The sequence below is a fragment of the Monodelphis domestica genome, chromosome 1 (assembly GCF_027887165.1).
Source record: "Monodelphis domestica isolate mMonDom1 chromosome 1, mMonDom1.pri, whole genome shotgun sequence".
NCBI classification, from domain to species: Eukaryota; Metazoa; Chordata; class Mammalia; order Didelphimorphia; family Didelphidae; genus Monodelphis; species Monodelphis domestica.
This window is the reverse complement of record NC_077227.1, coordinates 59,823,264-59,895,352: the sequence shown is the minus strand read 5'-3', so window position 1 is coordinate 59,895,352 and position 72,089 is coordinate 59,823,264. Positions and strand designations below refer to the sequence as shown.

The 72,089-nt window shown below is 40.4% G+C and overlaps 1 long non-coding RNA gene across 2 annotated transcripts; it reads right to left on the bottom strand.

The window, feature by feature from the left end:
* Positions 1-29,565: 29,565 nt before the first annotated feature.
* On the bottom strand, positions 29,566-71,861 carry LOC103100256 (uncharacterized). Of its 2 annotated transcripts, none has more exons than XR_008912301.1 (5): positions 71,202-71,861; positions 65,245-65,362; positions 41,369-41,649; positions 38,640-38,746; positions 29,566-31,892 (listed from the first exon to the last, which is right to left on the bottom strand). It is a non-coding gene; the product is annotated as an uncharacterized LOC103100256 (long non-coding RNA). The 2 variants fall into 2 exon arrangements; XR_001626962.2 differs by lacking the exon at positions 71,202-71,861 and adding an exon at positions 69,391-69,562.
* Positions 71,862-72,089: the final 228 nt, after the last annotated feature.

The window sequence follows — 72,089 nt, the reverse complement described above, 5'->3', positions numbered from 1 at the left end:
TGCATAATAAAACACAGAAATCTTTCACATGGACTTCTTCACTCTTCTCCGCCATCATAACTCCCATATCTCATACTGGTAAGGTTGACTTTTTGGTGCCCAAATAGAAGACTTTGTTTTCATGCCTGCTGCATTTCATTCCATGGGAGACAAGCCACTATTCCAGTCTTTTTTGTTCTGGATTCTTTCACCCAGGCATTAACTCCCCCCTCCCAGTTTGTGCCTCCCTCAAATCCAAGCTCAAATCTATAAGAATGCCATCTAAGCCTTTATCTAAATCAGTGATAAAAATGTGAAACATCATAAGATTAAACAGAGATCCCTGAGAGACCCTCCAGGATTGTTGAAGGATCAAATGAGATCATGTGTGTTAAAGTGATTTTTTTCATTTTCTCTCTTACTCCTATGAACTTCATAAGCATTAACAAGCATAAACATTTACACATTCAAAGAATGGGGGGAGCTACATATAAAATTTGGAATCTCCATTACATATGGCTTTAAAAATATATATTTCAGGGGGTAGCTAGGTGGCTAAATGGATTGAGAGTCGGGTCCAGAGAGAGGAGGTCCTAGGTTCAAACCTAACCTCAGATGCTTCCTAGTTGTGGACAGCTGTCCCTAGGTAAGTCACTTATCCACCACTGATTAGCCCTTACTGCTCTTCTGCTTTGGAACCAATAGACAGTATTGATTCTAAGATAGAAGGTGAGGGATTTTTTAAGACATATATTCCAAATCTATCATGGTGGTTCCAACACTGCTTTGCCTTTCTGAATCCCATTCTGCATTTCATGTGAAAGTGATTTTTAAAATGTATAGCATTCTTCAAATGTAACGGTATTATTTTTCTTGTTAGAAGAAGAGAAAAGGAGGCATGTCAGATCTTTTTCTTCCAGTGCTGGATATGATTGAAAAGAAAGCTTCTTTCCAAAAGAACCTATCTTATGATGCTGTCGCCTTCACTACCACTACCACCGCCAACACTGGGATCACAGGAACTTGAGAGAAATTTCTCTGGGCTCACTTTCCTGTCCCTCAAAACACATACTTCCTGTTTAAATCGGAGAGCTGGAGTTGACACATCATGGACTTATCACAACAGGGAGGGAGTCTGGAGATGACCCTACACCACCATGTAGCCTCCCAGCCTCTTCCTGAGAGCTTCTAGTGATGGAGAGCTCACAGTCTCCAGAGGCAGCATTTTCTACTTCTGCCCACTCTAATGGAAATAAAGTCTACCTCTCATGGGGAAGTCCTAGTGAATAGCACACAGATATCTATAAAGTAACAGCTCTTCTGAAGTATCAAAGAATGGAAACCCTAGTGGGCTATGAATTGTCTGAATCAGCCCCCCAACTTCCTGCCCTACACTGCGAGGACTAATTGGTGAGAATCCACTGTTGCTAATCAGCTCCAGGCCAATCATGCTTCCCCAGGGCCATCTTCCAGAAGAAGACCTCCTTCCTGGGCCACCACTCCCTTTGTGTGTGTTACCTTCCCCAAGTAGAATGTAAACTCTTCTAAGGCAAAGGCAGTCTTGATTTGTATTTGTATCCCAAGTGCTTAGCACAGTGCCTGAATAAATGAATGAAAAATATTTATTAAGCCCTTACAATGTACTAGGTACTAAGGAGAAAAAAAGACAAATAATTCAGTTCCTGTTTTCAAGGAATTCACGTTCTAATGGAAAAGAAGTTTTATGGGCCTTGAGGCACATAAGCAAGATAGTTATGTTCAGGGTTCCAAAGGGCCTAGTAATGGGGCAGATAGCCAGTCCCAATGGTTTACCATCTTACCAGAAAAGCTTCAGTTGGTGAGCCTTTACTTACCTGAGCAGTATGGATGACAGTCCACCAGGGGAGTTGGTGTTGGAGTAAGCCTGGACTACCACCACTAAAAAAGTGGGAAGTAGACCCAAGGGTCAGAGTGGAACAAAATTTCTTCCCAAGAGAGTAAGGATAGGGAAAGGATAGTCTGTCCAGCTAAGAAGGAAGAGTAGAAAGGGAGAAAGGGTGGGGGGAACAACGAAATGGCTCAGTGAATTGAGAGTCAAGCCTAAAGATGGGAGGTCTTGGGTTCAAATCTGATTTCAGACACTTCCTAGCTATGTGACCTTGGGCAAGTCACCTAACCCCTATTGCCTACCCCTACTGCTCTTCTGCCTTAGAACCAGTACATCGTATTGGTTCTAAGGCAGAAGGTAAGAGTTTTTTTTAAAAGAGCGAGGTGAGAAGGGAATGCTGGCAGAAAGACTGGGAGGAAGTATTCCTTGTAGGAACTGTTCTGCTGGCCCTTCCTGTACCCAGGGGAAAATCTGAGTAGCAAGTGGGCTGGAGCTGAGGAGAGAAGTAGGAAGGCTTCCCACAATGCCTGCTCTTTGGGACCTTCCAATGCTTATCACATAGTAAGCACCTTTTAAAATGCTTCCTTCGTCCATTCAGACACACACAATCATCCTGTGAGATACAGAGGAAACTGAGACCCAGAGGAGTGGTATAAGCTTACACAAAGAATGGGTCAAAGATGGGAATTCCAAACGAGGCTTTCCTGACTCCAAACCCAGCACACTATCCAAGCTGCCTCTCACCCACAGGCAACATACAACCACATAGACAGGTAGACATATATAAATGAGAGCACGTATGCCACCATCCCAGGGCATACAAATATCACACATACACATGCATATATAATACTTGTACATGTGTGTATATATATGCATATATATCTCCTAAACCTTTTATTCTTTTTTTTTAATTCTGGGAAGCAAAGTTAATTTTTTTTTCTGATAATCAACTAAGCCACACTTTCAGATAAAGTTGCTGCAGAATCTAATTAAATATTGACAAGACCTACTTGCATTGTTCACTATGGTGTTCATTATCTAATAGGATTTTACACTGGACAAGTCCACTTCGATTATCTAGTTCAATTCTCCCTCCTCATTTTACAAAGGAGGAAATTAAGGCACAAAGAAAAGAACCTAACTTGTCCAGGGTCACACAGCTTGTTCATAGTAGACCAAAGCCTACCGCCCAGGTCTTCTTTTGTTCCCATTCCATCCTCTCTCCACTCTACCATACCACCTCTCTTATTGTACTTACTTCCTAAGTGATTCCTCTACCTGTTCCTTCTCCTTAATCTTTTCCTAAAGACCATTCTTATTATGTGAACCTCCTTCTCAAAAGCTTTCAGTGGCTCCCCATTATCTGCAGGAAAAAGACCAAACTCCATACACTGGCATTCAAGGCTCTTCAGAGTCTAACTCTTCCAGCCTTCTCTCCCACTGTTCCCCTTCACACCCATCACTCCAGCCTGCACAGTCTAGTCACCAACCCCCTCAGCTTTCTTAGGCTTTCTCCACCTTCTCCATTTTCTCCACTTTCGTGACTGATACACTCCTTCTTATCCACTCAGAAAAATCTTCCTCATCCTTTAAAACCTGGGTCAGACTCTCGAGCCTTCACAAAGCTTTCCCTGACCACCCAAACTTCTTTCTCTAGAATTTTCTATCATTTATTACCCATAGTAACTAGTTGGAATCTTCCATACTCTGCCTTTTATCATAATCATTTTTTCATGTATATATGTATCACCTCTCCATCTAACCCTTGAGGGTTGGCAAAGTGATACACAAAGATTATTTCATGTGAGCCTCACAACAACCCATGGAGGCAAATAGTGGGAGAATATTATTTTACAGATGAGGGAACAGTGACCTAAGGAATAAAACTCTGGATTTGGAGTCAGGAACAATTGAGTTCTGATGTGACTTCAGACACCTATTATCTACGTATTCCTGTTTGTCATCTAATCTATCAGTCTCAGTTTCCCCAATTGTATATAGGAAATATATGTGTCCTGTGCTTGTATAAATGTATAAATATGTAAACTCAGATCATAGGTGGCATAGAGAACAATGATCTGGAATCTGATCTCCTACCCTGTCTCTGAGGGGGTGTCTTTCCTCCTTTGTGGGGAGTAATAAAAGAGTCCCCCAGGCATGATCAACTGCTTAGCTGAGAGAAGGGAGAATCTCCCCTCCGGTAAGACAGTGGAGTATTACAGCTAGCTACCACTCCTTAAATATCTCTGGTCTCAGTATATGATGTTTTGGGTTCAAAAGGAAAGCTACTTCCCTGATTTCTCTCAAGGGACCAACTTAACTTGTTCATATTTTTTTAAAACCCTTACATTCCACCTTAGAATCAATGCTGTGTATTGGTTCTAAGGCAGAAGAGTGGTAAGGGCTAGATAATGGAGTTTAAGTGACTTGCCCAGGGTCGCACAGCTGGGAAATATCTGAGGCCATATTTGAATCCAGGACCTCCCGTCTCTAGAACTGGCTCTCAATCCACTGAGCCACCCAGCTGCCTCCAGATTGTTCATTTTGAAAGAGGAATAGTTGTACATGAATTGGATTTATGTGAGGCAGAGTTGCACAAAGTCATCAACCTCCCTCTCTCTTCCAAAGTCATCAAAGTCTAGTGGCAAGACAAAAGACAGGACAAATGGCAATGGAACAGGATTCCATGGATGACCTTAGCATCTTCAAAGTCTGACCAAGCTCTAAGAGCTCCATAGCAGCTGCTTCAGCCATCTTTATGGCCATTGGAGTAAATTGCTCTCATCCACCTGTCCACTGGGAGAGGGGGTGTCTTCACTTGCTTAGGGTAGATACTCCCCTTAACTTACCAATGGGTTTGGGCACTGTTGGGTGCTCTCAACCTGGTTTAACCCATCTGCTGAAGCAATTTTGCCAGGACACGGCCACTGTGCATGCTACAGCTTCTTAGAGCCCCAGGTAAGAGTAGGGTGGTAGACAAGAAAGGTAGGCAAGCAGAACTGAAAATGACTCAGCAAGCCCTTAGACCAGAGGTGCTGGTCCTCCCTCCACACACCATACCCCCCAACTAAGCACCTTCCCACCAAACACTGCTTACCCAAAAATCTATCACAATAGTAAATAATGATTTACCCAAGCAGAGCTCTACAGATTCAAATACGACAAAGAATATAAGAGTAAATGAACTTTCCCAATCTTAATTTTTTTATTTTATTGCCTTCCCGCTGTTAATTATTTCGTATTTATCCTGTATATGGTGTTAGTAACATTGGCAGTGCCAGAACAACCAAGAACCAAAACCAAACCAGAAATTTTAGAGCTAGCGAGGGTTTATTGAGTTCAGACAAAATAGAGTTGTTTTAGTTTTCTCAATTACCTACAGTTGTCCCACTTCGAGAATATTAATAATCTCACAATTTTAACAATTCCCGAATCAGTATCAGTCCAAGCAAAAATGATAAGCAGCTTAAGAAATAGGTAACAGGTACACAACACACATAGAACTAATAAGATAAGCAAAATGTTGATAGGGCGAATAAAGAAATCTAATATAGCCGTAGATTTAGGAGTGCCAAGTCCTTTGGAAATACCCATTATCTTCAAATGTCAAGATGAATCAGGACAGGTTTGTGGAGGCATTTCCTTGACCATCTCCAGGTTCCAGGTCACTTGTGGAGACTCTCTAGATAATGTTGCTAAAGCTTACTAGTGTTATAAGACAGTATGATTTAGCAAAATAAATTGATTTGCCTTGAAGGGAAGAAGGGATATGATCATAACACAAAGACTATTTTTCCAGGTCTAAACTTATAGGCACAAAGTAACTGGACATAGGCATAATAACATAAAGCATCCTTAGTTCTGTTTGATTTTAGGCAAAAATCCTCATTAACTTTCATTCAGCAAAGTGTCACATTATTCTCAGAGTTTCATAGTCAGATTTGGATTAACCAGGTAGAAAACATTGTTTTTTTTTAAATAGCATTATGAAGAAACTGAGTCAAGAGGGTCCTACCTTTGCCTACACAAAGTTGTTCTCTCAGTCTTTGCAAAAGTTGTTCTCTCAGTCTTCGCAGTCACAGACTTTCACCTATAGCAGTTCTTTGATCATACTCCTCTTGAACTAGTGTCATTTGCCTTACACAGTGGATTATTGACTTGTGTATACCTTCTATATTTATACTTATTTATACTTGAATTCAAAATTCAGAACAATATCAAATTACAGTTCCAATAATTTTTACCTTAAATAGAAAATTTCACTAATCATAGGTTAGAGTTAGACACAGTTATTATTACTTCTCTCTTATTGTTGCAATAAGTTAACAAAAAAACATTTTCTAGGTCCTTTGAAAAAAACTCATTATTGTTCTTTTTCTTCTTTAAAAATCAATTGTTAAAAACTTAGAAAATAACCACATAATAATCACATTCTAGAGTTAACATATATAGGCAGTTCTCTCAAAACCCAGAAAAATGCTAGCTACTTCCTATAAGTCTCTAGAATATCAAATTGTCATTTCTTAAGATATTATATATTAATTCCTACAACAAAAATAAATCTTTAATAACAGTCTGTTGACACTAAGTTGATTCAAGATATAGTTTATATATATATATATATTATTCCAGGTATAATTTCATAATTTTCATAATTACAAATAATCATATAAGTCACTTCTTTCTTATAAATAAATGTGTAAGTCCTCTCTTGCTTTTGGTGGTGAGTGTTTGTGATGGAAGAGGGGAATCCCATTTTCTCAGTACCAATTCATTATTTTAGAATTTCACATTTAGCAAATTCTTTCAGAGGGCCAATAAGATTTTATGAGTTTGCCCAAGTAGAAGATTCCAAAGAACCTGTAAAATCTATAACTGAGGAGATTTTATAAGGTCTCTCTTTTTTCCCCCAATGGATTTTGACTAAAGTTCTTCAAAACTTCACCTTTCTTTTTTCTTTTTATATTCTGATCCATTACTTCTCTTGCTTTCTTCTACTTTCTCACTTCTTTGGTAGTCTTCATTTTTCAATCATGTACCAAACTAGGCTCAACCAGATGCCAAGGTATTGTCAAGTCAACACCATTTATTTAGGGTCTAAAATGTGCCTGTTTACCTCAGTTTCTTCATCTGTAAAATGAACTGGAGAAGGAAATTGCAAACCACTCTAGGATTTCTGCCAAGAAAATCTCAAATGGGATCACAAATCGTCAGACACAACTGAAAAACAACCTAACAACAAAAGTTATGTGCCAGACATTGTTCTAAGACCTGGGAATACAAAGAAAGGTAAAAGGCAGTCCCTGCTCTCCAGAAAAGTATAATCTAATGGGAGAGACAACATGCAATTTTGGCAGGGACCCTAGGATACTGGAAGAAATGTATTATACTTCTGTTCTCATAAGATCTTGGAAGAAATACCCCTTTGTAAATGCTACCCAGTGAAAAATAGTCAAATGGAACAGGGATGCTATCTGCTGCCACCTAACAATAGAGGAAACACACCTTGGGGGGGGGGGGGGGAGGGAGTCCATGGTAGAAAAGAGAATCTTTGAATCCTATTGGGCAAATGTTGGAAGGTCATCTCTGAGAGGGAAGTCCAGAATATACTCTTTACAAAAATAAGTGAAGAGTGCTTTATGTTTGAAAAATAAAAATAATTATTAATGACCGAATATACCTAGAGTTGTCTTTCTTTTCTCTTCCTGCTCCAATTGTTTCCTTCCTCCTATTGTCCGCTTTTTTCTTCTTTTTCCAGCTGCATCTGAAACTAACTTTTTCCCCAAAGCTGTGAAAATTCTCTTCATTTTGGCGGCTTCTTGGGTGATAACTAGTTCCCTGAATTGATTTTGTCTTCCAAAGAAGGCACTGATGGAAACCCTCAAGAAATGGACTTTGCAATGTCCTGATGAAAAGTGGTTCAGCCCCAGCAATGATCCCAATGGAGGTCTTTTCATTCAGGCCAAATCTTGACTTCCTCAAGCACCACTTCCATCCCATCATTCCCCTGCTCTAAACTCATTGGTGGGGTCTCATTACTCAGAATGAGAATTCAAATTCCTCCACCTAAATATCAAGCCCCTTTAGAGTGAGGCCCCTCAACCTGTCTAGGCTTCTGTTCTCATACATCACTCCAACCTGACTACCTTCTACAGAAAGTCTCTCTCATCTCTCTTCATTCTAGTGTCTTTCCTTTGTTGATTTTTTTTAAACCCTCACCTTCTGCCTTAGAGTCAATACTGTGTATTGGTTCCAAAGCAAAAGAGTGGTAAGGGCTAGACAATAGGGGTCAAGTGACTTGCCCAGGGTCACACAGCTGGGAAGTATTTGAGTCCACGTTTGAACCCAGGACCTCCCATCTCTAAGCCTGGCTCTCAATTCATTGAGCCACCCAGCTGCCCCCTCTTTTTTTTTTTTTTAATTTCTAAGCAAATGGGATTAAGTGGCTTGCTCAGAGTCACACAGCTAGGATGTGTCCGAGGCTATATTTGAACCCAGGCCCTCTGGACTCCAGGTCTAGCTGCCCACCAATGACACGTTTTCTACCCGCAATGCCTTCTATGAACAAGTCCTTCCAAATCCCACGAATACTTCACATGACAAATCAAGACCTCACTCTTTCTCGGCATTCTTTACCACTCTTGCTCCTTCTTTCCCTTCTCCCTTGTGCTTCCCTCTCTCATCCCCTTGCACAACCGTCTACCAAGCCTTCTATGATGCACTATGGCAGGCATCTGAGAATACAAACAATACCTCCCCGGAGGGCTCCAACCCACCAGTTTAGCTTCGCATTAATTAACGGTGCAGCCCAGACGCCCAGCACTATTACGCTGAACAGCAAGCAGTACTAGCCAGGAGCGTCCTAAAGGTCTTGGGTCCTCCAGTGCTGCTAGCTCACTTCTTGTGCCTGGTCTTCTGAGCAGCCTGGAGTAGCCCAGCCTCCAGACCAGCTGCCCCTTCCCCCTAGGGGCTGGGGGCGCCAGAACCGGTCCCCATCCGATTCTGGGGGCAGGAGTGCCCAGAAGCAGCCCCGGCTAGTCTGTACGTACCCGACTCTCAGCCATGGGGGAAGGCTGGGAGAGGGGGAGTCAGCCAGGGCTCTGAGTTCCCCAGCAAGCACAAAAGAGCAGATGCAAATGAACCGCAGCCGCGGAGTGGAAATGAAGGGACCCCCGGGCTGGGCTCCAGCAGCACTCCCGCTCCCAGCTCATCTTGCGTAGTGTGTGGCATCGTCGTCATCCAATTCCCCATAGTGTTCTAAAGCTAGATGATCAGATAATAAGAGGTTGAGTGGTATGCATAACATCAAGTTGATTAAATTTGTTTACTGATAATTCTTTCAGGTTCCCATGAATATCGTCTAATTTCCTTGCCTTATTTCAAACAGATTTGGGGTAATGCATTATTGACAACATCCTTGCAGACCAGCTCGGCAATGTCATTCAGGAGAATGATTTCAGAGCAGATTTCCAGAGCCCTTGATTCCTGTTGGGATTCACTTGGGCATAAATTACGGAGCGGAATATTTCATCAGTGTCCCCATTAGAACCCTGTGGCTTATTTTAGGAATCAAGAAGGGGGCTGGGGGGGGGGGGGAGTAAGTAGGGGAGAGAATATTTGTATTGTTACAATATGCATCTATTTCCTCTTTTCTGGTTGTGATGTGTATGTGTATTTTTCCCCCTCTCTAAAGCAAAATTGAGTTGAATGCTACCCTGAAGCATCTTTCCCTTTTTTAGAAATAAACATGGGCATTAATCTTTTGACTGCATTAAATTAAATATTAATGTTAACGGATCACATAATGTGAAGTTAAAAAACCGATTAACATTTAAACTGCATTCTTTCCACCATTGTACCATTAAACAAATTAGTCCCTCCCTTAACGAATAATGTCCAAACAATATAGTACCTTTGAAAATTAGGGCCACGAGGGAGGAACAGGTGCCTTTGTTGGTATTTGGAACTTTGCTTAAGATATGTGGCATGCCAGCATCGCCATCCAGGGCTCTCACCCTCTTCCATCATGTTTTGCGTTTGTGGCTAAAGTCACTGGACGTGGCTGTTTTATTAAAAGAGAAGGCAGAAGCGTGGTGTGTAATGGATCAGAGCCTTGGATTCTAAACCCTGCATTGCCCCTACGGTACCCAAGAAGAAAGATAGGGCAGATGATTTAGGGGGCAGGAAGGCAAAAACAGCTTCTGTCATTCCTAAAAAGCACACTAGCTCCTCTCCATCTCTGAGACTACCTCTAAGCTACACGTAAAAATAGGAAGAGTTGAACCTCTGAACTAATATTTAGAATAGCCCATTATATTGGGATGGTTGGAATGCATGTTTTAAAAGGAAAGGATCCAGCGGGCAGCTGGGTGACTCAGTGGATGGAGAGTTAGACCCAGAGATGGAAGGTCCTGGGTTCAAATTTGGCCTCAGATACTTCCCAGCTGTGTGACCCTGGGCAAGTTACTTGACCCCCATTGCCTAGCCCTTACCACTCTTCTGCTTTGAAACCAATACACAGTATTGACTCTAAGGCAGAAGGTGAGGGTTAAAAAAAAAAAAGAAAGAAAGAAAAGGAAGGGATCCAAGAAAGCCAGATAAGACCTGTTTTGTGGAATGACAGTAGAATTCTGGGAAATCTGATTATCTGAATGCTTTTCACGCTAGGTTTTTTTTTTATTATTTTTATTCCTATTCTCCCATGCTATGTAGGTCCTCAGACAGATTCTTATGTGTTGGGCTGTGCTAAAAGCTGCTTGAGATCTTAGATACATAATACACTGAAAAATTGGGCAGTAGAGAATGTTTCATGAATTCTATGTAAGCCCTATCCTTGATAAAGCCCTCTGAGCCCTTCCATATCCCATCAAGTATTCTTTTTTCAGAGATTGCAGGGTTCAATGACTTTGGATCCCTGACAAACTTTGTGCCTTCCCTTATCTGGGCCTCCATGTCTTGAACTGTAAAATCAATTAAAATGAGCCTAGTCTAATGTCCTCAATTTAAAAAATCACTAAGTACCCATTAGACTCTAGTTACTAGGGAAATAAAAACAAAAAATTACATCTATACCTACAAAACAGTAAGTTCCTTGAAGCCAAGACCTAAGACATGCTCATAAATAACTAAAATGCAAGTTATAATGAAATGAGATCATAAGAGAAGTCAAAAAGTAAGGAATGAGAAATTCAGGGAGGGATGGAGATCCCTTTATCCTGGGGGGGGGGGGAATAAAAATAAAGGAAAGCTTCAAGGAATAGGTGAGAGCAGAACTGACACTTAAAAGAAGAGAGAAAGATGTCAACAAAGAGAACCATGAAAAGAATCTATTCCAAGAAAGGGGCAGGGATGATATTGACCAATATTGCAGAAGTGGAACAGAATAAATGAGATCAGCCAGATCTTGGATGAGGCTACTTGATTTCTAAGGTCCCTTCTAACTCCAAAATTGAAATGACTCCGTGACATTCTCTCAATAACCTTGAATCCCAAGTAGGATGATATTGGGATTGGGCAGTGTTTATATTTCCAGTTATCGATTGATTTTGCTAATGGAACAATATAAATACCCTTTGGTTGCTACCATATACAAGACAAGTTATTGAATGCTGTGAAGATGCAAAGAATATCCCTTCTCCAACCAGGCCCTGGTAATCAATAGCTCATATCCCAGGCAATAGGAGAACCTATGAACCACCTGCATTTCCAGGAATCCTCCAAGAGCTGTCCTCTCCTAGGACATAGAAATGAGTTCCTGTTCCAGGATGATCTTGAGAACAAGACTAGTTTTAGCTTTACACTGCTTTACTCTCCTAATTAGAGCTTAATTGGCAAGACTTGGGATATCAGAATTTTAAAATTGCAGGTTCTTTTAAGGGCATAAAGCTAAACAGGTGGGAAGAATCAGCAAAAAACATTTATACACTGCCTTCTTTGTGGCAGGCTCTGGGCTGACCTCAAGAGCTTTATAAATATTATCTCATGCTTTTTCAGTGGTGACCACTCCTCCAGGTGCTGCTGATTCCCATCCAGGATAAAAAATAAGATTTCCATCCCGTTTCATCTGACTCAAATTAGTCTTTTAATTGTTTGTTTCTTTATTGAAATTTATTTTTACCAATTCCTATTCTCTCTAAATGAACTCTTACAATGATCTTGTTTGGGTGGAATAATATTATCATAGGCATTATTATCCCCATTTTGCTTATTAGAAATATGGGTCTTAGAAAGATTAAATGACTTGCCCACTGTCACACTTATGATAAGAAAGGAAGGGTTCAAACCCAGCTCTCTCCTGACTGCAAGTCCAAGTTACCTATGCTATCTCTCGTCTTGGTTATTTCATGGGATCCTAGAAATTAGAGCTAAAAGAGATCTTCAATCTAGACCAAACCTTCATTTTACTGAGGGAGGAGGGACAGAGAGAGAGAGAAAGAGAGAAAGAGAGAGAGAGAGGGAGAGAGGGAGGGGGAGAGAGACAGAGGGAGAGAGAGAGAAAGAGAGAGAGAGAGAGAGAGAGAGAGAGAGAGAGAGAGAGAGAGAGAGAGAGAGAGAGAGAGAGAGAGAGAGAGAGAAGGAGGGAGGGAGGGAGGGACGGAGAGGGAGAGAAGGAGAGGGAGAGGAAGAGGGAGAGAGAGAAAGAGCTATCTAAGGTCATTCAAATAATTAACAAAAAAAGACTGAATTTGAACCTGAGTCTCACTCAGTATGGAACAGTGGAAATAGTCCTGTGTTCGGAGTCAGAGGACCTGGGTTAAAAATCCCAATTCTGCCACTGACTGCCCATGTGAATTTGGACAAATCATTCCCCTTCTCTGGGAATCAGTTTTCCTATATACAAAATGAAGAGGATTGGACTAGAAGTCTTATAGATTCTGTTGCAGAATATGACTGCCAATGTGCTGCTTTAGTCACTACATCTTAGTAGCTTGTTTACCATCAGCCAGTCAGTCAAATAGCATCTATTAAACATCTACCATGTGTCAGGCATGGTGCTAAACCCTAGAATACAAAGAAAGAGAAGCAAATAGCAGTCCCTGCTCAGAACATGCTCATAGTCTAATCGGAGAGAAAACATGCCAATGAACAGCGATTTATAAACAAACTACACGGAAAGCAAATTGGGGGTAGTCTCAGATTAAGCCACTAAGATTAAGGAGGATTTGGACTGTGGTATTTAGCCATGCTCATCTGAACCTCAAATTTGATGCTTTCCTTCCCTCTTGTCTTCCTTGGATCTTGGCCAGACACTCCAGACCACCACCACCACCACTGCCACTCAGCCCAGTAAACTTGGCTTTCTCTGCCAAACTGAAGCTCTCAGACGATTCTCTCAATAGCTAGAAGTAGACCTTGGTCTGCCCTGACTCTGCCTCCCTCTGCTGGCTTTCATGATGATTACAAGCCAGGTTAAAACCCTTCACCTCCCTTCATAGGATCATAGTTTTAGAGTTGGGAGAGATCTGAGAGGTTCTAAGCTAAATTAAAGTCCAGAGAGAGGTCCAGAGATATTAAATTACTTAACCAAGATCTCACTGTCCATCAGGGACAGAGGCAGCATTCAAATCCAGGTCCTATGACACTAATTTTTTTTTATATTTGAAAATTGTATTTAATTAGTTAATTTAGAATATTTTTCCATGGTTACAAGAATCATGTTATTTCCCTCCCACCCACCTCCTGTAGCTGACATGCAATTCCACTGGGCTTTACATGCCTAGGACACTAAATTTTGTATTCTTTTCTATGCAATAAATACTAATTGCCTGCTATATGCCAGCTAGATGAGCAGGATACAAAGGCAAAACCAAAAGCCTAAAGTTACTAACCTTAATGTGCTCATACAGCATGTAAAACCAGTAAATGAAGATAAACTGATTAAGGAAGGGCAAAACACAAATGACTGGAGTATCAGAAAAGGCTTCTTTCCACACAAGGAAGCACCTAAGGGGAGTCTTTAAGGGAGGCAGCTGGGTGACCAGGAGATAGAGCACTAGATCAGGAGATGGGAAATTCTGGGTTCAAATCTGACCTCAAACACTTCCTAGCTGTGTGATGTTGGGCAAGTCACTTAATCCCCATGGTTTAGCCCTTACCACTCTTCTGCTTTGGAACTGATACTTAGTATTGATTCTAAGATGGAAGGTAATGTTTGAATGAATTGAGAGGAGGGGGGAGGAGAGAGAAGGGGGAATGGAGAGGGGGAAAAAGAGAGGAAAGGAGAGAGAGAGAAAGGGAGAGAGAGAAAAGGAGAGAGAGAGAAAGAAAGAGAGGGAGAGAGAGAGGGAGAGAGAAGAAGAAAGGAGAGAGGGAGAGAGAGGAGGAGAGAGAAAGGGAGAGGGAGAGAGAGGAGGAGAGAGAAAGGGAGAGGGAGAGAGAGAGGGAGAGAGAGAGGGAGAGAAAGAAAGAAAGAAAGAAAGAAAGAAAGAAAGAAAGAAAGAAAGAAAGAAAGAAAGAAAGAAAGAAAGAAAGAAAGAAAGAAAGAAAGAAAGAAAGAAAGAAAGAAAGAAAGAAAGAAAGAAAGAAAGAAAGAAAGAAAGAAAGAAAGAAAGGAAGAAAGAAAGGAAGAAAGAAAGGAAGAAAGGAAGAAGAAGGAAGGAAGGAAGGAAGGAAGGAAGGAAGGAAGGAAGGAAGGAAGGAAGGAAGGAAGGAAGGAAGAAAGAAAGAAAGAAAGAAAGAAAGAAAGAAAGAAAGAAAGAAAGAAAGAAAGAAAGAAAGAAAGAAAGAAAGAAAGAAAGAAAGAAAGAAAGAAAGAAAGAAAGAAAGAAAGAAAGAAAGAAAGAAAGAAAGAAAGAAAGAGGAAGGGGAGAGAGAGAGAGAGAGAGAGAGAGAGAGAGAGAGAGAGAGAAGGAGGGAGGGAGAGAAACAGAGACAGAGAGAAGCTGAAGATTCTAAAAGACATAGATGAGGAAGGAGTACATTTCAGATATGAGGGACAGACAGCTTGGTGAAGGGTGAAGGAATGGGAGCTAGAATGCCAAGTGTGGGGAACAGTAAAAATGCCAGTTTAGCTGGAATGTGGAGACATAAAAGCAAACAGTGCGAGATAAGTCTTGAAAGATCAGGCTGAAGCCAATCTGGGAAGGGCTTTAAATGACAGGGTGAGGAGTTTGCTCTTTTTGTTCCTCCTCAGTAAATATTCTCTCACAAGGCTAGTTGATATCAACTAGCTGCTGGGTGTGGGGGAGCACATCAGTTAGAGAACGATGAGTGACAGGACGAGAGGCCACAATCCCTCTGGATTACCCTTAGAATCTGAGGGAGCACAAAAGTGGGCCATTCTCTGGGGGAAAAGGTGTACAACCCATGTTATATTACTTGACTTTTTAGGGAGAGGGGAGGGAGGTAAAAAAGAATGAGACATAGATTTTTGGACATAACTAATATGTCTTGAATAAGCATGTTTATTATAATTTGTTACATATTTATAACAAATAATATGTTATATTATATTTCATATTACATTATGTTCTATATAAAAAATAAACATAAATGGTAACCCCAAAAAAGGATTCAGTAGTGGGGGGGAAACAACCTAGGGGAGATTTCACTGGGCAAAGGAGCAACGTGAACAAAATGCTTATTTATAAGTGATATTTTGGCAGTTGGGGAGAGACTTCTAGAAGAAGAAAGTAGAGAGGTGAGTGGAGAATTGATAGGGATGATCACTATAAATGCAGAGGGAGGGCAAGGCAGACAAGAGATATAGTGGAAGGCAAATTGAAAAGATTTGACAACTGTTTGGAAATGGGATGTGACAAAGACAGTGTCAAATCACACTGGGCCAAACTAGGAAGACCTGAATTCAAATCTAGCCTCAGACACTTACTAGCTGTGTGACTTTGGGCAAGTCCCTTAACCTCTATTTGCCTCATTTTCTCAACTGTGAAATGAGGATGATAATCGTATCTTACCTCAGAGTTTTTGTGAGAACCAAATGAGATATTTGTAGTATTATCTTAGCATAGTGTCTGGCATGCAGTAGGAATACTATAAATGGGTGTTCCTGTCCTTTATTCTCCTTCAAGAATGATACGAAAGTCACAAACCTGGGAGAATGGCAAGGTGAGGGTGCCATCCCTGAACAGGTGCAAGTAGGCAGCATTTGTCTCAGGCCTGGCGAATGGAAAGAAAGATGGGAAATGAGAATCATCCAGGAGAGAAAGAGAAGAGGAAAAGGGACACAAAGCCATGAAGTGATGGTTAAACTGCCCCAGAGCTACCTCCAATTCCTGCCCTAGTAACAGGAGGTTTTTCTTTTCTGGTGCCTGTAAACAGTGATGGCAAATACCCTTCCAGCTTTGGTTCTCGTCCCTATTTGGCTGCAAGGTTGATGCTTCAGAGATCTCTGAAGCTGAGAGTGCCCGAGTTCTATCTCTGCACAAGTTGCTAACGACTCTTTGGTCTTCCCACCAGAACCTGTAGAGTTCTGAGTTAGCCACAGGAGGGGTGATGAGAGAGTGGGCGCAGCAATCTGTGTCTTCCTATTAATTCATTTAGGGTTAGGGGAGGGAGAAGAAGAGAATGAGTCCTGGTTTGGAACTTATTGCTCTTAAGATAATTAGGGAACATTTAGGTGGAAATGTTCAGAAGAAAACTGGTGATATAGGATTGGGGTGAATTGCATAAAAGAGCCAATGAGATCTCAGAGAGGCATGAAAAGGACAGGGTTTTGAGAGATGCTTAACGTATCAAATATAGATGATGATTAAGAAAAGAAAACTAAGAAGAAGCAGTCAGAGAGATGAGAAGAGGCTGAGGAGAGAGCAGCATAAGGGAAAACAAGCGGGAGTGTCTAACCTGAGAGGGTAACTGACAATGTCAAAGCTAATAGGCAATTGGATTTAGCCATTAAGAAATCAGTTGATAACCTTGGAAAGGGTACTTGAAGTTGAGTGATAGGATCAGAAGCCAAATTGTAAGGCAATGAGAAGTGAGTGTGTGACCCTGAGCAAGTCACCTCTAGACCTTAGTTTTCTAAAATGAGGGGATGGATGGAGAAGATTTCTAAGGTCCCTGACAGTTCTGTGATCCAATTGTAACTGGTTGGACTTCTGTCCTTGAGTGTCTGAGTGGATGATGGTGGTGTAAAATGAAAAGGAGTCTTCTGGTTGGCTTAGAAACCCAAAAGACTGATGACTCAGGGGCAGATAGAGAGCCAGACCTGAAGATGGGAGGTCCTGGGTTCAAATCTGATCTCAGGCACTTCCTACACTATGCGACCCTGGGCAAGTCACTTAACCCCAAGTTATCTAGTCCTTACTGTTCTTCTGCCTTGGAATCAATGCATAGCATTAATTCTAAAATGGAAGGTAAGGGTTTAAAAAAAAAGATGACAGATGTCTCAAAGGCACAGAGTTGGAACTAAAATCACATACAAAAAGGTAAGCATGCTACTCACTTTTGTACTTTTCCTTCCTGGTGTCCCTGAAGCCAGTACTACTATGAACTGCCAGGCTGAGGAACAGAAGACCGATTTCTCCCACCTCTCCACCAGGTGTCCATGAACACATGTTGCCTTTGTATCTTTTGTGTTTGTTCTTTCCTGATATTAGGTGACCAATAGAATTGACCAAGTTACATTATGACTTTCAAAAGATGAAAAGGTCCATCAGTGGTCTTACCACTGGAGACAATAAGACAATTCACTGGGAGAGTCAACAGTACTAGATGCCAGAGAAAGGACCCATTGAGAGAGATAGAAAGCCTGATGAGAGTAGCAACGTTCAGGATATGATGGAGAGAAATGTAGTCTGCACACTTAAGAAAGCCATGATCTCCTGGGAGCCCAACAGAGATCTAAGGGATTATTTGCATTATTTGTGTAACCAGAATTTGGTGGTATTAATTAATTAAGGTGACAAATGTAATCTAAGAGCTACCTGCTCCCTCTTAGAGTAACCTAGAAAGGAGATTTCCTTTTCTTATCAACTCAAACTCATACCCCTAAGTTAGAGGTCTTAATTTTAGTCCAGTGAGCTCCCAGCCTCATGATGATCCTTGGACCTGCCTTCTCCCTTGCTGCCCCCCACCCACTCACATGCAGGCAATATGGTCACTCTCTTTGACTCTCTTCTCAGAGGCAAACCAGTCTTTGGACCATATCTATCCAAGCCACCCACGAGCCCTGTCTATATATTTATACAACCAATCTATCTTGCATAAATATATATCTTATATAATTTACAACTTATAATAATAATTGGACTACTTTTATGTTGGATGTTAAAGTTCCAATGATCTTTCTTCACAACAATTCAATGAAGTAGCTAACTCAAGTTTCATTCCTCACATTTTGCAGATGAAAAAGATGGAGAAAATTAAACAACAGTCATAGTCACAGAGCTGGAAAAGGTCAATGTTTGGATTCAAACCGGTATAATTGAAAATCTCTTACCCTAAAAAAGAACTACACTTCCCAGGAGTCCAGGTACTTCCTGTAGACAGGGGATAAATATTGAGTGGGCGGTCTTGCTTGCTCTTTTGGGTGTGCAGCAAGTGTAGTGATGGTGGTAAGTGGGGATTTTGAAATGGCTAATCAGCCATGGGCACGTGGTCTTTATTTTGTATCCTCTTTATTCCTTGATTTCGAACGATCATTAATAAATCCCTTAAAATATATAATTTTTATTATGGAGGTTTAGTTTTAATTTTTACAAGCCCCAGGCTTCCTTCTTCTCTTCCAGTGCTTTCCACTCACAGTCAGGATTTATCAAACACCTACTATATGCCATAGACCTGTACCATCCTCTAGACATAGACACAAAAATAGTAAGTCCTTGCTGTAGTCATTGCTTTTCTGATATACTTTCTGAATATGTTGTACTTTAGTGCTTAATTCCTGTACTTACTATCTGTGTGACTTTGGATAAAGCCCTTCACCTCCTCAACTCTAAAAAGAATTATGAGTTTGACAATCTCTTTAGTCCCTCCTATAATTCTACAACTTTGATTCTATATCCCTGTGAGCATTCAGAGACTATTTCTTATTTTCTTTTGTATCTCTCCCAGGACTTAGCCCATACACACCATGCATGGTAGGAGCTTAATAAATGATTATTGACTGAATGAAGTCTATACAAATGCCAGGGATTATTATTAAGCCTTCTCAAGATCCTTCTTTTCCCAGGCGCCGGCTCTTTGGGTGAAGAGACCTTTGCCAGCATGTGTTCTACCTGGAATCCTCAGAACCAGGATGGGGAGGAGAAGACAGTCACCTTGATCTTCAGGTCTGGTCCAGCCCTCAGAGGAAGCCCCTGACCAACAGAGCCAGTCACCACTTGTTCCTCTGCCTCTTCGTTAATAGAGATTAAGTCTCATTATTCCATAAGTAATTTAATTTTCCAGTCCAGCCAACATGTTCCTGATGACCACAATGCAGCTTGCTAATGGCAGTACCTGCTTACCCCACCCCAACCCAGATCAACATAGAAGCAGTTTGTAGATTTTAATTTCTAGCCAGGGGCTGAGGGGTCCAGGCAAAGCAACTGTATTAGACTGAGCCCCTGGGGTAGACAGTGGGAACAGGCACTGGAGCCCCTAAGTTGAAGGAGTGAAAGAAACCCCAGAACTGTGACTTTCTAGTTATTTCCCTGGACCTTGGAGTAGAGAAGGCTGATGCAGGGTATTATGGTCTGCTCTGACAGATGTGAAAGGGGATCATAGCACTGGCTAAAGAACTGGGTTCTAATCTCAGTTTAACTGCCACCTGGGAGCTGAAACAAATGACTTCTAACCCTCTGGGTTCAACGTCCTCATCTCTAAAATTGGAGTCATTATATTTTCTACAGTGCTTACACAAAACTTAGCCCTGAAGGAGAGAGGAGAAGAGGTATCTCTCTCTCCTCTTTGAAGAATGTGAATGTGAAATACTAGTTTAGCCTATAAGACTTTAATAGTTTGGTTACTTTTACTGAACTGTTTTTTTTTCTCTTCCTCTCTCCCTTTCTTTTGTATTCTTTATTATAAGGGATGGCCCTCAGAAAAGGGGATGGAGGGGACAGCTGGGTAGCACAGTGGATTGAGAGCCAGGACTAGAGACGGGAGGTCCTAGGTTCAAATCTGGTCTCAGACACTTCCCAGTTGTGTGACCCTGGGCAAGTCACTTGACCCCCATTGCCTAGTCCTTACCACTCTTTTGCCTTGGAGCCAATACACAGTATTGTATAAAGACTGATTTTATATTAAGACTATAATAAAGACTATATAAAAGACTAATTTTATATCAAATTAATTTTGTATAATGTTAATTTATTATATTACTTCATGTATAAACATATAATGTTAATTACAAAGTTTTCTAAGAAAAAAATCCAAGAAATAGAACAAAATATTCTGTCACCAATAATTAGAAAAATAAAAATTAAAGTAACTCTTCAAATTAAACCATCTCATTCATACCCACCAGATCAGCAGAGTTGATAAAAAAAAAAGGAAGAAAATGACAAATGTTGGAGTGGTTGCAGGAAAACAGGCACATTAAGGCACTGTTTATGTAGCTATGAATTATTCTGGAAGGCAATTTGGAACCAGGCCCAAAAAGTCATTAAATTGTACATATTCTTCAACCTAGCGATACCACTCACTACTAAGCCTATATTCCAAAGTGATCAAAGAAATGGGGAAAGGACCCACATGTACAAAATATTTAGAGCAGTCCATTGTGTCATTTAAGAAAAGTGGAAACTTCCTATCGGTTGGTAAAAGGATGAAAAAGTTATAGTATGTCTGTGTCCCTTTCTCAGAGTAGGAAAGGAGAGAAAATCAATTTTTGTTCATTGAAAAAAAATTTACATGAAATAATGAAGAGTGAAGCACGTAGAGCTGTAAAAATGGAGATTTGAACCCTGGACTTCAATTCCCAGAAGTCCTTGGAACTTCCCAGAATTCCCCAGAATCTCACCTGAGTGTGACAACAAAATAGGTATTTAAACTCACTGTACCTCCTACTCTGCCCTCTCTCCCTGCTTCTGCTTCCAAGCACCGGTCTCTCAAGATGTAGAGTAAGTGAAATTGAATGGGCTTTCAGCCCTCCTAGGCACGTGCTTTCTTATTTTGTATTTTCTTTATTTCTCAATTCTAACAATATTTAATAAACCTCATAAAATATAGTACTTTTAGTAGAGAAACTAATTTTAATTAACAGAGCCAAGAGAACATTATACACAGCTACAGATTTAATACTTGAAGAATAACTTGTGAATGTTTACTTCCAGAAAATGAACTGAGAAATGGAAACCAAAAAAAGACATAATCTATATATTTTGTGGGATGTTGTCTTCTTTGGTGTGGGAAAGGGAAGAAGGGGCAGAATGAATAAATGGCTTAAATTTTAATTTGAAGAATAAAAATAAATAGTTATGCTGTCCTCTTCACTGGGTACACAAGAAAAGGCTGGAGAGGAGAATGAGTCTGAGCAGGAAATAAGGCTAGCCATTGAATCAATATGGAAACCAATCACATTAAGGCTTCAAGATCTGTTATTGGTGGATTCCAACACTAGATAGATGATCTCTAAGGTCCATTCTAGTCTTAGTGGTTCCATCAAGTTTTAAACTAATGATATGGATCTTTTTTTAACTCTAGAATAACCTTCACCCCAAAACTCTGACCTATATCACCTGCTCCACTCTAGTCATTCCTGAAGACTAAAGGGGTTTGAGACCCAGATCTTTTCCTCTTTGAAAAAGCTAAAAAGACTGTTGATGACCAATATATCATCCAGATGATGAAACATATAATGTTAGAGGACTCAGAAATTAACTAATCTGACTCCCTCATTTTACAAACTGAAAGAGGTGTATTTACTTGCCCCCAAGGTAACATAGCTAGTGGCAAAGCTAGGACTCTTAACACAGGTCTTTTAGCTAAAAATCAGGGGTTCTTTCAAGATGAATTATTATCATCTTCATTTCACAGATGAGGAAACTGAGGCCCCCACAGTCTTTGAAATATTCATTTAAATATTCTCATGCCACAAAAGTCTTTCACAATCAGGAATGTGCTGAAGCTAAGGACTAGAGAGACTGTTAAATTTTCAATGTGAGCATTCACCCCTCAGAAATCAGCAAAATCAGGACTTGACATCATTTTGCTGATTGTCTAGACTTAAGAAGGAGACAGAGAAAATGTTAGGCATGCACATTTAACTTAAAAGTGTGTCTTGTGTACTTTTTTGGGGGGGATGGACATTTAGCAGCACATCCTGGTTCAAAATCCAGTTCTAACCTTCCTTTCGAGTCTTATTACATATTACTCTCCTTCACAAACTCTCCAAGCAAATCAAACTGGCCTTACTACTTCTCACACACTATACAGTTATCCCTTCCACATCACTGGGGTTAGGGATGTAGCACCCCAGAAATCTGGAAAATCCATGTAAAATTTTTTGCCTCCCTCTTATATCAGAAGAGGTCTGAATGTTTTCTTTTTCATTCATGGGGTGTTTTCAGTACCTTATTGTAAGTTTCGGTTAAGTATGCATTTCTGAGTTTCTCAACTTTTCTGTCATCTGGCTTCTACAAAACTATCCAAAAAATTCTCATTTAATTTCTTATGCTGACCCATAATGTATTGAAAATGTGATGGACAAAGTTGAAATGTGGAAGGGATCATTCTACTTTATCTTTCATCTCCATGCCTTTGAACTGACCACACTTTTTTTTAACCCTAACCTTCCATCTTAGAAAAAATACTGTATATTGGTCCCAAGGCAGAAGAGTGGTAAGGGCTAGGTAATGGGGGTTAAGTGACTTGCACAGGATCACACAGTTGGGAAGTATCTGAGGTCAAATTTGAACCCAGGACTTCCTGGCTCTAGGCCTGGCTCTCAGTCCACTGAGCCACCCAGCTGCCCCCTTGATCACACCCTTTGACTAGAATACACTCATTCCTCACCCAAACGTCTCATTTCCCACTCATTTCAAACTCCATCTCCTATAACAAACCTTCCTGATGCCCTAAGCAATGAGGGGCATTTTCTTCCCTAAAACTGTCTTGTATGATGGGAGTAATGGCCAGTGGGAGACCCCTCTTTAAAGCCTAAACAGTAATGCTGTGCTTGGTATCAACCTACCCAGAAATAACCTACTTTTAAAAATTTATGATTCAGCTGTGCATTTCACCTTTAAAAAAAATGACCATGTATTAGGGCATAAAAATCTCACAGAACAAATGCAGAAAAGCAGAAGTATTAAATATACTGTGATAAAAATTTCATTCAATAAAGGGCCTTTTGGGAGCACAGTTAGAAAGTAAATAACTTAATCCTAATAAATAGGTGAGTCAAAGAACAAATCATAGAACCAATTTCATTAAAGATAAAGACAGTAATAAGACAATATACCAAAATTTGTGGGATGCAGCCAAAACAATAGTTAGAGGATAATGTACATTTCTAAATGCTTACATCAATAAAAGAAAGAGCAGATCAAACAATTGGGCATAAAGCTTAAAAAAAACTTAGAAAATCAACCAATTAAAATCCCCCAATTAAGCATCAGAATAGAAACTATGAAGATCAAGGAAGAAATTAATGAGAATTTTTTAAAAATTAATGAACTACCAAATAAAAGTAGGAGCTTTAAAAAAAGCAATAAAATATATAAGCCACTGGCTAATTTAATATAAAAAAAAGAAAAATCAAATTATCAAAAGGTAAAGGTGAATTCACAACCAATGAAGAAGAAATAAGAACAATTATTAGGAGCTATTTTGCATGATTATATTCTAATAAAATTGACAATATAAATGAAATGAATGAATATTTGCAAAAACATAAATTTCCCAGATTAATCCAATAGGAAACAGAATGTTTAAATAACACTATCTTAGACAACAGAAACTGAACAAGTGATAAATTAATTCCCATAGGGCAAAAATCTTTACAAATGAATGCTACAAAATAGTTAAAGAGCAATTAATTCCAATATTTCATATTGTCTGAAAAAATAAAAGTTCTACCAAAATCCTTCTATGACATAAATATGATCTTTATCCCTAAACCAAGGGAAGACAACACAGAAAAAGAAAACTAAAGACCAATTTCCCTAAGGAATATTGATGCAAGAAAATTTTTTAATAAAATACTAGCAAGGAAATTATGACAATATATCATAAAAATCATACACTACAACCAGATCAAATTTATACCAGAAATTTAGGGCTGGTAAAATATTAAGAAAACCCTAATTTACTGCATTATCAATAAAAACAACAAAAACGATACAATAATTTCAATACATGCAGAAAAAGCTTTTGACAACACTTATTCCTGTTTAAAAAAAAAACATTAGCAAGCACAGGAATAAATGGATATTTACTTAAAATGATAAGAAGTATTTATCTAAAACTAAGAGCAAACTTTATCCATAATAGGAATAAACTAAAAGCTTTTCCAACAAGATCAAGGGAGAAACAAAGAAGTCCATTATCACCATTACTTTTCAATATTGTACTAGAAATGCTAGCAATAGCAATAACAGAAGAAAAAGAAATTAAAGGAATGAATATAAGCAATGAGGAACAAAATTATCACTGTTTTGTAAATGATATGATTTATTTAGAGAATCCTAGACCTTTTTTTTCCTATGTACTCCCTGTTGCTCTGCATTCACTCACAGTGTGGGTGCCATAGACTGAATCAGTGAGAAAAGGAGGATTGTCTTCCCCTGAATCTTTTACCTTAGCTCCAGGAAATTGGCCCAGGGCAATACTTATTTCTTTTTGTGTCCTTAGTCTTCCTCAGTTCAGGGGCTGGAAATTATCCCCATAGGACCAAGGAGATTGAGCCAGGATAACCTTGGAGTCAAGATTGCAAACAGGATAGTGTGATAGCTAGCCCACTGTGGAAGCCTTGAGAAGCCAGTGTGCCTAAGACTCAAACCCAAGGAGAGTTTTGGACTTGGACCTGGGACTGTGTTGTATGGCAACCCAGATAAGCTATGAAACCTAAACCCTCTCACCTTTCCAGAGACTGAGGTGGTACAAGGGGAGGAAAGGATTATGCTTCCCATATGCCAGAGGAATAAATTTATATATTTGTGATTATGCCTTTTGGAGTAAATATTTCCAGTCAAAGTTAATGTGACCATCAGAGAATAAATGGAACTGGAGTTCAGGAGACTACCCCCTTACATTTGAAGGAGCAGCACTGGTGGATGCCAATCAAAGCACTAAAGAATTATTCTCTAGAGCTAGAATAAAATAATAAAATTCATCTGGAGAAACAAAAGGTCAAGACTATTCAGGGAGTCAATACAGTGATCCAAGAGGGTTTGGGTTTGGGAAGTTTTTTTTTTCATTTTTTTAAAATAAAACTCTTGCCTTCCTCCTTAGAATTGATTCTAAGTATGGATTCCAAGGCAGAAAAACAATAAGGACTAGGCAATTGGGGTTAAAGGGTCACGTAGCTAGGCAGTGTTTAAGACCAGATTTGAACCCTGGACCTCTCATCTCTAGTCCTGGTTCTTCACTGAACCACCTAGCTGTCCCCAAATCAGTTTTTGAAAGGAAAAAAATCCAAGTCATCAATAGCCATAGGAAAAAATAAACTAAACCACTCAAAATTACAAAACTGCACATTAAAACAACTCTGCCACCAAAGAAGGAACTGGCAAAGTCTGAACGAAGATTGAAGCATACCATTCTTCACTTATTTCCTCCATGAATTTTTTTCTAGTATAAATAATATGTCTTCTTTCACAATATGACAAACATGGAAATAGATATTGTATGAGAATACATGTATAACCTCTATCATATTACCTGCCATCTTGGAAAGAAAGGAGGAGTAGGAGGAAAAGAGAAAAAAATGGGTCACAAAATGTAGGAAAAGAATTATTTAAATTTGTATTGACTTGTAATCTAGAAAAAAATTAAAAGAAATCTATAAAGTATTTTACCCCCATAATATTGGCCAAAATGACGAAAATAAAAAATGACAAATGCTGGAAGAAATGTGACAAAACAGGCACATCAATGCACTACTGGTGGTGTTATAAATTAGTCCAAACATTCTGGAAAGCAGTTTGAAACTGAGTCCTCAAAACTATTCAACTATGCCTAGTTTGACCCTATAAGTCAGTGATGCCACTGCTAGTTTTATATTCCCAAGCCCAAAAGTAAAGGGAAAGGACTCATTTCTAGGAAAAGCTATAGTATCTCTTTTTTTAATGGCAAAAAAATCAGAAACTGAGGGGATGCTCATTAATTGGGGAATGGTTGAACAAGTTATGCCTTATGAATGCCATAGAATTCTGTGTTGTAAGAAATGGTGAAAGAAATGATTACAGAAAAACCTGGGAAGACTTACATGAAATGATACAAAATTAAATGAGAAGAACAAGGAGAACAATTCATACTGTAACAGTGATATTGAAAAGATAAATTACTTTGAAAGACAGTAGTTCTGAGCAATAAAACCACAGTTGCTAAGGACTCATGATGAAACATACATCCACCTTCATAGGGAGAGTTGATGGACTCAGTGCAGATTAAAATCCATTTTCTTTTCTTTCTTCCTTTTCCTTTTTTTTAACATGAGTAAGGCAGAAATTTGTTTGACATAACTATATATACATATGTGTGTATGTATATATGCATGCACACAAATTTAAACCTCTACCTTCTGTCTTAGAACCAATAGTATGTATTGGTTCCAAGGCAGAAGAGTGGTAAGGGCTAATCAATGGGAGATAAGTGACTTGCCCAGGGTCACACAAAACTATATATATATATATATATATATATATATATATATATATATATATATATATATATATATATATATATATACACACACACATGTATATATATGTGTGTGTATTTTAATATATATACATATATATAATGGGTTTTATATATATATATAATGGGTGTGTGTATTTTAATATATATACATATATTTATAATGGGTTTTTTCTTATCAAAAAGTAGAGCAGGAGAAGAAAGAGAGAAAATGTGGAATTGAAAATAAAATAAAACTGAATTTTTTTAACTTTAAAAACTTTTATGGGGGCAGCTAGGTGACTCAATGGTTTGACGAAATAGGAGGTCCTAAATTCAAATCTGCCCTCAGATATTTCCTAGCTGTGTGACCCTAAGCAAGTCACTTAATCCCCATTGCCTAGCCCTTACTGCTCTTCTGCCTTAGAACCAATACATAGTATTGATTCTTAGACAGAATATAAGGGCTTAAATTTTTTTAATTTTTAAGAAATGAATGATAATATATAATAGAGGGACCTGTTCTCCCCTTCAGATTGTGAACAGATCTTTGCCTACTTCCTTTCCACTTACTTCATGGTAATAAAAAGTCTTTTTAATGGGTTTCTGAGCCAAAATTGAGTGTGAGTTTCTCCCTTCCCTGGTGGTCTTCAAGTGAGACGGAAGATCCTCTATGGATCTTCCGGTGTGAGAGAGGAACTATATTTCTCTCCCCTGTTCACCATGTGGCCTGGAATGCATGGCACAGATCTATTGTACTTACTCTTTACCCATCCTGAGGAAATGAGTTTCCAAGGCAGAAGGACCCGGTAGGCTGATAAAGGTAGGGAGAGCCACCAGAAATCCAATGTTAGGAGTCCTCAGTGGCATCTGCTGCAATCACAGCAGGCAAGCCTGACAAGTATCCTACATCCAGAAGTGAATATCATATAAATATATGATTAAAGAATCATACAATATAAACATACAATCATATAGCACATCATATATAATATATAAATATATGTTATATTGTCTAAATATAATATATAATATTAGATAATATTTAACATAATGTATATTTGATAGAATATTGTATTTGTTATATATTGGCATTGTGTGGTATATAAAATATGTATATTTTGCCTCCCCATACAAATAAAATTGAGCTCCTTGAAGGGAGGAGCTATTTGACTTTGGGCTTTGCCTTCCTATCCTCCAGCCCTGTGCCTGGCACATAATAGATAATAAATGTTTGTTGGTTGATCTATTATGCTCACACAATCTAAGTTCCTATAATCAGCTAAAAACAAAGCCCAGGAGTAAAGTGTTGGACTCCTGTCTCCAATGCCTGTACTCCTTGGTCCTGGGTCATTCTGGGTCTTCTGAGATGTCCCAGACTAAAAATATGCCCCCTTAGTTTGGAGATTTGAAGGGAGACATCATTTTTCCTTCTACTGGGTTAATCCCTGACAAATGGAGGGGGTGGGAAGGAAGGATGAGGATGGGCAGGAGGGTGCTGCCTCATTATTAACAGTGATGTTGATTCATTCACCCTCCTAATTGGGAAGTCTTCTAATTAGGAAGCCCTGGGAAGCAGCAAGCTGGAGATATCGGGCATGTTACCAGCACCTTGCTTTCCCATGCCCTCGGGGCAATGCAGGGAGGTGGGAGATGGGATGGGGTAAAGAGGGGCAGAGGAAGGGAGGGGAGATGGGGTGAGAGGAGAAAGATGGCAACCTTTTGACAAAGGGAGAAGCTTCCAGGGTGTTCCTCTCTCCCCGGATTCTCAGAGTCAGAGTGGAAGGCAGGCTTGTTGGTAGCTGGTGTTCTTGTTGGACAGCCAAGTTGCTGATGCCATGTTTTTTTCACAGGTTCAGACACAGCCTTCATTGGGCTCTGGCTAAAGCCACTCAACCCACTGGCCCAATGGGACTAATTATAGCATTTACAGTAAAGCATGCAAGCAAATGTATCTCCCCATCTCCATCTCACTGAGTTTACTGAAGGATAACCTACTACATTACACAGATTAATACTCCAGTGAGCAAATTAATCCTTGGAATTTCACTCACTACCTGTGGCTTATAAATTTTAATTGGCTCTAAACTGCCACATGAATTTATGTGAGTATATAGTGATGCAGTGGAGGGGTTCAGAACCGGCTCTATCAACATTCACGGCTTACAGAAGAAGGGAGAGAGCAGGAGAAAGCCAAGACCAATTAGGAGAAGGCATATGGGATGGCAAAGGATGGGGGAAGAGGAGCAAAACTTCTCCCTGAATGGCCTCCTTCCCGATTTCTTTGTGGATTCGATCAGATAAGAAGAGAAACATGGCCCCTGCATACCTGTCCAGATTCATTTTGTATCTTTCTCCATCCTTCTTTCTTCACTCCCTATTCCAACTTGACTGGACTACTTGCTGTTCCTTGGAATCAGCATGCCTTGTCCATCTCCAGTCTTTACACAGGTTGGCCCTCCATTCCCTGAAGGGACTCCATCCTCACCTCCACCTCAGGACTCCTGGCTTCCTTCAATTCTCTAGTCATGTTGCCTTCTCCTATGGTGAACTCTTCCTGTCCCCCCGGCTGTCAGTGCTCTACCACCTCTTCAGATCACTAAGGGGAACAAGCTATACTTCCCACCCATCCCCAGGCACCCTGTCTTTGGACCCCAATGCCTAGCAGTGCCTTGCACAGAGAAAGAAGGCACAAGAAATTCTTGTTAAATCAGACTCGATCAAAAGAACCATATTTCAAAGTATTTCATACTTCCTCATCTAAAATAAAAGCATCTCACATGTGGAGAGGGCCTTAAGTTTTAGGAAGTATTTTCCCCACAACAACCCTCTGCATGATTACAGCAAACATTGTGAATTCTATTTTATAGGAGAGAAAACTGAGGCCCATTGAAACTTACCAATGATCCCAATTGGAATTCCAACAATATTCATGGCACTCCTGGCGCCTCATCTACTGCATTCCCCATTCCCCATCCAAATCCTATCCATCTTTGGAGGTACGGCTCAAGACCAGTTTCATCCAGGCAGACTTCTCTGACTCACCTTCCCCCCTTTTTTTAAATTTTCTTAATTTGTCACTACCGATCCCATTTGTCACTCTAGCAGAGCTGGCACCTCAGGGTCATTAATATACCTTTGATTCCATTAGGTACCTTTTATTTAAAGCTTCTCCCTTCTGGAATCACCTCGAGCATTTCTTATCTCAGCAGATTTTTTTTTGTTTTGGTCCTGATTTCATTGGTGCAGGGCAGAGGACCAGAACTAGGTTAAAATATATTGGGGAGGGGGGTGGGATTGGACAGCTGGATGGCTCAGTGGATTGAAAGCCAGGCCTAGAGGCAGGAGATCCTAGGTTCAAATCTGGCCTCAGACACTTCCTAGCTGTGTGACCTTGGACAAGTCACCTAATCCCTAATGCCAGGCCTTTAACCACTCTTCTGCCTTGGAACCAATACACAGACTCAATCCTTAGACAGAAGGCAAGGTTTAAAAAGGCAATAATTATTGGGAAATATTTAACAAATTAAATGAAAACACAATAGAAATGTCAAGGAAAATGTCAACATGTAGTTTTTTTAGTAAATATTCAGCCCTGAGGGATCCGTATCTATGGGTTAGTGACCCCCATTTCTATTTGAGTTTGGTGTAGGGAACTCCCAATGAGGAAAATCCCTCTTCCAATGCTGATTGACAACTGCTGTAGGTTCTCCTGAAAACCTTTGCCTCAACTCCTCCTTAGAGTCAGGAATCCAGCTCGCCTTGGCATTCCCCCCTACAACCTAGACAGTGCCTTGCCCCAGGCTGCTCCATGAATATTGATGAATTAATTACCACTACAGTGCTTGGCATAGGGCCTGGCATACAATGGGCACTTAATAAATACCTATTCATTGCTTGACAGAAATAGACAGTGTCTTTAAACTGTCCCCTGCTCTTTAATTTACACCAGTGCAATGGCCCCATATTTTCAACCATCACTGGATGGCGTGCTTACTATGTATATGGTGTATCAGGGAGGATCCGCCCTCTGGGGTGAGGACCAGCGCTCTATGCGCCATGGCGCCACCTAGCGTCCATTGGGGGAGCAGCACCTCCGGGATGAGGACCAGTGTTCTATGCACCATGGCGCCCCCTAGGGGCCCAAGGAAGACCAGACGCTCTGGCGTGAGAGCCAATGGTCTGTTTGCTATGGCGCCACCTAACTGCCCAGAGAGGCATCTGCGGGGTAAAGGTCAGTGGTCTACACAATATGGCGCCACCTAGTGGCTCATGGGAGACCAGCACCTCTGGTACAAAGACCTGCAGGCGACTTACCATAAAAAGAAGCATAAATTGCCTATCAGAAGAAAAAATAGTTCTCACTCTCCCAGAGAGAGAATTTCTCTCAGTCACCGAGAAGGAACAGAGATTCGGGGGCAAGGGAAAAGTGATGGGTGGGGAGGGACCCAGCCTTGCGCCGTAGCGCTTTCTCTCTTCCTCCCTCCCGCTTTTCCAACCCTCTTCTCAAAATCCTGGACGCTCCTCGACGGCACCCTGGGACCAAACCTCACCGTGGAGCCATTCCGTCTCTCTGAGGCACCAATGAAAACTCCGGTCCAAAGGAAACAATTCTCCAGCAAGTGCTTCTCACGGGAGGAACCTGTTCTGAACCCCAAAATGTCTGTGCTGGACCCGCAAATTAACGAGTTCATATCACTTAAGGAAGGCTGGGAGAAGAAATGAAATGAACTAATGCTTCTTTTGGCTCTCGGAGCAGGGCTTTTGGAGCCTCACCCAAACAAAGCTCTGCCTCCATCACATCCGCTTCTTAGAGAGGGAATCTAGCTCTCAGGATGGCCCTCCAAGCCAATTCAAAGAGGGAATAAAGGTTTCTTTGACTCAGAAATATTAATCTAAATATTCACGTGCTGTTAAAATATGTTTGAGATCTTTAGAATATGATGTTCATAAATAGATAAGGTCTAAGTGGATGATTTTTCAGCCTTGATTTTCCCTTACTGAAATATAATTAACACTTCCTGAAACCAGCTAGGCATGGAATAATTTAGTTCAATTGTAAGTATGCAAAACACTTAACAATTAGCTCCCTGAAATGAGACCAGCAGAGCCCGCCTGACTTCATTAATGCTCTAAGTGCATATGCCTTATGAAAAGAGCTTTCAGAAATATTGTATAAATCTGAACCACCTCAGAGAATGGAACTGGGAGGGAATTAACAGATAATTTTAATTCATTTGAAAGCTACATCTCACACCCACGGTCATCTGAAAGAAAGCTGCAATTGGTTTTAATATTTTGATAGTCGCTGCCTCGGTGGCTAAAAAAGAAAGAAAGAAAGAAAGAAAAAGAATGAATGTATTGTTATGGGAGCTTAAAAGCTGGTATGACTTAACCTGCTGTGATGGATTTTGTGTGGCTCCAAGCTGAACCATTGAATGTGCTGGGGACCAAGGAAGAGAGGAGCATCTAGGGTCACCAAGGAAAAAAAGGATCTGGAAAGCTGGCCAAGGCCTTCCTCATCCCAGAATTCGAGAATTAGAGAATGTGAACTCTTAGTTTCTCACTTGGAGAAAGAAGAGGTTGTATTAGAATAATGGCAGGTCACATTCAATATGGCAGCTTTAAGGTTTACAAAGTGCTGTGCCTAAGTATCTCATTGAAGAAGTGATATTATTATCCCTAGTTTATAGATAAGGAAACTGAGGCACAGTGAAGTTAATTAGTTTACCCAAGTCTTTCTGACTCCAGACATGGTGCCATTAGGTCTTTCCCTACCATTGAGTTTGATTCTACCTGTATGCAACTTCTATCCACTGCAACCTGTCCCAGATGACCCAGGGCAGAGGTAAGACTAAACCCCAGGTCTCCCAGCTCCTACCTAGTGTGGTGCTCTAATGACATCACAGTCTCTCCTCAAATTCCAGAAGTGGAGAATGTCAATCAGAGTCCTTCCCCCAATTGATCTGCTGGTTATCCCTTGTCCTGGCTGTGAAACCAACCATATTTTTTTCTAATCATATAATTCCTAGAGAATATCCTTTACACCTCCTGTTCTTTGGAATTCCTCATTAAAAGAATGTCATTGGATAAAATATGACCTAATATGATCCAACCAAAAAAGCATTGATTAAGAGCCTTCTATGTACAGTGCAACTTAGAGTAGCAGATAGGGTAAAGCTGTCCTCAAAGTCAAGAAGACTTCAGCTCAAGTCCTTCTTCTAATACATACTGGTTGGGTGACCCTAGCCAAGTCATTTAGCCACACAGTGCTCTAGCTAACTTTCTAAGTGTGAGTTTTTAAATTAATATTCAATAACTTAAGTATTATATTTTTAAAGTTTTATTAATAATAACTAGAGCATTGGGGGCAGCTGGGTGGCTCAATAGATTAAGAGCCAGACCTAGAGACAGGAGGTCCTAGGTTCAAATTTGGCCTCAGACACTTCTCAGTTGTGTGACTCTGGGCAAGTCACTAGACCCCCATAGCCTAGACCTTACCATTCTTCTCCCTTGGAGCTAATACACAGTGTTGACTCTAAGACAGAAGGTAAGGGTTTAAAATAACAATAATAATAATAATAACTAGGGCAAAAGAACTACCTGAATTCAGCCTGGTCACAGGTCCAAAAAGAGGAAGAGGGAGGAGTTACAGCCTCTTAAATACAATCAGGATGCAGAGAAAGGGAATTTTGGGAAATACTAAGGGACTTTTGGGCAATAAAGTCCAAAGGCTCAAAATCTCCATTTATACATAAGGCTATAAATGGCAGAGAAGGTGCTTCCCTGTTTAAGTAGAGAGAGCTTCCTCCTCTAGGAATTTCATCTGCCTATGAAATCATAGGTCCACTCCCTAACTCTGTACAAAGGCAAAATGAAAAATCTTCTCATCCTCCAGGAGTTCAAATTCCTCAAGGAGAAGGATGGAAGGATACCAGATCATTCGAGGATGTGGAGAAAGCTGAAACAGTACAGAGAGCAGGAAAGGATGACCTTGCTTTGTTGGAAGCCATGCTAGTACTTCTCCATTAACTTTCCAGCCAGTTCTAGGATTATGGAAAGGGCTGGGGATGAGGAGGAGAGAGAGAGAGAGGACATAGCAGAGAATAACATAATCAAAGTTTATCTTTGGTCCCTTATCATTTCCCTCTGCCAGTGTGTTTTGGAGGTTTAATCATGTTAGCTCTCATCATGGCATGGAAATCTGTGGGACCAAAGCTATGTAGAAATTACATTAATTTTGAGTCCAGTGTCTCCAAGGACCAAGATGATATAGGAAAGAATGTACCCCCTCTCCTAAAGTGTATGCGTGTTAGGGGAGAGGGAGTGATATTTGTATTTCTGGTCTGGCTATATCTTCAGAGTAAATATTCCTTTGTAAAAGCTACTTGATGATCATTGGTTAGATGAAACTGGAGCATCAATCACTGGCAGTTAACAAAATGGAGACCATCTTAGAAAGGAGATTCTAGCCAAAAGTGTTAAATAAGAGGCACATCCATTCCTGAAGGATAAAGACCTAGAACCCATAGGAAGAGATATAAGCAGTCTTGCTCAGCAAGAACAAGGACCCAGAACCTCAGTTACAGGCTTGAACTACTCACTGCCTGAGTGGCATAGTGGATAGAGCACAGAACTTGGATTCAGGAAGACCGGAGTTCAAATCTGACCTCAGACACCTCCTAGATAGTTATGTGAGGGATCCTAGACGAGTCTTTCTATCCTCAGTTTCCACCACTGTAAAATGGTCTTTCTATCCTCAGTTTCCACCACTGTAAAATGGGGATCACAATAGCACCTACCTCCCAGGGTTGTGATGAGAATCAAATGAGATAATATTTGTAAATCACTTACAAACCTTGAAGCAATACTATATCTAAAGGCTTATTATTATTATTATCAAGTGAGGAAAGAGCTCCATAAATCTTCAATTTAATTTAACGAGCATTTATCAAATGCATCCAAGTGCCAGGCACAATGCTAGGAGCTACGAATATAATGGCAAAAAAGGAAACATCCAATTACAAAATAAAAAAAAATTTAAGCAATTTCAAAATGGAGAGACTAATAATAATCAGGAAAAGTCTTACAACAAATATTCTTCAATACTTCAATAAATTTGTGATTTCATCAGTAAGGCTAATTCCTCCATTAGTATTAGTTGCCATTCATTCCTGCCTTCTTTTCCTTTGTGAATACTATCCACATCCTTCACAGAGGATCCATATAATATCCTGTAGGTGTCCCTCTAATGATTACAACTCACGTTTGTAGAGTCCTTTAAGGTTTAAAATAATTTTCCTTGCAAAAACTCTTTGAAATAAGTATTATTCTCTCCATTTACAGAAGAAGAAACTAAGGCATGAGTAACCATTCAGGTGACTTGTCCATAATCCCATAATTCAAAAGCTTCTAGGTCAGGATTTGAATCCAGTTCTCTTGACTTCAATTCTGAGACTCTTCTGCACATAATATGGGCACCATAGTGCAACACATGGGTCATTCATCTATCATCCTTCACTTTTGCTATATGACTCATCAAAGTCCTTTTCTGATCAAACATTTCCTATTTCCCTCATGCTGATGTTAGCACACAAGTCACATTACCTTACATCCACCATATGTCTTTCCATTACCCTTGAGGCCATGTGCAATTTTGATTCTAAAGAGGTTGAATGTTCCATGTTTCACAGCTATCTACACCAGAATACCATTCTTGAAAATGTAGGACTTTGTCTATACTAAATACTATGTAATTATATTGACCAGGTTGACCCCACAAATGAGTTGAGAAAATGTACCTGACATGGCATAATGGACAGAGAGGTGGCCTTCAAGCCAAGAAAGCCTGAGTTCAATAGCTTTGTCTGATCCATTCTGGTTGTGCCACCCTAGACTAGTCACTCTCAAAGACTACAGCATGAAGAGAAGGTGCCAACCTGCATTAGGAAAGGGGGTTCCCTCCTCTGGGAATTTCCTACAGCAATGAAATCACAAATCTAACTTTATCTCTTTGAGTGCAAAATATTGTGAAAACACTTAATCACAAATCATGTTTCGGTTGGTCATGCTGAATTGCTTTTTTTCTCCCTCCTTTTTAAAGCTTTCGTTGCACAGGAAGCTAATTTGGGGAAAAGAAAAGGATATTTTCAGAAATGAAGATAATATAAAAACAAAAGGAATAAAAATGAAAATTTTGCATTTAAAAAAAAATTTGAGTCAAGAATCAGTTTGGTCAAATTGAAAACACTGCATGATATCCCAACTCTAAAAACCTTATAATATTATTTAAATACAACAAGATTCAGTGGGAAAAAAATATTGGATTTGGAGTCAAAATGCCTTGGTACAGTGTCTAGTATGTGTTATTTTGTTCTTGTTGTTCAGTCATGTCCCACTCATCATGACCCCATTTGGGGCTTTCTTGGCAAAGATACTAGAGTGGTTTTGCCATTTCCATCTCCAGCACATTTTTCAGATGAAAAAACTGAAGCCATAAGTGAATCACCCAGATCGTATAGCTATTCAGTGTCTGAAGCCAGATTTGAACTCAGGAAGAAGAGTCTTCTTGACTTCAAGTCTGACACTCTCCACTGTGCCACACAGCTGCCTACTAGTAGTAGGCACTTAATAAATTTTGTTTATTGACTGATTGATTTAAATCCTAGTTCTGCTTCTCATTACCTTTGTGACCTTAAGCAGTTCACTTTAACCAAACTTTCTAGGCTTTCATTTTCTCCTGTGTGAGATAAAAGGATTGAAGCATATGACCTCTAAGGTCCTTCTAGCACTAACAATCTACTACTTCATGTGGTCACTATCATAGGAAAAGAAAAGAATGTAGAGTACTGGCTTGGTATTCCAAAGACCTGAATTCCAGTCCTGGCTTGAGCTGTATGACTTTTTCATTTTAAAAAATAGCATCTCCCCATTCCATAAGGTTTGAAAATCACTTTCCTCAAAACACTCCTTTGAGGTAGATACCCATTTACCATTGTGACATTTGAGGCTTGAAGTGATTTGCCCATGATCACAAGTCAGTATCTAAAGAAGAATGAAGTCCAGAATTCCTGATTTCACTCTATCCCCTACCTTTTAACTTTGTCCCACAAAACTGGAAGAGGCTTCAGAGAGTACGCAGCACAAATCTCTTATAGGAGAGATGAAAGAACCGAGGCTCAAGCATTCTGTAATTACAGATAATAATGTAGGAGAAGAGAATTTCTCTTGGAGTCAGGAAAGCAGGGCTAAAATCAAAATTCTGCCAGTTATTAGTTATATGACCATGATGAGCAAGTCTCTGAGATTCAGTTCCTTCATCTTTGTCTAGTGGGAATAATCAAAAGAGTTTCTGACCTGCTAAATTGGGGCATTTCCCATGGATCAGGACATGTATCTTGGTGATATGATATAGTACTTCCTGATTAGTTCCCATTGAATAGAGTTGTGTCAAATGGAATTTCATATTGAATGTGACAAGGATGACCTCTTTTTCAGGAACCACTAACCATGGTAGTATAGTAGAGTGAAGCTCCATCCCAAAGTGTCTACTCTTCTCTGCTGGAAGTAACACTTTCTCTCCCTTGTCTTCCATTAAGAGTGGAAGGGGGAGGAAATTTCTAACCCTTCCCCATCAAAGCATTGATGCTACAAAAGCACATAGTAAGAAAGACCTGTGCTTACTTGGGAGAGCCTGGACCCCTGGCTACCTTCTTCTGCCTTACTTTTTTCCTCACTGAGCATAGGTCATGGACCAACAATCCTGAAAAATGGGCATGTTCAACCTTGGCAGCTACTTTGAGTTCAAAAGACTCTAAGTGAAGTGTTAGATGGCTAGAATGAGATGGTTCCTACTACAGATCTGCTTATGAAAGAAAAGCATCACCTTCAGGAGGACCCTGTATCAGAAGGACATGTAGAAAGTCCAAGCCCCAATCTAATTGACCAAGAGATCAGGACCTGGTGAGCTGATACCTACCAGGAGATCTGGACCTGATGAGCTAATACTGGCCAGGAAATCTGGACCTGGTGAACTGATACTGACCAGGAAATCTGAATATGATGAGTTTATACTGGCCAGGAGATCTGGACCTGGTGAGCTGATACTGACCAGGAAATCTGGACCCAGTGAGCTGATACCCACCAGGAGATCTGGACCTGGTGAACTGATACTGACCAGGAAATCTGAATATGATGAGTTTATACTGGCCAGGAGATCTGGACCTGGTGAGCTGATACTGACCAGGAAATCTGAATATGATGAGTTTATACTGGCCAGGAGATCTGGACCTGGTGAGCTGATACTGACCAGGAGATCTGAATATGATGAGTTTATACTGGCCAGGAGATCTGGACCTGGTAAGCTGATCATCAGGTCCACTGAGGTCACTAAAATATATTTGTTTCAGGATGGAGCAATGAACCAAAGATAAAATCTGACCCCTTGTTAAAATTGGCTCCCACTCAGGGATAGGTTTGGATCAATTGGAATCCAATGCCAGAGCCCTTGTTGGGGGAGGAACTCGGGAACAAAAGTCAAATAGGAATGAATATAACTCATCCTTCCAAGCTCATAGGTTTGTTGTGAGGAAAGAGCTTCATAAACCTGGAAGGACTGCAAAAATGTGAGATACGATATCTGTTATGTTTATTCTATGAATGGGTTCCTCCCTCTCCTTCCCAGTGAATTCAGAACCCAGCATGTAAGTGCTATAAACTTTCTCACTTCCCCTTATCTAAGAGGAGATAGCCTCCCCTTGGCTCTGAAAGTGTAAAAATGTTTTGAAAAATAGACCTCAGCACAATTTACTGCAGATGCCCTTCAAGCCTCTTCCAGCGGAATCATTTATCAAACGTGCAAAAAAAGTGTCAGGGAGTGAGGGCTCCTGAGCCTGAGCCTAAATTGCATTTTATATATGAATTAATGAACAGCATGATAAATCAGGAAAAGACTGGCACTCAGCTTGTATTGCTCATCTGGGGCAAGTCCTTTTCCAGGGCACCAACTCTAAGTGGATGGAGGGGAGCCTGCAAGAAAAAAAAGAGGGACATTCCAGGAGAAACTCACCCAGTCGCCACAGTGTGCTTGTCCAGTCAGGGTAAGAAGGGGATTCCAAAGGACACACAGCTTCATATAATGTTGATAATAGATCCTCCAGTTCTCCGTCCCTCTTCCTTATTTGGCAATTGAGAATCCCAAATCCAGAACAATAAATGAACCAACATAAAGAGCGTAAGTAGACAACAGGAAACCAGATTCTAGTATTGAGTAGAGCTAATAATAATTACTAGTATTCGTAGAGTGCTTTCATGTTTTAAAAGCACTGTACATCTCCTCATCTGATCTTCACAACAATCCTAGGGGTTAGATGCTATTATTCTCTCCACTTTATAGATGAGGAAACAATGAGAGGATTTGCTCAATCACATAGCTAGATAAGTCTGAAGTGGCATTTTAATTCTGGTCCCTCTTAACCCTTACTCCAAAGCTCTCTACCACTGTACCACCTAGTTGCACTCTAGCATAATCAAGGGGAAACGGTGCATTTGGACACAGGAGAACTTTTGGTTGGAGTGTCCTGCCTCTAAAAACATCTTAGTTATGATGATCATGGGTTGTCCCCTATATCTTGAATATACTCCCTCCTCTCCTTTGTCTCTTAGAATCCCTACCCAAAAAGGGGAAAGGGTCTATTTATACAAAAATATTTATAGCAGCCCTTTTTGTGGTAGCAAGATTTGGAAATTGAGGGATGCCCATCAATAGGGGAATGTCTGAACAAGTTGTAGTATATGATTATGATGGTTACCATTGTGCTATAAGAAATGATAAAGGGGGATGGTTTCAGAAATATCTCAGAAGACATATATAAACTGATGCAAAGTAAAGTGAACAGAAGCAAGAGAACATTGTATACAATAACAGCAATATTGTAATAATGATAAAATGTAAAAAAAAAAATTAGTAACCCTGATCAAGACAATTAAAAAAGACCCATGATGAAAAATTCTATCTATTTCTTTTAAAAGAAGTGATGGAGGGGTCAACTGGGTAGCTCAGTGGATTGCGAGCCAGGCCTAGAGACGGGAGGTCCTAGGTTCAAATATGGCCTCAGACATTTCTAGCTGTGTGACCCTGGGCAAGTCACTTAACCCCCATTGCCTAGCCCTTACCACTCTTCTGGCCTTGGAGCCAATACAAAAAGAAAAAAAAAAGTGAAAGATTCTGGGTATAAATTTAAGCAGCCTTTTTCGCTTTCTTTATTTTTCTTGTTTTGGGGGGTCTGTCGGATTTTATTTTTGCATTGTGGCAGTTTTGTATTACTTCACATGTACAATTACCTTCTCAATGGGTAGAGTAGACACAGGAGGGGAAAAAAGCATTTGGAATAATGTTTTTAAATGAATATTTTTAATGCAATAAATATTTAACAAAAAAGTAATTTTTCAAAAAAGGGACACCTAGCATCCTTCAAACACATTTCAGAAGCCACCTCTTACATAAGGCCTTTACTAATCTCATGACTGTATATTGTTTGTATATACAGGGTATCCCAGAAGTCTGAGTGCCATCTTGTGTTTTAATGGCTTGGAAGACTGTATTTATATGGATACATTTTGAATCACCCCAGTAGAATTTAAGGTCCTTGATGGCAGAAGCTGGTATAAAGTAGGCATTTAATAAATGCTTATTGATTTATTGTAGTGAGAGAGTCTATAACCAAAAAAAATTATCCTTAAGGTATTGCAAAAGGAAGATCCCTTGAAAGAATACTTTTGTCTGCTTTCTGATTTGAGAAGAGATGCCCAGTTAAAGCCTTTAAGGTTCTTCCCAGCTCTAACATTCTGTGATTCCATGACAACAAACTAATCTGATAAATGAATCCATGTTATCACATTGACTAGCCCATGTGCTACTATTAATACCTTTGGTTTGGAGCATTGTCTCTGGAAGAACTAGGTTAAAAGAGAAATATTTCCATGGACGATATCAACCAAAAGGAATGACTAATATGAGAATTTTAGGTCTCAGGACAACATAATGAGAAAGAAAGAAAAACAAGGGTTTTTTAGAGTCCCTAAATCACGTTCTAAGCCTTGTCTTGAGTACGTGTTGAGTGGCTGACCCAACAAGCAGTACGCTGAAACTGACAGGTAAGGAGGGGGAAAAAAACGCTCAGACTAGTTCTTTTCACCATACCCCTTCCCACCTTCCTGAAATCCCCAAATTCTTTCTCCTAAAGCATTTTTCAAACCCTTGCCTTCTATCTCAATATTAATTCTAAAATGGAAGAGTAGCAAGGGCTAGGCAGTCAGGTTAAGTGCAGGGTCACACAGCAAGGGAGTATCTGAGGCTAGATTTGAACCCAGGTCTACATGACTCCAGTCCTGGAGGTCTATCCACTGGGCTGCCCAGCTGCCCTACTCCAAAAACATTAAAATGGGATCTAGCTCAAATACAAAGCTTCTGTTTGCCTGTCTATCTATCTTTTTGTGTGTCTGTGGCTGGGTTCAGATGCTTTCTTAACAACAGTGGAAGATTGAGGGAGGCTCCCACAGACAAGCCCTCTCCAACCTCCCCTTACCATTGTTTCTCTTCCCTTTTCCACCCAGCAATCCCTTTTCCATTCAAGTCAACATTTCTTCGGCACAGACTTGGTGAAGAATCAATTAATGTAGAAGAAAATAAGATATATTTCATGACTTTATGGGGTCCACAATCACCTCTAGCATACAAGATGGTGCTCTGAGAAATATCATGAACAGCCAAAGAAGTGGAGTGAAAAGGATACTAACCTGGAGACTCAAAGTTCAAAAATTTGAACATGGGTTCAAATTATGGCTCTTCCACTTGCTCCCTGGGTGATCATGGGCAATTTATTTCCTTCTTTCCTCTGGACTTTAACTGGGTCAAAGCACAAGGGAACCACATGCCCTCTTTCATAATATGACTGGACTATGCTGAGAGGAACTATGTGATCTAGATGGTGAGAGGTTCTAAACCCAAGCTTGAGAGTTCTTCCTTGAGGGATTACTTTTCTATTGATCCAAGTCCAAGGATTCTAGAAGCCACCTTTCTATAAAAAGAGAGAAATTCCTTAATGGTACCATCCATATGAAGAGAAGAGGAACATGCATGTGGCTCCCAAGTTGGAAGTGAAGGAAGGGAACGATGCCATGATTCGGAGGATTTGATCATCTAATATGATCATGACCTCTTCAGAGGGCATGAGTTGAAGTAAATAGAATGGAACCATCTTTTTAGCATCCCACATGAGTTTTTCTTCATGGAAGAGTCTAGGCCCACAGCATAGAACCATCAACCTGGATGCTTCCATGAGTGTCTAGAATGAAGATAGGATTCATTAGAATGCTAAGGGGTTGTCTCCTTAGGAAATACAAACTCGGGGTCACATTTTGAGTATAGAGAACTTTAGGACCAGAGGGATAATGAGAAATAAGAGAGGAGAAAATTTGGTGTTGATTGCTCATTGGCTACTTTGAGTCAATTATGGGTATTTGTGAATACATTTGTGACTGGACCTCCTAGACTCCTTTTTTATTTCTGCATTTTTCCATGGGAAGAAGAAATAAGACTGTCCTTTACCTAGCACATGTCTTTATTGCCCTGAGTCTTACACAGAATTAGAGGACGCTTGCCCACATCAGTAGAGATACTTGGACTTATAGTCAGGGATTTTCCCAGAGTAAACTCTGGGTAAGGACATAACAAGCTAAATAAAAAGTGATTTGGGGAAATCAAAACCCAAGCTTGAATTCTGTCCACATAAACCCAGAATTCTATCCACATAAACCCAGAATCTTATTCACTAGGCCACAGATGACCTATGTATTTGATAAGCTGACCTCTTACTCCTTCAGGGAATGGGAAGGAAAGAGCCCTGAGAAGCAAAGCTAATTGTCTACCTTTTCTTAATCAACTCCCAAACGTGATTGCTAGCATGCATTCTCTTTTTCTCATCCTCAAAATCAGAATGGTTTCAGTTTTCCTTCTCTGAGGGAAGAGAGGGCAATCATTGATGTCTCAGTGGCAGAGCACAGTACGATATTGTGCTGGGGAAGCCTACAAGACCATGACTCTTAATTGGCTATTAGAATCACTGCAGTGGAAGCATTCTGTTATCTCTAACTCTTGCCATGTGTCATGCACACACAGACACACACTAGCAGTTTGTTGTTTGGATTTTCTTTTTTTTTTTTTAAGTAAGTCGGCTGTTGCTGCTGCTCTCTATTTGACCTTTCTTAAGGATTCGGTGTCATATCTCAGGAAAAAAAAAATGGAAGCGATCAGCAGAGCAGAGGGACCTGGTTAAGACAAACCATGTGGCATTCACATATGAGGCCGCCTTCTAGTTTCATCTTTATAGCACCTATGCAGTGATAGGTGCTAGGGGCAATGGAAGAAGAAAGAATACTTGCATATTAAAGGGAAGGAGGAGGTAAACATTCCAGTCATTTAAATGAAGGAGAAAGACAGAGAAGAGATCTGCCTGGAATACAGAACAAGACAGGTCAGCTTCCCTACTCCTGTTATAAGAAGGAGCAGAAGAAAATTAGAAGGTCTTGGTGCCAGAAAGAACTTGAGAAATCATCTAATTCAACCCTGTCTTTCATGCAGGAATCTCCTTCACAGCACCTCGTCCTCTATTTGAACACCTCCAGTAATGGAGAACTTGCCATCCAATGAGGTAGCAGCCCCATTTTGGGACAGCTCAATGGCTCATGCACGCTCCCACCTAAGGTTGACCCTAGGAATGTCAGATTTGGACTCATTTCTCTTCTCTTTCCCTGCCAACCCCACCACCAAAGAGCTATATTGGGAACATTAGAATTCCGTTAATGTCTACAGAGACCAGACAAGCACCAAGGTAACAAAAGAGCAAGTACAGCACAAGTTTTAGCTAATCTGACAACAACAGACACAAAAGACTCATACTTAAACCCCCAAATGGTGAGATAATTCTTTGTTCCTCTTTATTGTGCCTGCACTTTCCCCAAGGACCTACTTAGTCCTCCAGGTTGATGGCTCTAGGAAGGATAGGCATCCTGACAAACAAGGAGAAAGAATTTAGGGATTCTAAGAAGGCCAACTCTCACTTTGAGCCCCATGTTCTTCATGATAAATGAACATTAAATGCTTTGCCAAGTTATGTGCTAGGAGCTGAAGCCACAAATACAAGAGATCAAGGCAATCACTGCCTTCAAGGACTTGATATAGGGAAACCAGAGTTGAAAAGAAAATGGCAGGAGGGAACAGTAATGGTTTAAAGTGATATGGTTTAAAGATGACAGAGAAGTAGTATATTGGACTAATCCTAGGTCAGGAAGGTGAAAACTCACCCATCAGAGGCCAAAGTTCAAGGACAGGAGCTTTAGCTCATATGGGAGGATGATAGGACAGGTGGCATGGTTTGAGACGGTCAGGATACCATCTAATCCTTTGGACTTATAATACTACCCAGGGTGAGTTTGCACTGAACCAGGTAAAACTAGTTTGAGTGAGCTAGTTTTAGCTCATTAAAGGCAAACTCCAATTCAAGTATATGGAAGCAGGCCCTTTGAAAGATGCTTCTATCCATATGGACTATATTTATCCCCCTAGGGGATTTAATGATAAGAGAAAAAGTAACAGTTGAGCTTTACTTAGTCCCCTGTCCAACTCAGAAAAAGAGAATAAACATGTATTAAGTCTTTAATATATACCAGGCACTATGCTAGGCACTTTTCAAATATGATCTCATTTGATCTTCTCAACAACCCTGGGAGATAGGTGCTATTATGATCCCCATTTTATCGATGAGGAAAATGAGGCTGTGAGAGTTTATGTAACTTGCCAAGAGTCACATAGCTAGTGAGTACTAAATCAGAATTTGAACTTGGAACTTGCTGGCTCTAGAATTTGGCTCTTGAACCACTGCACCCCTCCCCACATCTGCCCCTTTGAAGGAGGCTGAAAGTCAGGGGTATGAATAATATTCTAACTCTAGGTCTGACATTCACTTGTTGGATAACCTCAACCAAGTCTTTTTATCTCCTTTGGACCTCAGTTTCCCCAACCAATAGGATGAGGGGTTTAGACATTTCAAGAGGACTTAGGATAAAATACGCAAGCCACCTCTAGATAGAGAGGTGATAGAATCAGTCCTAGATCTAAGTCATTTTTTTGTAAGCATGACTAGTTTGGGAATTTGTTTTGCTTCCATGTGCGTATTTGTGAAAATTTTTCTTGATTTCTCAGTGAATGGAGGTGGAGGGGAAGAATGTTGAAATAAAATAAAATAAATTTGTTTTTAATGAGGGGAGTGGACTACATAATGTTTAAATTCCCTTCTAGCTCTGATATTCTATTATCCTCATTTTTTAAAGTGATATTTAGATTTTTCATTGTTTTTTCTCCCTTCAAAATACTTGAGACCTCCCCTGATTGGCAATCCCTCATGCTTATCCCACATCCAAGCTCTCTCATCTAATTTTGCTGCAGAGAGTCAAAAATGCTGGTTCTCAGAGGAAACATGAGGTCATAGAAAGTTAGATGAAAAACTGTCCAATCAGAGACTCTCTGGAAACTTCCTTTGCCACTAGAAACAATATCAGGAAGGGAAAAAAGGGGGATCCAGTGCCCCCTATCCCCATGATGGGTTGACTTCCTCAAAATGGCACCAGCCCTCAAAGGACTTAGCCAATATGCAGCTTCCAAAGACCATTGCTATGCAGAATCAGTTGTTTTGTCATTTCAGTCATGTCAGATGCCTTGTGACCCCATCTTGGGCTTTCTTGTCAAAAATACTGGAGTGGTTTGCCATTTCCTCCTCTAGTTCATTTTACAGATGAGGAAACTGAGGCCAACAGGTTTGAGTGGCTTACCCAGAGTCACACAGCTAGTAAGTGTCTGAGGCTAGATATGAACTCAAGTTCCCCTGTCTCCAGGCCCAGTACTCTATTCATTGGTATCACCTACTAGCCCTTTTGCAGAATCAGATGTATCCCCAATTTAAATGTTAGCTTCTTGAGAGTAGGATCTAGTTTTCATTTGTTTTTTAAATCCACAGTGCCTAGTAATAAGCAGTGCCTTACATATAGTAGGCCCTTAACAAACTATCAACCAACATTTATATAATGCCCACAATGTTCTGGGAACTACTCGTTGGATTATATGGGACTGAATTCAGTACAAAGAAAGAAAGAAGCAAAGTAAGTGGAAGGCTTCTCCAAAACAAAATGGCGGATGATATTTTGAAATTGGTCTTCCTCCCTTTTGGCCCAGAGCTTTTAATCCTGTTTCCACCTATTGCCTCTTATGCTGAAATGAATTTATTTGATGCTTTCCTCTATCAGTAATCATCAAGGACTTGTGAGGACTTGCATTTTAAAAGAAAACCTGGCAGGGGAAAAAATAATTGCTAGTGGTTGAATTTCAGACAACTTGGAAGGTTAGTGGGGGAGAGATGTGAGACAAGGGGCCTGCCTCCTTGTACTCCTTAAATCATGTAAAAGGTCTAGGACCCTGGGAGCCAGTTAATCATGTACCCATTACACACACACACACATTTCCTTATAAGTTCATGCAGAACTACTGCTAATAGCTTTGATGGCCCAGTGCAGACAGGCATACAAAACCAATCTTGCCTGGGATCCAGGTAGTCGTTAACTGAGAAGCTTTTGAGGAAATGCAAGTAATGAATCAACCTACACCAAGGCTGGCCTTGGAGCCTGCCAGTGAACCTGCACTTTCCCCTCACTGTCAAGCTCTGTCTCCTACCCTCACACCCCAATTACCACCACCTCTTCAGACTGATGGTGTCTAAGGACGATTCTAGGTATTTTGGAGAAACTACCTCTTATTGTCAACTTCCCTGGAGTTTAGAAGTCAGACATCCTTGAGACATTTCCCAATCCTAATTGTCATTCCTCCCACCTACTTCTAACAAAGAAGCTAGAGAATTGCCCTTCCTTAAAAAAAAAATGTAGTCATTGGTCAGGCAGCTGCAGTGATGGAGTCATCAAATTAGTCGCAGATAAATAAAGCTAGAAAAACCCTAAAACCAGCTAATCCAAATCATTCATTTTGTAGATTAGAAAAAAACTGAAACCTAGAGGTTAAGTGAGTTATCTAATGTCACACAGCAAAATATTGGTAGGGCCAAAATAGAAACAAAGGCCATTACTCCTTCCATTGCATCGATGGCGACCAACTCAAATAGAAATGGGACCACTGATCAGGATGTAAGGATGCTTGGGGCCACATATTAAAAATAGAATGTTATCTGTGTTTTGTTTTATTTTTATTGATTGTGTTAAATATTTCTCAATTATGTTTTACTCTGGATCAGCCTACAGTGGGAGGGAGGGAGGGCGACAGAGGGCTGCTAATATACCATTGCTTCTGTTTCTTCTTGCCTTTAAGGATGCCATCCCTCATGGTCAAGTTCAAGGCCCACCTTCTCCATGAAATCTTCCTTTCTGCTCTAGACTCACTTCCAAATTCCTAAGGCACTAAAGACAACAGGTAGTTAAGTGCACAATTGTGTAGTCCAGAAAATGTATATTAGCCTCATCTTCCCCAACTATACTTTGAGATCTCTGAAGCAGCATCTTCTACTTTTTTCATATCCCACAATACATGGCAGAAAGAGACGCAAAATAGAACCCAATGAAGACTTTTTGACTCGTTTAACATGTGTGATTTTTCTTATAGCACCTTCACACACCAAAACATTCATCTCTAGCTAATATGAAAGTGAATTTCAATTCTCTGAGTACGTACTGGTTATCTAGAAGAGGAGACTTAGGAACAGGGACTCCTATTAGCCTACGTTTAACATTTGTCACCGAAGAGACTGTCTATCTGCAAATCGTTGAGCCTGGGATGTCCTTGAAAATTATCTCATCACTGACAGAGCCTCTCCTGGAGAAACTCAGCTAGCCCAAAAATAGTCTTGTACATGCAAAATGCATTCAGGAAACAGATAACTGGAGTAAAGTGGACTTTACTGGATAACTGGACTGGAGTAAAGGTGGAGGATTAAAATAGAGGAGAAGTTGGGACAAAGTTGAGGCCAGATTGTGCACAGCCTTGAATGCCATCCTAAGGAATTTGCCATGCACACACACACACACAAAAATTTGAAATGAGAAGTAATACTTTCAAGTCAATACAATTCAACAAGCACCTACTATGTTTTGGTGGGACAAGGGAGATATCAAAACAAAACACAAAATGGTCTCTGCCTTCAAAGCCTACATTTATGCATCAAGTAAAAATAGGCATATATTTGGCATTAAAATATCACTCTATTGCAATATGAATAACATGGAAATGGGTTTTGAACAATGATACATGTATAAACCAGTGGAATTGCTTGTCAGCTCTAGGAGGGGGAAGAGAAAAGGGGTAGGGAAACCATAAGTCATGAAATCTTGGAAAAATATTCTAAATAAATTAAAATGTGCATATACTTGATAATTGGAGAAAGAAGAGAAGGAGGAAAAGGAGGAGGAGGAGGAGGAGGAGAAGATGAAGGAAGAGGAGAAAGAGGAAGAAGAAAAGGAGGAGGGAGGAGAGAAGAGGAAGAAGACCAAGATCAAGAAATACTGCTGGGTAGTACAGTGATTAGAGGGCTGCACTCAAAGTCATGGAAGATATAAATTTGATTCCTGCCTCAGACACATCATAAGCTATGTGACTTATCACTCAGCCTCAGTTTCTACATTTGTAAAATGGGGAGTATCTTACCTCACAGGGTGGTTGTGAGGACACAATGAGATAACATAATTAAAGCTCTCAAGCATTCATTATAAATTTCATTTCTGTAGGAGACGGTACATGAACTGAGCCTCTTAAGGCATGAGGGCTTTTGAGAAGCTAAATAAACAAAGAAAAGCATCCCAGGCAAGTGAGAAAAGCTATACTGATCCACAGAGGCAGGAACAAGGCTATCAGGTTAGGGAAATTACAAAGAGGCCAAGTTTGGCTGGGACAAAGAGTGAGATGAAGATGACCAAGGCAAAGTGGCCAGGAAGGCTTATATGCCAAACTTGGTTGACACTTTATCCTAGACCCAACAGAGAACTATTAAAATTCTCAAGCAAAAGAATGATTGGGTATTGTCATGCTTTGGAAAAAGTATTTTAATTTTTTTCAGTTCCAAATTCTCTCCCTTTCTCCACCCATTGAGAAGGTGAGACATACCCATTATACAGATGAAATCATGCAAAACGTATTTAGGAAGAATATTTTGGCAGCTGTGTGGGAAGTTAATTGGAAAAGGAAGAGATTGGAAGCTGGGAGACCAATGAGAATTACTATAGTCTGATGAGAAGTAATGAGAACTTATACTAGGGTAGTTGCCTTGTAAGTAGGAAAAGAGCAGAGATGTGAAGAATGTTATAGAAACAAATGCTTGGTAATTAATTTGATATGGGGACAGAGGATGAAGAAGAGGCAAGAATAGAGAATGACTGACACTTTGAACTTCATTGATTTCAGTTCTGATGGTAGCCTAAATAAAAATAGAGAAGAAATAGGGATCAAAGTTGAAAATAATGCTTTAAGATGATTCTGACCCCAATGAAGATAATGGGTTGGTGACAGCGGTGCCTTGTTAGTTAGCACCGAGAGACATCAGCAAATCATAGAACTGAAAAGGACCTTAGAGGTCATCTAGTCCCCTCATTTTTTAGTTGATTGATCTGAAGTTAGAAATAAAATTACTTACCCAGGGTCTTCCCAGATGGTGAATGACAGAGCTGGAATTCAGACCCAGTTCTCTTTCTGACTACAGTTCTCACTCTCTACACTATGCCATGTTACTTCTGTAAGAGGAGATTTTAACCCAGAGGTTAAGAGAATTTAGGTCTGGGTTAAATTGCCTAAATAAATTTTACAAATATATATATATATATATATATATATATATAAATGAAAGTGTGACAAGCAAGACAAAAAAAAATTTTTTTTCTATAGGTAACTGGAAAAAAAAAACACCCCAACTTAAAAGCTGGCCTTGGGAATGGACTCCATTTCCAGTAGCATGGGAGCAAAGAAATCTCTTCATTTTCCCTTACATCTTCCCAATAAGGTAGAACTTAAGTCAGAACCTCCTCAGTCTTAATTACCAAACAAAAAATAATCAGATGATCCTCTCACTGTATGTCTTTATTTATACTGTCATCTGCTCCAGCATTTTAATATCCAACTTTCAGTTAGAAGACAGATGCCTGGTTCTTAACACCCTGTTTTAATGGCTTAATACCCTAGGTACTGGAAGGGGGAGGGGAGCTGCAAGGAAGGAGGGGGAGGGAAGAAAGAGCCACATTGAACACAACTTTTGAGCAAATGGGCTTGAATATTCATTAAACAACATTTAATTTAAACACCAAAACTCTGAAAGCAGCAACATATGGCATGTTTTATTTTACATAAACTGAATAGGAGGTTGGGCCATTAGCTTCTCTAGACATAATGTTCATTACAAATGAAGTATGCTCTCCTTTAGGGACAGCCCACTGCCATCTCTGGTCCCTGATGCCTGGCTGCTCTGTCCCCACAGGCTGGGCCATACTTCACACCAAAGTACTTTGGACCACGTTCTCCGAAATGTAAACCAAATTCCCATCCATCACTGATGGACGGGAGAAGTGAATTAAGTCTTTATTAAGGGATCGCCGAGGATGCTGTAACTCTTCTGTTGATGTTTGAGGGGAACCGTTTGGATGGAATTCTGTTTTCCCCTGTGTGTTTTGTCCTTTTTCACTTGGGTGCTTCCTAAGCACATGGTACATGCAAGGCTTTACTTACAGTCCTCTGCTGGCTCGGTGGTTGCCTTGCAAAAACCATGCATGGCAGGCTCAACAGGAACTCTCCCAGCATGCTCTGGGCTTCCAGTGTGGGACACGTTGGCACATTGTTCCATGTGGGGCTAACTGTAGGCTTCCAGAAGAATATAGGTCTGCACATGGCCATAACTAGCCAGTGGTGAATGGGATTTTGTCCCAGGGCACAGACATTAATCGATCAAAAAGTATTGGGGGCAGCTGGGTGGTTCAATAGATTGAGAGACAAGCCCAGAGACCAGAGGTCCTGGGTTCCAATCTGTCCTCCTGCCCATTGCCTAGCCCTTACCCCTCTTCTGCCTTAGAACCAATATATCATATCGATTCCAAAATGGAAGGTAAGAGCTTTTTTTTTTTAATCAAAAAATATTTACCAAGCATTTACTGTATGCTAGGCACTGTGCTAAATACCAAGAGTCTGGGGAGTAGAGACAGCATATACTTCCTTCCCAGGACTCCCATCTCTATGGAGATTGCTGCCCCTCCCCAGCAATTGCACAACACTCTGTTGGATGCAACTCCATCCAGGATGGGATTGTTTTGTGATGTCATGGTGCTGCCTCAGTCCCAGAATGAATTACTTTCCACCAATTCCAGCACTGACTGCCTTTAAGGCTTTGGGCATTTAAAGCTGTTTTTACATCAATAAAATTCCAAGTTGGGAGCAGAGAGTGCGTATATTATATACTAAATCTCTAGAAAGAGCAGTCTACCTTCACTGCCTTTGCTTCCTGACCAGTCACTTATTCCTCTACCTTCTGCATTCCTGTTTCATTTTCGATCACTGCTAAAACGACTCCCTCCAAGGTCTTTATTACCAAATGCAATATTCCCTTTTTCTCATTCCTCATCCTTCTTGATCACTTGGAAGTATTTAACACTGTAGATCATGACTTTCTTCAAGATATTCTCTTGGCTTCTGGTACCCTGCTTTCTCCTGGTTCTTTTCTATCAATGTAGGAAGGAGTCTGCCCACTCCTTCTGAGTCCCTTTCACAGTTTCATCTTCTGCTTACTGCCTAAGTGTATGTGCCCAAAGGCTTTGTCTCTTGCTGCTTTACTCACCCTCTCCATTCCCTCTGTCTTAGCAAACTCATCCTTGGTTTCCATTATCATCTCTATGAACTTGGCTCCCAAATCTACATATCGAACCCTAATCTTTCCTCTGAGTTTAAGCCCCCTTAAGAGTAACTCACCCTCTGAATGTCTCACTGGTACCATAAACTAAAATTTCCAAAAGTGTACTCATTATCCATCTCTCTTATCCCCAACAAAATCTGCCCCTCCTCCCAACTTCTCTATTTTTGATGGATCTCCATGTCATGAAGGATCAAGATATCAGTCATCTTTTAATGTTCCACCTACTTCACCCGCATATAAAATCAGTTGGCATACACTATCAATTCTAGCTCCCTAGTATCTCTGGATATTCTCTCCACAAATATTGCCATCATCCTAACTCAGAGGCTCATCTCATCTTGACTGGATTATCACATCTTGTATTAACTGGGCTCTCTCCTCTCTAATCCATACCTTCCAAAAAGTAGAAAGCCCTGGGGATCATGGGATTTAGATTGACTCCCCCAAGCAGTGACTTCAATTGCAAAATAATACAGCCCCAATGGAAAGATAACCTTCCATGATGACATTACTTGAGTAAATCTTAGAGCTCTTGCTGAGAGTTTTCAAACAAGGGATACAGTTCAACAATACCTGCCCAAAAAAAATCTAAGATAGAATACTGAACATAGCACTCTCCTACTTTAAAAAGAAAGAAAAGGAAAGGAAATTTTTAAGTAGTTCCCAATTGTCTATAGAATAAAATGGAAATTCCTTAGATTAGCATTTATGGTTCTCCACAAATCAACTCCAATCATAATTTCCCATCTTATTTCACACTGCTTCTCACATTATAAGTACAGCAAAACTGGACTACTTTCCAATTTCTGCCTCATCTTGGATTCTTCCCTTTCTCTATATTCTTTTTTTTTAACCCTTATCGTCAGTCTTAGAATCAACACTAAGTACTGGTTCCAAGGTAGAAGAATGGTCAAGACTAGGCAATTGGGATTAACTGACTTGCCCAGAGTCACTCAGCTAGGAAGTATCTAGGATCACATTTGAACCCAGCACCTCTCATCTCCAGGCTTGCCTCTCTATCAACTGAGCCACCTAGCTGCCCCTCTCTATAGTCTTACTGGCTCATACCCACACCCTCTTTATTTCTCTTTTGCTTCAAAGTTCACCACAGGTCCACTAATAACTGTCCAAAAAAATTGATCAAGGACTTACCCCATGGATCTCCCTTTTCCATTGTGCCTCATTTCTGGAACAATTTCTGGAACCAGCTAGTACAGGTATCGGAAAGGATACTGTCCCGTGGTAGGACCCCCCTCACCCTGATATGTCACACACACACACCAACTTTGGCTGATCTTTTTTCTTACATTTGCCTGGTAATCTCCACTTTGTATCCAAGTTCTTCCACTCCTCCAGGTGTGAGTTAGCCCCTGGCATTCCAATCTCCCCTCCACAGGACAAGTAGATTTCCCAAGCTCCAAATTCCCCAAAGCCTCATCATATGTAAAGCCCTCTTCTTTCAGAGACCATCTCCCTTTACCTAAAGGAACATTCATCAACATAAGCCCCCTCACTTCCAAAATAGGTTCTCCATCCTTTCCTCCTCTTTATTATCTTCTCATCCCTCTCCATTTACCTCAGTAGGCTCTTCTCTTTCTGAGACTACTGAAGTCACGTCACCTTCATTGCTAGTCTTTGGGTTCATCATTCACTCCTCTCTGTTCTTCTGTTCCCTCTTCCTCCTTTATGTACCCCCCACATTGTAACATGGTCCCACAAAAGAAGCATCTACCTGTAGGCAGAGTATCATCAGGTTCTGTCCAGAATGTCTCATTGTTAGCTCCTCCAGATGTTCATCTTCATCCTCATCTCTTTGTTCGTATTTAGAAAGAAGTCTCTTGATGGTTTCTTTGTTGTCACTCTTGCTGTTTCTGGTCTTGTCTGCTACATTGATTTACTCCTCTTACATTTCTGTTATTTGAGGTTAAAGGCAAACAATCTCTTCAGTTCAGCTTTTCTTTCTAAAAATGTTTAAAACTCTTCTTTGTCAGTGAATTTCCATCTCTTCTGCTGTATGGTTAAGCTCACATTTGCAGAATAATTCATCATGAGCTTCATCCTGAACTCCATTGCTCTTCAGAACATATTACTCCTTTCCCTCCTTTTTCTAATGGGCACAAAATATTTTTATGTTTTTCTAATGGATTTCCCTTTGTATTTAAATGTATTTCTCCTGATAGCTTACAGAACTTGTTGTTTCTGAACTAAAATGCCAAATTTAACCATTATGTGTCTTGAAGTTTGCAGACTTGAGTTTTGTATTATTTTGTTTTATTTTCTGAAGGAGATCTGTGAATTCTTTCTATTTAGAATTTCATTTTCTTTGTTTAGAAGTTCTATTATTTTCTTCATCCTTCTATTTTTTCCTCCTTAAGAAAATAAGATTATTTGTCCTGCCATGTTCTTCTGGAAGAGCTATGATTCTTAGGTTGCTTCTGTGGATCCTGTCTTCAATTTCAATATATTTTACTTTCAGAGTGAGTATATTTTACTTTTGGTTTTTTCTTTTGCTTCTCTTCTTCTAGGTTATTCTTTACTTCTGTGTATTTGCATTCTCATTCTATAGTCCTCTCTTTTGTTTCTTTGCTGAGCCTTGCCATTGAGAATTTAAATTTTTCTATTCTGTTCATTATTTTTTCTATAAAGGACAAAAATTCTGCCCTCATAATTCTTGTTTCTCTTCTAAACCATTCTGGAACAGCTTGTCATAGCTCCATGTTCTCCTCAAATTCTGAAGGGTTCTCTCATCAAGTGGTATGTCATTTTCCTTTGTCTTTGTATTTATTAATTTATTGTTTATTGTTATATTATAATTTATATTATTATATTATTATTTATTAAAAATAGTATTTATTCATAGATGCCTAAACTAGTTTACTAAATCTGTAGGCCATATTTCTTTCTGTTACTTTTTCCCATTGATTTATCTATTTATGTTCTAGGTCTTCAAATTTTCTTACTCTTGAAATCTCTTTGGTTTATTCACTATTTTCCCCCTTTTTTTCCTTATCATTCACTTCCCGTCTCCCTCCTAAGTTGGCTATTGAAACCCAAGCAAACTGTTACAACCTAGATCCAGGTGCCAGGATAGCTTCACAGCCCTGGAAAGGGGGCTGGGGGTAGGAGGGACCAAGGTGTATGGGGTAAGTTTTAATTGTAAGCCTGTGTCATATCCTTGGGCCAGCTAGAGTAGTCCCACTGCCCGTAGTGGGGGAGATGGGAGAGGGATGCTGAGCTGCCTCTCAGGGTCAATGACAATCAGTTCCTGAGTTCTTTTTTTTTAACCTTCTTTTGTATTATAGATATCCCAAACCATGGATATTGCTGAGGTTGCTTTCTCTTTGATACCTATTTTCTGTTTCATGGATATTTAAGGGAATTTAGGGATAAGAGAAAATGTATTGTCTGACATCTTGTTGTTCATGTCACCTAGAAAACCAAAGGAACTCAAAGGTTTCCTTTGGTCTTGTCTACAAATAGGGAAGTTTGAATCTCAACATCAAACTATATCTCTAACCTTCCATATTGACTTGCCCAAAGATCAAAATGAGTTTGGGCTGCCTGGGATTGGGTGAGCTATGGCCATCGAGTCCCTGTAGCGACTGTGTTAATGTCTTTGATTTATCTCTTGTGCTCCTATAGTTATGTTTTTAAACTGCTGTGAAGCCCTTTGTAATTCTTATAGTTCATATTTATGTAGTTTGCAAAGTGCTTTATACACATTATCTCACTTGATTTGCAAGCCAAGTTTGTATGATCAACTCCATTAAGTCATGCTTGTTGGTGTTCAGTCATTTTCAGTCTCATCCAACTCTTTGTGACCCCATTTGGGATTTTCATGGCAAAAACAATGGAGTATTTTACAGAGAAGGAAGCTGAGGCAAGCAGAGTTAAATGCTTTGCCCAGGATCACACAGCTAGTAAATGTCTAAGGATGCTGTATTTGAACTCAAGTCTTTCTGACTCCAGTCCCCGTACTCTATCCACTAGCTGTCTCCAAATCATACTTAGGAGTTGAAAGCCATTGAAATGCAATAGGGAAGTTTGTTTATTTCTTTTTTTTTACAACCCCAACCACCATCCCCAGTGATTATTAGCATGAACCATAAAAAGCAAATTGTATAAAATTCACACATTCTCTACCCATAAACTGATGAGACAAGAATGACTCCTCACAAAAAGCAGAGCACAGGGACATGATTCTCTAAAAGTGATTTGGACAACACATTGGTTACCTCCTACACTCCCTCTTGTACTGGGTAGAACAGAAAACTGTTGAAATGAATGTGAGACGATCCACTCTTGGCCCTCATTAATAAATAGGTGTCAGAGCTTGGCCAACCAGTAGTTAAAAGTGTACGTGTAATGCAAATCAAAACAACTCTGAGGTATCACCTCACACCTAGCAGATTGACTAACATAACAGCTATGGAAAGTAATGAATGCTGGAGGGGATGTGGCAAAGTAGGGACATTAATTCATTGCTGGTGGGATTGTGAATTGATCCAACCATTCTGGAGGGCAATTTGGAACTATGCCCAAAGGGCGATAAAAGAATGTCTACCCTTTGATCCAGCCATAACACTGCTGGGTCTGTACCCCAAAGAGATAATAAGGAAAAAGACTTGTACAAGAATATTCATCGCTGCACTCTTTGTGGTGGCCAAAAATTGGAAAATGAGGGGATGCCCTTCAATTGGGGAATGGCTGAACAAATTGTGGTATATGTTGGTGATGGAATACTATTGTGCTAAAAGAAACAATGAACTGGAGGAATTCCATGTGAGCTAGAAGGACCTCCAGGAAGTGATGCAGAACGAAAGGAGCAGAACCAGGAGAACATTGTACACAGAGACTGATACACTGTTGTTCAATCAAACATAATGGACTTCTCCATTAGTGGCAATGCAGTGACCCTGAACAACCCAGAGGGATCTACGAGAAAGAACACTATCCACATTCGGAGGAAAAACTGTGGGAGCAGAAACACAGAAGAAAAACAACTGCTTGATTACATGGGATGATCATCCTAGTGCAAACACCAGCAACATGGAAATGGGTCCTGATCAAGGACACATGTAATACCCAGTGGAACTGCATGTCAACAATGGGAAGGGTGAGGGGAGGGGAGGGAGGAATAGAATATGATTTTTGTAACCAAGGAATAATGTTTGAAATTGACCAAATAAAATTTAAAAATTAAATTAAATTTTAAAATAGTGTATGTGTAGGGGCAGCTAAGTGACTCAATGGATAGAAAGCCAAGCCTAGGTGCAAATCCAGCTTCAGATATTTCCTAGCTATGTGATCCTGGGTAAGTCACAACCCCAGTTGCCCTGCCTTTACCATTCTTCTTTCTTGGAACCAATATACAGTATTGATTCTAAGACAGAAGGTGAGGGCTCATGGTTTTTTAAGTATATGTTTACATTAGAGAGATGTAAAACAAGAGTTAAGGGAAAAGATAAAAATCATCACCAGTGATGGTAGAGGGGGCAGGGATTAGGGAAGGCACTTTGGAATAGCCTTGAAATTCAACAGATGGAATGGGGAAGTATGGACAATCAAAAAAGGGATCCTGAACAGTAATAAAGGTATGAAGGTGCAGAACTAGTTGAGAAGAGCCAACAAAGTATCAGGGATTGTGAGTAGTCCCGTTTGGTCAGAGGATAGAGTATACAAAGGGATGGGATAATGGGGGAAATGGTGGAAAGATAAAAAGTGATACTGGATTGTGAAGGACTCTGAATATCAGAGAGAGGATTTTTAAATTTTACTCTGTACTCAGTAGAAGTCTTTAAAGAACTTCAAGAAGAGGGATGAGACCATTTCTATTCAATTGAAAAGTACCTCTTATTGTCTATATAATCAATAGATTGGAAGGTGAAGTGAGGAGAGGAGGGGGAAAGACTATTGTGAGTTTGTTGTTGCAATGTCCCAGGTAGGTGGTCAAGACTGTTGATCACTCTCTTCTCCTCGATATTCTCTCCTCCCTAGGTATTGGGACACTACTTTCTTCTCGTTTTCCTCCCACCTATATCAGTCTACTCCTCCTCTGCTGGTTCCTTATCCAGATCATTCCTTCTAACTGCAGGTATGACACAGGGTTTTCTCCTGGGGCCTCTTTTCTTTTCCCTTTATACTACTTCACTTGGTGATCTCATTAACTCCCAGGGATTTGGTTACCATCTCTATTATGATGATTCTCCAATCTATCTATCCCTTGGTCTCTTCTGGTTTCCAATCTTGCATCTCCAACTGCCTTTCAAGTATCTCATACTGGATGCCCAATAGACATCTTAAACTCAATATGTTCAAAAAGGAACTCATTATCTTTCCCCTTAAACTCTCCTCTACCTACTAACTTCCAGGAAAGGGAAGGGAAAGGAAGGGAAGGGAAGAGAAGGGAAGGGAAGGGAAGGCAAGGGAAGGGAAGGGAAGGCAAGGGAAGGGAAGGGAAGGGAAGGCAAGGGAAGGGAAGGGAAGGCAAGGCAAGGCAAGGCAAGGCAAGGCAAGGCAAGGCAAGGCAAGGCAAGGCAAGGGAAGGGAAGGGAAGGGAAGGGAAGGGAAGGGAAGGGAAGGGAAGGGAAGGGAAGGGAAGGGAAGGGAAGGGAAGGGAAGGGAAGGGAAGGGAAGGGAAGGGAAGGGAAGGGAAGGCAAGAGAAGGGAAGGGAAGGGAAGGGAAGGGAAGGGAAGGGAAGGGAAGGGAAGGGAAGGGAAGGGAAGGGAAGGGAAGGGAAGGGAAGGGAAGGGAAGGGAAGGGAAGGGAAGGGAAGGGAAGGGAAGGGAAGGGAAGGGAAGGAAAAGTAAGGCAAGGGAAGGGAAGAGAAGGGAAGGGAAGGAAAAGTAAGGCAAGGGAAGGGAAGGGAAGGGAAGGAAAAGTAAGGCAAGGGAAGGGAAGGAAAGGGAAGGGAAGGGAAGGAAAAGTAAGGCAAGGGAAGGGAAGAGAAGGGAAGGGAAGGAAAAGTAAGGCAAGGGAAGGGAAGGGAAGGGAAGGAAAAGTAAGGCAAGGGAAGGGAAGGAAAGGGAAGGGAAGGGAAGGGAAGGGAAGGGAAGGGAAGGGAAGGGAAGGGAAGGGAAGGGAAGGGAAGGGAAGGGAAGGGAAGGGAAGGGAAGGGAAGGGAAGGGAAGGGAAGGGAAGGGAAGGGAAGGGAAGGGAAGGGAAGGGAAGGGAAGGGAAGGGAAGGGAAGGGAAAGGAAAGGAAGGGAAGGCAAGGCAAGGCAAGGCAAGGCAAGGCAAGGCAAGGCAAGGGAAGGGAAGGGAAGGCAAGAGAAGGGAAGGGAAGGGAAGGGAAGGGAAGAAAAAGTAAGGCAAGGGAAGGGAAGGGAAGGGAAGGGAAGGGAAGGAAAGGAAAGGCAAGGCAAGGGAAGGCAAGGCAAGGGAAGGGAAGGGAAGGAAAGGGAAGGCAAGGGAAGGCAAGGGAAGGCAAGAAAAGGCAAGGGAAGGCAAGGGAAGGGAAGGGAAGGGAAGGGAAGGCAAGGCAAGGGAAGGCAAGGCAAGGCAAGGCAAGGCAAGGCAAGGCAAGGCAAGGGAAGGCAAGGCAAGGCAAGGCAAGGCAAGGCAAGGCAAAGCAAGGCAAGGCAAGGCAAGGCAAGGGAAGGCAAGGCAAGGGAAGGGAAGGCAAATGAAGGCAAGGGAAGGGAAGGCAAATGAAGGCAAGGGAAGGGAAGGCAAGGCCAGGGAAGAATGTTGTGCATCAATATTGCGATGTTTCGAGAAGCAAAATGGCTCAGTTGATAAAGAGCTAGCTTAGAAGCCCTAAGTCCAGTCCAGTCTCTCATATATATTAGCTATGTGACCCTGAGCACATCCCTTTCCCTCTCAATGTATATAGGCCATCAGTTCTCAAACTTTTTGGCCCCATGAACTCTTTCCACTCTTAAAAATTAATGAGAATTTCAAGAGAATTTTAAGTTATTATGTAAATATACATATTAATATTTACTATATCAGAATTTAAAACTGATAAAAAAATTTTAGCTATCTATTTATTAATTTTAAATAACAGTAATAAGCCCATTACATGCTAACATAAATAACATACTTTTATGAAAAATAATTACATTTTCCAAAACAAAAAATTTAGTGAGAAGAGTGACATTGTTTTACATATTTCTGCTAATTCCATTAATGTCTGGTTTAATAGAAGACAGCTGGATTCTTATATTGACTTCTGCATTCAATCTGTTGTGATATGTTGTTTTAGTTGAAGTATGTGAAAAAAAATCCAGCCTCATATGGATATGTAGTTAGAAAAAGGAAAGGGTTAAACCCAGAGGAATTGTGCATCATATATGGGAGGGGGTTGGAGGGAGGGGAGGGCAAGAACATGAGTCTTGTAACCATGGAAAATTATTCTAAATCATCTAATTAAATAATATTTTTTAAAAATAATAAATAAAAATAAAATTACTTTTAAATTTAAAAAAAGGAACGGTATTTTGTGTCTTAGCATTATGAATATAGTTTTAACATTCTCACCCCCATTCCCCAGGAGTCCATAGTCACATTTTGAGAATTGCTATTCTGGACAACTCTATAAGACTTTAAATTTCAAAGAAGGTACTGACCTGTACTAGTAGAGGGAGTTTCCTCACATGGGAACTTCCTATATCCATTAAATCACAGATTCATTTCCTTTCCCCTAGAGCAAAGATATCAAACATACAGCCACAATCATGTGGTTTTCTAATATGGGCCTACAGTTGAGTGACTCCCATTTCTATTTGAGTTTGAAGACACTGACCAAGTTTATAGGTGGCCAACAAACCTATGAAGCAGCCAAACCAGGGATTATTATTCCCATTTAGATAAGGAAACTGAGGACTATAAACATTAAGTAACTTGCCCAAAGGGCACACAGATAGAAAAGGATGGATCCAAGACCTAAACCCAAGTCTCCTAACTCCAAAACTAGGGCTAGGAAGGAAGGAAGGAAGGAAAGAAAGAAAGAGGGAGGGAATGAAGGAGGGAAGGATGGAAGGAAGGAAGGAGTGAAAGAAGGAAGGAGGGAAGGAAAGAAGGAGTGAAAGAAGGAAGGAGGGAAGGAAAGAAGGAGGGAAGGAAGGAAGGAAGGAAGGAAGGAAGGAAGGAAGGAAGGAAGGAAGGAAGGAAGGAAGGAAGGAAGGAAGGAAGGAAGGAAGGAAGGAAGGAAGGAAGGAAGGAAGGAGGGAGGGAATCCAGCTCCCTTTGTCCAACTCTCAGTTTGTTTGTGGCCCTGACATCTCCTATTATCAACATCTCAGTAATGCAGCTGGACCAGTTTCTACAGGAGAAAGTAGAACAAGGAACCAGGTGTGCTGGCCATGCATTAATGGATTTCTATCTTTGATGCAGAGTGGTTAAACATGTTTCCAACTTATGCAAAGGTCTTAAAATTAGCCATCTGTCTTCCTCCTGAATTTCCTATCTGGCAGTGATGCTATGACCCACCATCAGCAGGGTATGTGTTTGAGATGTTTTCCTCAACAGTTGAGATGGATTTGCTTTGATCCACCCATGCCCTCTTCTTCTGGCTCCCCTTTGTGACCAATAGCATGCCTTTACCAGACAGCTGGCTGGGGTTAGGGGTATAGGGGATGACTGGGGAATCCAGACCTGGTTAGTCTGAGCAGTAAGCCCACAACCTCATTAGTGTCAAGCTCTCAACAACTGAGATAACTCTGGAGAGCTAACCTTCTGTCATTCAGGCTTCATGTAGAACACAAAGAAATCAACTACAACTACTAGCACTTAAGCATAGGTGAGATCAAAAGAACGTGGAGTCTTATATCTGAGAAGTCTTTAGTATCTTCTCTTCTCCATTATAAATATAGGTCCAAGATTCCTGCTTCTGCTGTCTAGTGCCAAGCTAATACAATGAGGAGCAATAGAAAGTGCTTGGTTAGAAGTCAAAGGATAGCTTTTCAAATCCTGCCTCTGCCATTTACTTGTCATATGACCTTAGGCAAGTCATTTCTCTGGTCTTAGTTTCCTCATCTGCCAAATAAGAGGGGTGAACTAGATAGCTAAGGCATTTAGATGACAGAGTGGATAGAGCACTGGTTGAACCTGAAATTAGGGAGATGTGAGTTCAAATTCTACATCAGTCACTTATTTAGCTATGTAACTCTGAAGTAGCACTTAATTCTTTTGTGCTTCAGTTTATTTACCTGTTAAGCAAGACAGTTAAACTCGATGATTTCCAAGTTCTTTTCTAACTATAAATCTAAGATACTGTGAATTAATTGGAAAAACTTTTACTTACCAGAGAGTCACTAAATCTGAAAATTAGAAAAGGCATCAGAGACTAGCTAGACCAAAGCTTACACTCAAAGAGGAATTAGCCAAATGGCATCCCTGAAAAGTGGTCATTCAGTTTTGGGTCCAGTGATAGGGCACCTCACCTCCTAGTTCCCAAAGCAATCCATTCTACTCTTCATTAACTCAAACCATTAGCAAGTATTTCCTTACATCCAGGATAATCTTTTTTCTACAATTCTCCTACGAATGTCAAGTAAAATAAGTCTAATCCCTCTTCTACAAGCCAGACCCTCAAATCCCTAAAGACAGCTATCATACCACCAAGTCTAAACAAATATCTTTTCTTCTTAAAACCTACAACCTTACAAAAATGACCTTCTCCTGCCCATAATAGCTTTCAGGAAAAGTTGTTTCTGAGAACGGAGGAATTATCAGTAGAAGACACAAAGATAGGATGAAACTCTGAAACTGCTCATAAACAACAGAGAAAAGCAGAGAAAATCTGGTTGTGATTAGGCTGGTTCCTTCTACTATGGTCAAGCTGTGGGTTCTGGAAGAAAGGAAATCAAGAAAATCAGGCTGAGATCTCTTTGTGGCAAAGCAGTAAAGCTGCTAGTATCCCAGAGAGCTTTCTAATTCCCTTGTTTTGAATAAATCCCTAAGGAAAGTCTTGTGCCCTGGATTGTAAGCTCTGAGCTTGTGGTCTTAAGTATAAAATATATCAAAGAGCCATTGAGGATGACCCTCTATCACATCTGTATGAATCATGACACCTGATTCCTCTACTGTTCTCTAAGATACGCTGTAGCAGAAATCTCAGGGACCTGACTGACATCTTTAGCAATGTTATTAAATATTAGAGTTTTCTCGAGAAGAATCCTATTTTAGATTTTGAACAATGATATACATATATAGCCCAGTAGAATTTCTTGTCAGCTCCAGGAAGGGGAAGGGAAGAGGGGTGGGGAGAATCATGAATCAAGTAACCATGGAAAAATATTCTAAATGAATTTTTTAGAAAAAGAATCCTGTTTTTCACAGTGGATTCCTGAACATGTCATTATTGCATCAGTTTCAAGGGGAGACTAGTGAGTCATTCAAATCCCACTGAAGTTGCACATTTCAACCTTTCCTAATGGTCTTTCTAATGACTAGACAACATCTGTTCATCCTTCATTTCTCAAAGAGGACCAGTGACATCACTGGTGATGTCTTGGCTTGCACGTGGGTTAGATTTAAGTGAGGCAGATTTGCACAAAGTCATCGACATCCCTTTCTCTTCCAGAGTCATCCAAGTCCAGTGGCAAGAGAAAAGTCTAGATGACTGGCGATGGCCCAGGATGCAATGGATGACTTCAGTATCTTTGATGTCTGACCAAACTCGGAGCTCTCCGCACTATCTGCTTCAAACACCTTCATGGCCATTGGAGCAAATTGTTCTCATTCACCCATTCTGCCAGGGGAAATTTTCATATCCTGGGGCCAGACACCCCCCTAAATGACCAATGAGTTCCTGGTCCATTAGTTACCCTTAACCTCATTTCGCCTGACTGCTGTGACAGTTTTACCAAGTTGTGGCTGCTGCACAAGCTACATCTTCTTGAAGCCAAATGAGAGGTGAATAAAAGATAGATGAGCACCCCTAAAAGAACTCAGCCAGCCCATTCCCAGAGGTGTTAGTCCCCCTAGATCACCCCATGCTCTCCTAGACAAAAACAACAAAGTATAAACCCTCTAAGTACCCATTTTCAAATATTGCTCAGGGAGAATGGGATGGAAAACCCAAAGGGAGGTGGCCAAGCATTACACAAATAAAAGATTAGACGGGAGTGAGTGCTGCTGGGATGAGTAAGCAGCTGGGAGCCAGCCTCAGCTTTACCATGCTAAAAGAGGGATTTCTCTAAGAAGCAGGTCAACTATCTGTTCAGTGATTTGACGTAAAATGCAATTTTAAAGGAGAGGAAACAGCCCCAGCCTGTTGTCCTGGGAACTCTGGCTAGTTTGCCTATGAACTAATCACTCACACACACACACACACACACTTTCACCTTCAGGATGGAGAAACAGATCCAAATGAACTAATCACACACACACACACACACACACACACACACACACACACACACACACACACACACACTTTCACCTTCAGGATGGAGAAACAGATCCAAAAAAGTTACTCCCTCCCTCCTTCCCCAACCACACAGAGACCATTGTGAGAATTAATGGGATAACAGATGAAGTGCCTCAGAGGAAATGGGTTACATAAATCCAAAGTGTTGTTATTAAATTCCAAATTTAGCCCTTGGGATCAGTGAGACATGACAGATCTGGGCTTATAGGGCTAGTTTCTATCGTCACTGCTTTTAGCAGAGATCCTTCCAAGCCCAGGTATTAAACAGAGGCTTCATAGCAGGATTCCACAGCTACCATTTTGGAATCCAGGACATGGTCCCCACTCCAGGTTTACCTTGTAGGACTCTGTCAGGAGCATCTCTGAGCGAAACCCCAAGGAGGAAGGAGTCAGTGCATGCAGCTTTGCCCCCTCCCCATCCTGAGCTTTCACTTCTCAAGGATCTCGGAATTTAGTTCCAAAGGGGACCCTAAAAGGTCCTCTTGTCTAACCCCCTAATTTTATAGATAAATTAGGATGAGCTGGACTTAGAGTCATGAAACCCACTAACAGCTCTGAAGTAAAATACAAATAATAATGTCTATTTCCCCTTCTTCACAGGAGTGCTGTGAGGCTTAAATGACATGCATGTGAGAGGTTTGCAAACCTTAAATGCTATGTAAGCAGAGGGGTGCTAGAACCATCTTCAGTAGAGAACTGATTGCTAAATTTTTAGTTTGAGCATTTACTCTTAGGAAACCAGAAAATGCTACCAATCAGGGCTTGATTTATTGTTTTGTTGATTGCCTAGACTTGAGGATGCGATAGGGAAAATGTTAATAATACAGATTAAACTTTTTAAAGTGTGTTGAGTCTACATTCTTTTTCCTAGAAAGTCGGTTGTTAAATATTTACTAGCAGGCCCTTGTATATGTGTTGGCAATAATGATGGTGGTGGTGGTGTAAAATATTTTATAAAATTTCAAATTTCAGATAAATACGCTGTGATAATCCTCTGACTCCATATTTGAAATTCTCTCTATTTTGCCATCCTGACTTCTATCCAACCCAGCTCTCCATCCTTTTTCTGGGACCTTGGGCAGAGATAAAGAAGAAAAAAATCCAAGTGAGCCAAGGGAACTGAGTAGGCTCTATTCTTCTCCTTCAAGAGTTTTGCTTCTCATTGTGAGCAGTGAGCAGAAGCAAGGCCTGGTACCTCTCAGGAAAATGACAATGATCAACATCCTATACCCAAAGGGTGAAAAGCAAGTGAGCAAAGATATCAGGGTGGAAGTGGGAAATGTTACCATTAAAGGTCACTTACCAAATGAGTCTGGGTTTCCTCTTTTTTTTATTTTTTGGTTATGCTTTTTTAAAATGACTTTTCTTTTCACGTCAGTCATTTCCAGATGTCTTCACACAAGGGCAAAACTGAACCCTCCCTGTTAACAAATAAATACACTTAATCAGAAACAACTGGAAACAAATAGAACAGGGGCAGCTAGATGGCTCAGCAGATAGAGAGCCAAACCTGGAGATGGGACATACTGATTCAAATGTGACCTCAGACACTTCCTAGTGGTGTGACCCTGGACCAGTCATTTAAGGCCAATTGTCTAGCCCTTACCACTCTTCTGTCTTGGAATTTATACTTGTTGATTCTAATATATAGATTCTAAGACAGAAGATAAAGGTGGGTTTTTTTTAATAGAAAGAAAAATACCAGATACGATGGCCTCTTTTAACAATATATGCAGCATTCTTCATTCTTACATCACCACCTCTATGTCAAAAGGAGAGGCTCTCGTTCCTTTTCCAGGACCCAGAATGGTTAATAAATGACATTTTGGCTTCTTTGTTGTTGTTTTTTTCATTTATTATCCTAATCATTATTTATACTATTCTTCCTCCTTCCAGCTACTACATTCTAAGGCAGTTCAAACAACTACTCCCTATGTTTCTCTGAATTCCTCTTTTTCATCATTTCTTGCTTCCCAATAATATACCATCGCATTCTTGTATCATGGTTTGTTAAGCCATAACAACACAGCTCAACCAGACCAATCAAGGGGCACCTGCTCTATTCCAGTTCTGTGCCACTAGGTTCAATTACAAATAATAATAAAATTTTAATACAGTGCTTACAGGTTTGCTAAGCAATTTATTAGCATTGATTCATCCGCTCTTCACAATAACCTTGAGAGATAGAAGCCATTATTTTCCCCATTTTATAGATGAGGAAAGTGAAGCTCAAAGAAGTTCAGTGACTTCTCAGGGTTAAGAGCCTGAGTCAGGATTCAAATTCAGGTCTTCTCAAGTCTTGGTGCTATAATCATTGGACAATGAAGCTGAGAGAGAGAGAGAGAGAGAGAGAGAGAGAGAAGTGGATAGATAGATGGATGGATGGATGGATGGATAGATAGATAGATAGATAGATAGATAGATAGATAGATAGATAGATAGATAGATAGATAGATAGATAGATGGATGGATGGATGGATGGATGGATGGATGGATAGATAGATAGATAGATAGATAGATAGATAGATAGATAGATAGATAGATAGAAAGATAGATAGATAGATGGATGGATGGATGGATGGATGGATGGATGGATGGATAGATAGATAGATAGATAGATAGATAGATAGATAGATAGATAGATAGATAGATAGAAAGATAGATAGATAGATGGATAGATGGACAAATGGATGGATAGCTAAATAGATAGACAGAGAGAGAGAGAGACAGAGAGAGAGAGAGAGAGAGAGAGAGAGAGAGAGAGAGAGAGAGAGAGAGAGAGAGAGAGAGAGAGAGAGAGGCGGACAGACAAACGGACAGACAGATAGATATATAAATAGATAGATGGAGAGAATGAGTAAGGGGCAAGCTTTTCAGCATCTAAACCAGTTGTTAGAGTGAAATAATACTGAAAGATGCCCCAGTTCAGGATACAAGGAAGAACTGAACAGAAAGGGAAGAGGAATGAAGCTTGAGAGGTATCAAGGACACTGCATTATAACCTCCCCACCAGGGCTTTTGCTTTTAGAAGCCCAGAAAACACTGGAAAAAAACGACATGATACCCTGGAAACTGTGAGATGCTTCATCAAAATCTTAGTGAGAAACTTGAGACCTGGTCTTTTCTGTTGCCAATTCATGGCTCATTCTTCAGAACCAGTTTCAGCCAATGCGAGTTGCTGGGTCAACCCTGAAGGAAGGTGGAAGGATATCCTCCCTGGTCTGCCCTGGGAGCACAAACAAATGACAACCTAATTCAATGCCATAAAGGCTTATTAAGCAAGTCACTAGGGAAGATGCAAAATTAGAAACTGACACACTTTCTGCCCCCAAGGAACCTGCAATCTAATGGAGAATGTACACATATATACACAAAGTAGTGCCATAGAAAGAATATAATAAGAGCAAAGAGAGATGCAGACAATTCTATGTAAGGAAATTTGAAGAAGAGATATCTTTTGGGTGGGGACTTCCAAAGGATTTAAAATAAACTCAATGAGGTCCCAGAACCTTCAGGCTCACATTATACACTTATCAATGAGTCATTAAGGTGGGTGCAGGGTCTTGGAGCCCTGGATTTTGAGTCAAAAAGACCCAAGTTCAGCTCTCATCTCACATATTTACTAGCTCCATGACCCTGGGCAAGTCTCTCAGCCAGGCACAGTGCCTGCTACTTAGTGTAAGTTTGACAAATGTTTGTTAGAATTCATGATAACAAATGTCATCCACATTCAAAGAGAAAACTGATGAACTCTGAATGCAAATTATAGCATTTTTTTCACTTTTTCTTGCTTTTTTCCACAACATTCCTAATATGGAAATATTTTGCATACCTTCACATGTATAATGGACAACATATTGCTTGCCTTCTCAATGGGGAGAGGAGAGACTAAGGGGAGGGAAAGAATTTGGAACTCAAAAAAAAATTTAAGACAAATGTTAAAAATATATATATAAATCTTTATCAACAGTCTCTCTGTGTGTTTCCTCATCTATAAAATCCATTCTCTGATCACAGTCTCCTCTCCCTTTTCCTCATTCATACTCAACCTACTCTTTCCCCACTGTATGACTTCTACTCCCTCAAACCTTATTCCTGTTCTTCCAATCTACGTCCCCTCCTCTGGCGTCATTTCTGCCAACATCCAGTTCTGGCTCCAAACTCAGCCATTTTAACAAATTGACCTCATAAGCCAATACTCTAATGTCCCTACCAATACCCTAGTATCTGCTACATTAATAATTGACTTTATAAGCCAATATCTTAGTAGCCATTCCCAAGCTGCTATTAAACTTTAAAACTGCCCTGAGATTTGGGGGACATCGTCATACAACAGAGAAGCCCACTCATCCTGCTCCCAAGCTGCTGAACACTAAAGGAATCAATGGGGGGAAAGTCACAAATAAAACTGGTTTCCAATACCTTCCAAATGGCTCTGTGATCTCAGTCTAGTGTTCTCCTCATTATTCAAATCCAAACCCACCCAAGCCTGCCCATCCTGAAACCCCTTCTCCATATCCTCCCATGGGTCTGCCCCAGGGAGTTCAACCAATATATGAGAGGATATGAGTATATGAGATACTAATTCTCTTGCCATTATATGGATTCCAATGAACAAGCAGCCTAATGGTCAGTTTTCCCCCATCCTCATGATACACCTTTTTTTTTAAGTCATACATTTCCCAGATGACACGCTTTACATTGCTCCTTCTGCCTGATTCTTTATAATGTGAGCAGATACCCTCAGAATGGATGGTGACCTGGATTCCGAACCCAATAGTCGGTGGAGAGTGGGCTGTGCTGCCATTGGGAGACTCCAGAGTGCTTTAATGACCTCTAAGTTTTTTCCTGAAGCCAAAGTCCAGCTTTTGAATACCATTATTCTTCCTGTGAAATTTTATGGTTTCGAGCCTTAGAACACTACAGCCTCTAAAGAGTCAAAGTTAAGGATCGCCCAAAGGATAATGGAGAATTATGTGGTAGATGTGAGCAGGCTGCAGCTCATTACAAATGAGCAAGCTGATTTTACTCATAGCCACATCTAGGAATTCAATGCTGCTCAATCAGCCTGCTCTGCTTTTTTTGGTTATCTCTCATTCACCTCAGGAGCTTAACTCTATCACATACAAATACACACAGTAAGTGACTTAGCCCTTTGTCTTCTCAGGGAGGAGGGTAGCTATAAGGCAGAAATCTCCTTATCCCACCCTTCTCAAAGTTTCTCAGCATCATGAAACAGACTCTCCTCTTTCCCTCCTGTCTTAGAGGAGCAGGCATATCTATCTGTTCCTCACTAGGCTAATAACCCTTCTTCCTATTTTCCCTTGGTCCCATTTCCTCTGCCCTCTTCCAAAGACCTTGCTCCATCGATCTTTCTCTCTCTCTCTCCCTCCCTCCCTCACTCATCTTCCACCTCTCCCTCTCTCCAAGCATCTTCCCAACTACCCACCTAGAGGGTGTCTTCCCTTTCTCATCTACTTATCAAAGCACGCTTCCATTTTTCCATTCCTGACTAGACACCAACTCCAAACTCCACCCTTTCAGGAGGAAATCCAGAGCCACTCTGACCCTCCAGACCACTCCTCCCCTCCCAAAGGTCTAAAAATGGAGATTTGAACCCCAGAAGTCCTTGGTACTTCCCAGAATTCCCTATAATCTCACCTGAGTCTCCACCTGGATGAGATCACAATTGATTATTTAAAGGGCTCTCTGCCTCTCAAGAGTGCTCTTCCTCTACTCAGAGATTGCAACAACATGTAAGTGAATTGTAAATGGGCTAATCAGCCCTAGGCATGTGCTTTTCTTATTTTGTGTTTTCTTATTTCCTTCATTTCTAATAATCTTAATAAACCTCAAAAAATATATTTTTATCAGTAGAGACTAAATTTAACTTTTACAAAGATCACCCCAACTCCATACTACTCCCCCCAGCTCCTAATAGAGCTACTTCAGTGAAAAGATGCTCAAATGACTTTGATAAGCAGATAGTTGCCAACTACAGTCCTGATGAGATGAAGGACCACCAAGCCTTACCATCTGCTCTTCCACGACACCCTTCAGATCCCATTACTATCTCATCTGCTGATGCACCCTAAGGACAACCAGGCCTTTCTGTGTGCCCTACAACCAAATCACAGATCACAGATCTAGAGCTGGAAGGGATCTCAGAAGCCATCTAGTCCAACCATTCATTTTATAGATAAGGGAAGACCTAAGGTGAGCTAAATCACATTGGTAATAAATGTCAAATTTGGGATTTGAATCAAGTGCCATTGACTCCAGAGACAAAATTCTTTCTACCATATGTGTTGTCTTTCATAATTAAAGAGCAGGGACTATCTCATTTTTCTATTTAATAATACAGCTAGCATATATATATATATATGTATATATATATATATGATGCTTTAAGATTCATAATGCTAGGGGGCAGCTGGGTGGCTAAGTGGACTGAGAGCAAGGCGTAGAAACAGGAGGTCCTAAGTTCAAATCTTCCTAGCTGAGTGACCCTGGGCAAGTCATTTAACCCCCATTTCCTAGCCCTTACAAGTCTTCTGCCTTAAAATCAATATTGATTCTAAGACAAATGGTAAGGGTTTAAAAAATAAGATTTACAGTGCTCTTTACAAATAGTCATTTTATCCTCACAACAACCTGATGATGTAAATGTTATCATTATGCCATTTTACATATGAGGAAACTGAGCAGTTAAATTATTTCCCCAGGGTCACATAGCTAGTAAATATCTGAGACCAGATTTTAACTCAGTTATCCCTAATTTCAGGCCCAGCCACTTTGCCACCTTGATGTTTCATATGTTCATACTTATCTTGGCACATAGTAAATGCTTAAAAAATACCCTTTCATTCATCTATTCATTTGCATCTTGAGAAATGTTCATTTCCTCAAGCCTAAAAAAAAAAAGTCTTTCCTTTGACCCTTCTACTCTCTCCATTTCCTTTCACCCCTTCCCAGTCAAACTTCTTAAAAAGTTGCCCACCCCAAATGCCTCCCACTTCCCTCTCCATCTGCTGTTTTCCTAAATCTCTTTCAATCTGGCTTCCATCCCTGACAATCTACTGAATTTGCTGTTTCAGAGGTCACCAGTGACCTCTTAATCTCCGAATCCTTTTATTTTTGGTATTTTAATATTATGATTTTACTATTATTATTATCTCATCCCCCCTGACTTCTCTGCAGCACACCCCTTCCTGCTAGCGAGTGTCTCCTCGGATAGCTTTAGAAACATTCTCTTCCTACCTCTCTAAGGGTTCCTTCTCTTCTTCCCTCTTCCTGCCTGCCTTCCTTGATCCTTGAGATGTTTGTTCAGGTTGTGTCCTTGGACTTCTTCTATTCTTCCTGCACTCCTTGGGAACGTCCTTCACCTTCAGCTCTCATTTGAGCACACGAAGCTTTGTAGCAAGACTGTTTCTAGTTCAATATCCTACCCTTATCTCAAATTCAAGCCCTACTTTTGCTATCAGCACAATGACTATCCTGCACCCCCTCTTCCAAATGCAAAACCCAGAGAGTCACAGTTGGAAGGGAATTCAGCAACTCTATAATCCAACCCATACAGAACAAGAACCCCCATGATAACACGCCTGGCAAGTGTTCATCCTGTCCCTGCTTGAAGCTCGCCAAGAAAGGGGCATCTACCATCCACCCAATTGCCTCAGTTTCCTCATCTGTAAAATGAACTAAAGAAGGAAATGGCAAAACCACTCCAGTATCTTTGCCAAGAAAATCCCAAATGAGGTCACAAAGTATCAGACACAACTGAAATAACTGAACAACAACAACTCCTACCACGGCAACTCATTCCCCTTTTTGCCAGCTTTAAAGAATTATTGGAAGTTTTATGATTCAAGATGAAATTTGCCTCTTTGCATCCCATGCTCCTGGTACTGCCAAAATAAGGACAAGGTAAATGGGGATGAGAAATAGCCATTGAGAGGCATCAGGAAAAGTTTTATGTAGAAGATGGTCCTTGGGCTGCAGAAGAGAGGGATACTATGAGGTATCCATGAGAAGCATTAAGAGGGATGGTTAGGTACCATAGAGGGTAGAGCTCCAGGCCTGGAGTCAGGAGGACTGGGGTTCAAATTGGCTCTCAGACACTTCCTAACTCTGTGACCCTGAGCACGA